This window comes from Zea mays, chromosome 4, assembly GCF_902167145.1.
Source record: "Zea mays cultivar B73 chromosome 4, Zm-B73-REFERENCE-NAM-5.0, whole genome shotgun sequence".
Classification (NCBI taxonomy): domain Eukaryota; kingdom Viridiplantae; phylum Streptophyta; class Magnoliopsida; order Poales; family Poaceae; genus Zea; species Zea mays.
This window is the reverse complement of record NC_050099.1, coordinates 194766133-194837564: the sequence shown is the minus strand read 5'-3', so window position 1 is coordinate 194837564 and position 71432 is coordinate 194766133. Positions and strand designations below refer to the sequence as shown.

General features: G+C 41.8%; 5 protein-coding genes and 1 non-coding gene across 7 annotated transcripts; 3 read left to right on the top strand and 3 right to left on the bottom strand.

Annotated features, from left to right (window-relative positions):
• The first annotated feature begins 1248 nt into the window (after nt 1-1248).
• LOC103654352 (signal recognition particle 54 kDa protein, chloroplastic) lies at nt 1249-11097 on the top strand. Of its 2 annotated transcripts, XM_008681195.3 has the most exons (15): nt 1249-1493; nt 1619-1724; nt 2120-2187; nt 2275-2376; nt 2811-2963; nt 3050-3127; nt 3343-3468; nt 3627-3729; nt 4003-4103; nt 9448-9585; nt 9677-9820; nt 9909-9984; nt 10087-10172; nt 10282-10410; nt 10483-11097. In XM_008681195.3, exons 1-15 carry the CDS (start codon nt 1344-1346, stop codon nt 10558-10560), a joined length of 1638 nt encoding a protein of 545 aa, XP_008679417.1. In that variant the 5' UTR covers nt 1249-1343; the 3' UTR covers nt 10561-11097. The 2 variants fall into 2 exon arrangements, with proteins under 2 accessions (XP_008679417.1, XP_008679418.1); XM_008681196.4 differs by lacking the exon at nt 2275-2376 and having other exon boundaries at nt 1261-1493; nt 10483-10795.
• Nucleotides 11098-30211: 19114 nt separating this feature from the next.
• On the top strand, nt 30212-30604 carry LOC103654351 (probable small nuclear ribonucleoprotein G). The gene is made up of 2 exons (XM_008681194.2): nt 30212-30373; nt 30529-30604. Exons 1-2 carry the CDS (start codon nt 30212-30214, stop codon nt 30589-30591), a joined length of 225 nt encoding a protein of 74 aa, XP_008679416.1. The 3' UTR covers nt 30592-30604.
• Nucleotides 30605-30648: 44 nt separating this feature from the next.
• LOC103654350 (sphingoid long-chain bases kinase 1) lies at nt 30649-36703 on the bottom strand. The gene is made up of 2 exons (XM_008681193.2): nt 36097-36703; nt 30649-30692 (listed from the first exon to the last, which is right to left on the bottom strand). Exons 1-2 carry the CDS (start codon nt 36701-36703, stop codon nt 30649-30651), a joined length of 651 nt encoding a protein of 216 aa, XP_008679415.2.
• Nucleotides 36704-48509: 11806 nt separating this feature from the next.
• On the bottom strand, nt 48510-50027 carry LOC100384165 (uncharacterized). Its single transcript, NM_001321780.1, has 3 exons — nt 49697-50027; nt 49339-49559; nt 48510-49227 (listed from the first exon to the last, which is right to left on the bottom strand). Exons 1-3 carry the CDS (start codon nt 49773-49775, stop codon nt 48691-48693), a joined length of 837 nt encoding a protein of 278 aa, NP_001308709.1. The 5' UTR covers nt 49776-50027; the 3' UTR covers nt 48510-48690.
• Nucleotides 50028-60816: 10789 nt separating this feature from the next.
• TRNAS-GGA (transfer RNA serine (anticodon GGA)) lies at nt 60817-60903 on the top strand. Its single transcript has one exon. It is a non-coding gene; the product is annotated as a tRNA-Ser (tRNA).
• A 2065-nt stretch (nt 60904-62968) lies between these two features.
• LOC103655800 (quinone oxidoreductase PIG3) lies at nt 62969-66057 on the bottom strand. Its single transcript, XM_020552286.2, has 5 exons — nt 66049-66057; nt 64153-64234; nt 63967-64074; nt 63594-63752; nt 62969-63398 (listed from the first exon to the last, which is right to left on the bottom strand). Exons 1-5 carry the CDS (start codon nt 66055-66057, stop codon nt 63082-63084), a joined length of 675 nt encoding a protein of 224 aa, XP_020407875.2. The 3' UTR covers nt 62969-63081.
• Nucleotides 66058-71432: the final 5375 nt, after the last annotated feature.

Genomic DNA, 71432 nt, shown 5'->3' with positions numbered 1-71432 from the left:
AATCATAACTAATCAAGTTAACGTCTCGTATCTAGTATGGAGGAGGATCGTCGATGGATGTATGAAGGTTGGAAGAAAAGAGGTGCTCTATCAAGTGAGTGGGTTGCCAAGACTGATGCTTTTCTCGACCATGCTTTTGCTCGGTCAGAGACTGAAACCGATGTTAGGTGCCCTTGTAGCAAGTGTCAGAACATTTATTTCCTTGACAGGAGGACTATGTCGATAGATCTTTGCAAGAACGGTTATATGCTAGGCTATGAGGTGTGGGTGCACCACGGTGAGGACCCACCTCCTCGTATATGTTTGTGAATGTGAGGTGATTTAAATTTGTGAATGTGAATACTTATGTGAATGTATTTGTGATTGTGAATATGTGGTTGTATATGAACTCTGTGTATATGTGTATGCAATATGTATTTTTTTTGTAAATGTCAGAAATTAAAAAAACAGAATTTTATGCAATTTCTGAAATTTGTTATGTCCGACGGCCTGGCGTTAGCCGTCGGACATAAGGGTATGTTATGTCCGACGGTTATTATAAACCGTCGGAGATAATAAGAACTTATGTCCGACGGCTTATGTCTGTCGGACATAAGTGAAGTGGGTTCCACCCGTGACCGTTAAAACGGTTGCCACGCCTTATGTTCGACGAGGACATACTGCTATTTCTGACCTGCTATGTCCGACGGCCATATGCCGTTGGACATAAGCTATCTCCGACGGTTTACGGCTTATGTCCGATGGCTTTGACCGTCGGAATTTTTGTGCTTTACTGTAGTGGTGGAGGAGGTATTGGTGGACATATATTGATTAAACCTTTAGCTCTAATACCATGCTTTGCCCTCTAGGGTCATGACCTTGAGTATTTATAGATGGTCAAGCACCAGGGTAAGCATGCCACACATATACGGAGGTCATTTAAAGCGTCCTCAACTCTAAATTTTAGACTAGATTTCTCTCCTTTATGTTTCCAACAGCGTACTCTAAACAACTCTCTAAATATAGAGTTTCTCTCTTCTCTTCTATATCTATTTTAATATTTAAAACAAAAGATTTAGCAAAACTACTATGTGTGCAATACATTGAGAGTACCACAAATATGTACGTACAAAAATTAAAAGTAAAATTTATCTCTAGTATAGATATTTATATATAGAGAATGAAACATTGTTAAAAAGAGAGAAGACATAATTTTTTAGAGAAAATACTGTAAATAACAGATACAAATGTAGATTTAGCCTTATCCAGCAAGCTGCTCGGTGTCGTCTGCTCCAGCCTCCAGGCATTCGGTTCCGGCTCCTGCTTCCCTCTCCCTTCTCCGGTTCTCCCCCTCCGCCGCGGAGATGGAGGCCACCGCGCTCGCGTCCCACTCGTCCCCGTTCGCCGTCCACCGCTCGACAGGGAAGCCAGCCTTCGCCTACCCCCACCGTGGAGGGCCCTCGATGGTCTCCTCTGTCCACCTCCGCACGTCCCGGACCCCCGCCCGCTCTGCGGTTGGCAAGCTAGCTTTGGTTTATTATTATTTTTTTGCATGCGGAAGAAGGTTTCATACTTGCATTGCTCGGCGGGCTTAATATTCCGCGAGGGTGCTCACGTGTCTCACGTCTGGGCGGTTTAGGCATGGAGAAGGCGGAGGAGGGGGACCGGGCTGGTTGTGCGCGCGGAGATGTTCGGCCAGCTCACCACCGGCCTCGAGTCCGCCTGGAACAAGCTGCGCGGCGTTGGTGCGTGGCTCTGCTTCTTCTCCATTACTACGATCAATGCGTCTTTTCTGATGCTTTTTCATGCGTTAAAGACGTTTTCATAAGTACGGAACTCTGGAAGGCACTCTTACTGCCGCTCTTGCCTGGCTTGAGTACTTCGATTGGTAATGTAGCAAGGACTAGTACTGAAATACAAGTTCAGTACATGACCATTACACAATCATTTGTACTACAAATCTACAATGTTTGCTTGTCGATATGGTTGTGAGACTAGGTGTTATGTGCTTGTTAATTTCTTACTGCTACTACTTGTTCTGCACTTCTGTGTAACTTTGCTTTTTTGAACCAAAGTATGCCATTTATATAATAACTAGCTCGTGAGCATCATGATTAACACATTGCTCTTTTCATTCAAGGCGTGCTAACAAAGGAAAATATTGCCGAACCAATGCGGGACATTAGACGAGCACTTCTGGAAGCAGATGTCAGTTCCTTGCATTTTCAAGTTCTACTCATCAGTTCATTTATACCTATGTAGTGTGAGAACTGAAGTTTCTCCTGCTTTCGTTAGGTTAGTTTGCCTGTTGTGAGACGGTTTGTTTCATCTGTTAGTGATAAGGCTTTAGGTGCAAATGCTATCAGAGGAGTCCGACCAGACCAGCAATTAGTGAAGGTATGTCTGCGTCACACTTCCATTAAGGAATTTACAGAAAATGAGTGCATGAACTTTGGTTTGGGAGAAGCATTTTGTTGTTTCACTTTGGTGTTCTCCACAACTTAATAAATTTAATTGTTCTTAGGCCGCCTCCAGCAGCTTACCTATATGGTCACCAAAAACACTGTTTTACACTGTAGACTGCACTGTTCGTATAGTAGATTTTGAATATGGGGATGAGGATGAGTAAGCTGCTAGAGACAGTCTTAGTGTTATAAGCTCCATATTCCCCGGAGGAACATCGAATCACGCCAGCAAAGAAAAGCCACAATAGACGGTCTTCTCTAAAATGTCCAGCTATTACCTATTGGTTTATGCTAAATGAAAACATGAATAGCTTTTGGAACTAATTAATTTCTAGCTGAGGTGAAATAAATTGACTGGTGCTGCAGATTGTGCATGACGAACTGGTACAACTGATGGGTGGAGAGGTATCGGATATTGTATTTGCAAAAAGTGGCCCGACAGTTATCTTGCTTGCAGGTCTACAGGGTGTTGGGAAGACTACTGTCTGTGCAAAGCTTGCGTTCTATTTGAAGAAACTGGTGCATTCCTCACCCTTTAATTTTTTGTGCTTCTAGCACTTAATGCTTGATAACCTGTAGATACTTATACCAGAGTTCGGTTACAGGGGAAGAGTTGTATGCTGGTTGCTGCAGACATTTACAGGCCTGCAGCCATTGATCAACTCACTATACTGGGTAAACAGGTAACCCCCAGCCTTCTCGTCGAACTGCTTTTTTGCATTGAATAATTGTAGGTGATATCTCCAATATTAAGGGGCCAAGATGCCTTCACATTGTTTGCCAATATGCCCTCAGATTGTTTTGAAACTTGGAAGTTAAATCGATCATATTACATCTGCTTTAGAAATGCAGTACCACAATCATGTCATTGAGTTATTTTTCTTTTGAGCATTGACAGGTGGGTGTACCAGTTTACTCAGAAGGAACAGAAGCCAAACCTACACAAATAACTAAGAATGCTATGGAAGAGGCAAAAAGCAAGAATATTGATGCTATTGTGGTGGATACTGCTGGAAGGCTGCAGGTTAATTTTCATTACACTCTAATTTCAGTCACAAGTGCCAACTTATATGGAATTCTACTCTGAATCTGATTTATCCATACTTTTCTACAAAACTTATAATTCATATGTCATACAAACTAGCATCATTGACACCAGATGATGACCTTTCTGCCATTCAGATTGATAGATCAATGATGGATGAATTGAAAGAAGTGAAGAAGGCTGTTAATCCTACAGAAGTTCTGCTTGTCGTTGATGCCATGACTGGCCAAGAAGCAGCAGGTATCCATCTGGTTCTTCTTGCCATTGATGCAGCCTGGGTGTTGCCAAGGGCCACATTTAGTAAACATCGGTTGGTATTGCAGCAATAACATGTTTAGCCAGCAAAGTGGATATTGCTCTGAAAAATTTCTATTAACAAAATATTAACAGTTTTTATGGTTCCTGCTGTGCTCTACAGAGCATGTCGTTGGTCTGTTCATAGATTGTCAATGAACATTGTAGCATTGGGATGGTCACATACTCACATAAACTATTTAATTCTGATATATGCAGCACTAGTCACCACCTTCAATATTGAGATTGGTATAACTGGTGCAATACTGACTAAATTGGATGGTGACTCCAGGGGCGGAGCCGCACTAAGCGTTAAAGAGGTAGTCATTTGGCACAAATCATTTCTATGATTGATTTCTTGATTATGAAAATAAATTATTATATATCATTGTTGCAATTCAACTGCTGTTGGAACTTGCACCATTGTGTAGAGAATAGGAGTCAGAAGTGGGAGGGCGCGGTTTGGTCGCTCGACGGCGAGGTTGTGATGTCATGCTTGGAGTCATGGTTTGTTAGTGTGAAAGAAGGGGAGCCGAAGAGATTTAACTCAACTCCAACTAATCTATTATTAATCAAGTGTTCAGTACATATAGCCAAATCTTAACAACACGCTAACAACTCGTGCAAAGCCTAATAAACTAATCCCGATTCTTTTCCTAAGATCTGGGATGACGCTGACTAGTCATGATGACCATGCATTGCACACTGGTCTTGCCTAGTCCTAGCATGAATCTTAGCCATAGCTCCTCTTCCTCTTCTGATACACTTGGCCCATCATAACATCTCTCCCTCCCTAGACAAAACAGCTCATCCTCAAGCTAGAAGGAGGGATGCGCTGTGTGGAAAGCATCGATCGACTCCCAAGTAGCTTTGGCTTCAGGCATACCCGCCCTCTGGACCAGAATGTGCCGCAGACCGCTCTGGGGGCTGGCACGCAGAACACGCTTTGGCTACTGAAGGAAACAACTGTGCTGTAGTGGTGGCAATGAGGGCAAAGTTGTCGATGGAGTCCCCTAGAACAGCTTGAGAACACCCACATGGAAGACATTGTGGATATGGGTGCCCTCAGGGAGCAGAGACAATAGGCCACCACGCCCATATGTTCGAGCCCTTGGTACAACCCGACGAATTTGGGCCCTATCTTGCTGTGGGAACCTGTCATCAATGACTAGGAAGGATGATGTAGAAGCCAAAGCCACACCTAGTCTCCAACGACGAACTCAAGTTTGTGGTGATTGGCGTTGTAGTTGCGTCGAGCATATTCTTGTGCTTGGAGAAGGCGAGCGTGTATCTAGCAAGAAATTTAGCTCGATAGGTGAGCATGGTGTTGATGGTGCGAGTATGCGCACTGCCTAGTAGGTAAGGGATCAGTGTTGGCGGCGATCGGTTATAGATGATCTGGAAGGGCGTCGTGCAAAGCACATAATGGAATGATGTGTTCTAGCAATACTCTGCCCATGACAACCACTCCAACTAGGTGTATGGTCGATCACTGGTAATGCAGCAGCGGTACATGGTGATGGTCTTCTTCACCACCTTGGACTAGCCATCCGTTTGGGGGTGGAATGACGTGATCATGTGAAGATGCACATCTGCCAACTTGAATAGGCCGAGCTAGACATTCCTGGTGAAGATTGGGCCCTAGTGGCTGACGATTAAGTCGAGGAAGCCATGGAGATGAACTATGTCGGTGAAGAAGGCACGAGAGATGGAGGCCGCCGTGTACGGATACCCGAGTGGGATAAAATGCATACATGGAAAAACGGTCGACGATCGCCAGGATCACGCTCTTGTCATGCACCTTAGGGAGGCCTTTGACGGAGTCCATAGAGATATCGATCCAGACCCGCGATGGAACCTCGAGTGGTTGGAGAAGGCCAACCGGATGGAGCGCTTTTGTCTTGTGCAGGCACACACATTGTTGCGAACCTGATACCGAACGTGCTCAATGTAGAAATGGACGTGTTGTCATTGGCCAGTCTTTTCTATGCCCTCGTGGCCGGACATCTGTTACATAGTGTCGGCCCTCCATCGACAAAAGTTTGGTGAAGAAGCAGGCACTGTGCAACTCATCAAGGAGTTCTTCCGCCATCAAGATGTGGAACTTGTCTTTCATGGTGTGTTCATTCTGCTGTAATCGACATAGAAGCACCATGAGGCGTCCTGCTTCTTGACGAGTAGGAACAGTGTCGAGAATGGCGACGTGCTTGGCCTAATGATGTCCTGCTTAAGCATTATCACACATTGGGCTTCAAGTTCGTCATTCTGGAGTTGAGGGTAGTGATATGGCTGCATAGTGACTGACTCTGTGCTTGGCTAGAGGTGGATCCAGTGATTACACGGTTGAGCTAGAGGCAGCCCTATGGGAGCGACGAAGACATCATCAAAAGATCGGAGGAGGCACTCGAGCATTGTTGGTTCCGATCCACGCACTAGATGAAGTCGTGTTGGAGCCTCCGCTTCACTGTGCACCGAACCGATGTCGCACCAAAGCATGTGATGGCCCTGTGCTAGAAGGCAAGGCAGAGGTCGTGAAACTCTCACAAGATAGGTCCGAACGTACGTAGGAAGGTCATGTTGAGCACCATGTCATAGCAGTCCAAAGGAATGTTGTAGCAATCAATTGTGAACTCCTGACCTATCCTGATGCCAACATTGCGTGCGAGGCCTTGATAAGCGACTTGGTCCTCATTGGCCATGGTGACGTGGGCGCCAACGTTGGAAAGGAAAATGAGCCCAACTGTCGAGTGACATCACTAGCGATGAAGTTGTGCATCAAGCTCAAGTTGAGCAGTGCGACGACCAACTGGTTGCCGATGGAGAGGTGATGCTGCATAATATCCTCCATGCGGATCTCGACCATGGCCGATAGAGAGCATCGGTGTGTCAGCTTCAGCTGCTGGCTCGTCGTCTGTTTCGGTCTCGTCATCAAAATTGTTGACCTCCAAGTAGAACAAGGGCTAGCACTTATGGCTGTGCACATACTATTGAGCGTAGTTTTAACATACAATAATGGTGGCACTTGGTGAGTTTGGCCAAAGAGGTTACCGAACGGTCGCCACGGTCACCGAGTGGGCTAGCTGGGCCAGTGCTGTTGTTGGAGGTTGTGGAATTGCTGGGACACGAGATGGCAGACGACCCACATGCACCAATGTGGCTGGAGGTGGCGCCACTGGAGCCAGGTTGCGGTACTCGAAGGCGCGCGCCAGGCTCATGGCATGTTGGAGGTCTTAGGGGTTGTGGAGTTCCACATCAACCCAGAGGTGTTTGGGAAGGCTGTCGGTGAAGAGATGTGCCTATTGCCATGGTGTTAACCGGCAAACATCGGTAGTTCATAGTCACAACGTTCCCGGGTCGATTTGGTCGAGGAACGGGGTCGCGGGTTGTCACACTCGTATTTAAAGGCAAATCCAGATGTATCTTAATGTGTGCTAGGATCAAGTTTCACACATATGATGACTCATGATATAGAAATAAATGTCACATCTTTATTACTTAATACAACTTTCGTACAAAATAACTAAATAAATTACATCATATGACGACAACGACCCTCCGCAACCATAGTGACTAGGAGACGACGACCTAGACCTCTCTGAACACATCGTAGCATCCTTGGTGGTACCTGTTCTCGACCTGGTGTGAATATTGCAAGGGTGAGCTCCCATACGATCATCACTCAACAAGTGTAGGGCATAATGTGTATAAGCTCACTTACGGTGGGGGCTCATGTGTAGTGTAAGGCTTACCAAGGAAAATGGTTAAGGCTGAGCATTATTTTTAATAAGTTGGTCAAAATTTTATTATTAATTACTAAGTGTAAGTAGATAACAACCCAATTAAATACTTGACCAATATAAAAGTATCATATAGAAATCCCACTATGCAATGCATGACATGTTAAGTTTTAATTTCTTTATTTAATCATGCGAGAGTCCTAAATCGCTCATGACCGTGAGCACGGCTGATATACCAGTTTTATTTTGAGAGTTCAACACTTGATGTTAGCGTGGAAGGGAAGACAAGCCAAGTTAGCCACATGGCGTGGAAGGGAAGACAAGCCAAGTCAGCCATATGGTTAATGTGTCCCAAATTGCTGGTGTCAGAGTGCCTTGAATTCATCCTAGATTAGGGCATTGGCGTCACGCTCTAGGACAAAATACCACTTTTGGGTGACACCTGTCATGTGGAACGAGGCAAGCCACACCTTGTCTGCCTCCCTTGTTCACTGAGCTCGAAAGAACTGATTGCAGCGATTCAGCTAGCCGATGGGGTCCTTGTCATTGTAGATGGGGAAGGGGAGATTGTGGAAGTGTGGCACCTCTGTACCTATTGGATCAACCATTTTTGTGAGGCAGGGGCGGCGACATGTGCATCACTAAGGCCATTGATGGTATTGGCGAGGGGGAGTGCGTAATTGGGATTTGATGGATGGGCAGTGGCATTGAGCACAACAGCGAATTGTTGGGAGATGTTAAACAATTGTGGCCGACGTCGTGAACGGCAATGAAGTGATGCCGCCATAGCCCGGAATACCGTATGGGAGAAGCTAGTGCGTCGCAAGCAATGGCAATTGCCGGCCTTCGACATCCACGAGATGGCTGGCAAGGTCACCCTTTTGTCGCTGAAAAGCCCGTCGATCGCTGTGGTGAGAGCGTCAAGAGCGGTAGCAGACATGGCGGTCAGTCATAGACGTAGCTAGTTTGGTGGACATATGGTCCATGGACCACCCTAAAAAATCGTTCATGGTTAAACTATAGTAGATGAGCTCTATAAAATCATGAAAACTACACATGGACCATCCTGTAATTTAGTTTTACATCTAAGATAAACCACCCTTGTCCTAGATCCTATCTACGCCACTATGGTCAGTTGGGGGTTGGTGGCGAACAACAAAAGGGTGGTGGGAGGGATGGTGATGGCAGGGTGGAGCTGGACGCGGCGATGGCGGCGGCAATGCTAGAGGATATGACAATATCTGATACCAGATTGTTGGAACTCATGCCACTGCGTAGAGAATAGGAGTGAGAAGTGGGAGGGCGTGGTTTGGTCGCCTGATGGCGAGGTTGCATCGCTGTGGTCGGCGTCGCTGTTTGTTAGTGCGACAGCAGGGGAGCCAGATAGATCAAACTCAATCTCCAACTAATCTGTTATCAACTGAGTGTTCAGTACATATAGCCAAATCTTAACAACCCGGTAACAACTTGTGCGAAGCCCAACAAAGTAGTCCTGATTCTTTTTCTATGACCTCAAATGATACTGGCGTGCCGTAGTGACCGCGTATCGCGTGCTGGTCTTTCCCAGTCCCGGTGCTGAGTCTCAGGCACGGTTCCTCTTCCCCTGATACACTTGGCCCACCATAACAACTGCTCTTTATTTTGATAATTGATAATCAGCGCTGTATAGTTAAGTAGTGTTGATGGTAGTTTTTCACTAGATCATCTTTCACACCATGTGCACACATCTTTATAGTTTCCTTTTTCACTTGCTGCAGTAATGAAGAAAAACATAATTTATGATATCAAATTAACTTTTGGTCTGCACTGCATGCACAAATCTGAGCAGTCTTTAATCCCTGGCAGTTGTGTCCATGCACTGTAGTATGTCTAAATATTTTTTTGTTTTCAGCTGATATAAGAGAACACTGCTTAATGAACCATGCAGGTCTCTGGGAGGCCCATAAAATTTGTTGGGCGTGGGGAGCGATTAGAGGACCTTGAGCTTTTCTACCCTGATCGCATGGCACAGCGAGTTCTGGGAATGGGAGACGTGCTTTCATTTGTCGAAAAGACACAAGAAGTGGTAAGTAGCTTCCTATGAAACTGTTCCGTTTTGTGTAAGCAACGCTGTGAGGATTTTATGTTATTTACATCTCGGCGTGTGGCGCAAATAGATGAGGCAAGAAGAAGCTATAGAATTACAGAAGAAGATCATGAGTGCAAAATTCGACTTCAACGATTTCTTAAAACAATCTCAAAACGTTGCGAAAATGGGTTCCATGAGCCGCATTATTGGAATGATGCCAGGCATGAACAAGGTACATGAGCATGTGGAGTTAAACATGTTCTCTCCAACTTTACCAGTATTTCATTACAAGCATACTTTAAGTTTGATACGCTAAACAGATAACTCCCGCACAAATCCGAGAAGCTGAGAAAAGACTTGCATTCGTGGAGTCAATGATCAATGCCATGACTGCTGGTTTGTGCCTGCCCTGAATTTTAGCTATACATATGAAGCCTGATTAGATGCTTACTTGAGTTGTGGACATGGATGCTTAATTGTATGTTTTCTGGGATGCAGAGGAAAGGGAGAAGCCAGAGTTACTGGCTGAATCACGTGAGAGGAGGATAAGAGTGGCTGAGGAGTCTGGAAAGACTGAACAAGAGGTGAAGTTTTGTTCTATTCTTATGATATCACCAGCCTTCGACAGTCTGCAATGCTCCAGTATACCAAACAGTGGAGCTAACGAGATTGTCATTTTTTTTTCACGATTAGGTGAGTCAATTGGTTGCCCAGCTTTTCCAAATGCGTGCTCAGATGCAGAAGTTGATGGGTATGGTGCAAGGACAAGAAGCAATAGCTGGCATGGGAGATCTCATGGACTCGCTTAAATCTGAAGAGAAGGTAACAATGCCTCTGGCGAGAAGAATATTTCTGGAGAACTTTGTGATTTCTGAACTGTTGTGCATCGTTCAGGCACCTCCTGGCACCGCGCGGCGGAAGAGAAGGAATAACACGTCTAAGCAGAGGGACCTGGACGCAGTGCTGAGCTAGTGAGTAGTGGCCTAGTGTGCTGTATTATGAAAATGCATAGGTGGGCACTGAACCTGTGTAATTGCGGTTAATTCGGCACACATTTTTTTTGTACATAACGTTTAGTCCCATGAGGGAAGATATGTTGGTCGCTCTTGAAATTGGAGTAGGTTGTCATGAGGACATATCTAGTGCACATAGAAGATTGGTGTACATGATGTACATATTAAATTACCACCACTCATTTTAGATTTAACGTCTCTAGTTGATCATTCAATTTACAAATAACACATTTCACTACTACACACCACCACGTTGGATGATGTTTTTAGCAAAATATACCAAACAACTAGAGACGTTAAATCTAAAATAAGTGGTGATGATTTAATATGTGCATCATGTGCATCAATCTTTCATGTGCATTAGATATGTTCTCTGTTGTCATACAGGGCCCAGAAGAACTCAGGTCTTGTACCGGAGGCCTGGAGCCCAGTATCTTTCAGTTGCAACACTTGATGTAAAAAAATAAGAAAAAACATTTTACCTTTCTTAGTTTAAGTTTACTCCTCAAGCACCAAAACCAAACATCTTGCTCCTTGAACTCTCAAAAACACTCAAATTATCTCCTTGACCTGAATTCAAGTGGTTATAAAGGTGGTTTTGTCTTTTGTTTAGTTAAAAAATTCATAAGTACTTGATAGGGTTTTAGCCATAGAATATGTTTCTAACCTTTTAAAAATTCCAAAAAAAAATCATAGAGATACATTCGGACAACAACAATCAAAGTAAAATATTTGTAGTTGGTGAAATTATATCTAGAAGCTTTTAAAAAACTAGATTTAGCTCTAAAAAAACTGAAAACTATCCATAAACCTAGATAAATCTCCAAACATTCTAATCAATGTATAAATATGTTTTTTTTAAACTTCGCATTACAAAAATATGATATACACCCTGCATGAATGCTACATGCATTAATGTTGAATGCATTCATGTTATGAATTTATGATATGAATTGGTGTTAGTTGTGTCTTTTTTTCTTGTTGTCAAAAGTTTTAAAAAACACATTTCAACATTATTTAGAATGCTTTAGAAATTTCTATATTTTGGGACATTTATCTAATTCTTTAGACCTAATTAAATCTAATTTTTTGAAGCTTCTAAATATATCATCATGGGCCCTAAATATTTTATTTAGATTTTTTGTATCTCAATATATCTCTAGATATTTTTTAAAATTATTTTAAGATCTAATATATTTTTTGTGATTTAATTCTGTTAACTAGTATCATATGATACATCTAGATATCTTACTATGTTTAAGTGGGAAAATCTCCCTTAAGGCCTAGTTTGGATACTCTAATAATGAGTGGGATTAGAGTGGATTGAGATGTATTGAGAGAGTATTTGATCTATTGGGGATTTATACCCTCTCCAATCCCTCCAAAACACTCTAATCCCAAAGTATCCAAACTAGGCCTAATGTGTCGTCTCACGCGCGTCGAGCGAACCGTTGCCTGCTCCCATGGGGACGCCCCTCACGCCATCACTAGTTCACTGCCTAGCGGGCCCTATCAGCTTGTCCAGCACACGACTGATTAAATCGCTGAAAAATGGAGCAAGGCCACCAAGATTCAAATCATGGCCGATCCAAGCAAAGGACTAACCTCTACTCTTCTAACCAGTAGAACTTGTGTTCATGTGTTGCATATTTGATAGATATTACAAATATGTATATAGAAGTCGTAGCCACGCATGAGCAACTAACTAGTATAATTAATAAAAGTTGTATATTTGTTAACATGACATCAGAAAGTATCTAGGTCCTTAATGGAAAAGTTGTTTCAAGAAGGAGGCTCGGCTGTAAAGTTTAAGATTTAGGGACCCTGACAAGCTTCTTTTTCATTCTTGGCTTGACAATGTGTAATCATTTCCTTCTTTTTTGAGGAGTTTTTCCTCATGGCTTTTCTTAGGGTTATATTTGTTTTGCCTAGAGAGATTGGAAGTATGGATAGGACATCCTGTTGTAAGTAAACCTTTCCTTTATTCTCCTTAATTAAATCTTTTACTATGGAGACCTCCCCCACAGTCTTTTCTTCGAAAACAGTGTTTTGGTGATTAATAACAACATTAGGCTATTATGGAAAACATATGTTTTGTACATGCAAGTTTGAGTTAGGTCACAATGATGTAGAAGTATTGGGGCAAAGAATGGTTCCTATGCTCCTATTATGGATTTTGTTTTCATTTTTGAAAGGATGGAAGACAGGGTTAATGATGGACTAGTTCGAAGTGTCGATTAGAGTTGAGAGACATTTGGAGTAGCTTAGGATTTGGTTTTTCATTCAACTATACTATAGAGGAGATATGCACTAGATAAATCTAATGAGTATAGTATGATGTACACTAGTTGTCTTTAGATCTATGTGAAAGTTGCCTAGAGGGGGGTGAATAGGCAAGTTAAAACTTTTTCAACAAAAACTAGAAATAAACTGGGTAAAACCAGTTCAACAGGTGTCAAAACTGGTTCAATTGGTTTGCACGAGCTCAACTAAACGATGAGATATAAAACTGAATTGATCTCGAAATTCACCCAATTAACTTTGGAAATGAGATGTTCAAAATGATGCACAGGGTTCAAAGTAGTAGATCTAAGAAGGGCACTTCTCAAGATCCACAAACCAAAAAGATATGAACAATTCTTTCACGGAATAGTGAGAGAACGAAGAACACAAACAAACATAATGAGCAAGAACACAAGAGACACAAGATTTATCCCGTGGTTCGGTCACACCACAAAAGGTGCCCTACTTCCTCGTTGAGGCGCCCACAAAGAGCCGGGTCTCTTTCAACACTAATCCTCCCTTGGTCGACCACAAAGGTCAAGCCCACACAATAATCTTTGCTCAAACGAGCGGGTAATACAAACTTTCTTGTGGTCTTCCACAAGATTTGGAGACTCACAAGAGACACCTAGTCATCTAGGAGCTAGAAGCTCCAAGAGTAATGAATCCATAAAGAACTCGATGTAGTACCAAAGCTCGAATGGAGAAGAACAAGAATGATTTGGAGATGAAGCACAAAAACTGCAGCTCTTCAATCTCACTCAAAGATTTCTCTCCAAAGATTTGAAATGAAGAGGCAAGAGATGTGTGAGAGAGAGAGTGGGAGGTGTTTCTCAAGTTAGAAATGGAGTTTGGGTCGTGCTCTTGTGTGGGGAGAGAGGTAGGAGTGAGTATATATAGGTGGGGCTTCAAAACTAGCCGTTGGGCTGATTTTGGCTATGGAGGACCGATTGAACTGCCCCTAGGGCTGGTTCAACCGCCTGGGGCAGGTTGACAGTCAGACTGGCAGACTGCAAGTCAGACTGCAAAAACAGGTCCTAACACCGGTTGAACCGCCCCTAGGGCCAGGGGAGCTCAACCGCCTGGTGGTCAGACTGACAGTCAGTCTGCCAGTCAGGAGGTCAGTCCGGTTAGGTGACCCTGACACCGGTTGAACAGGCCCTAGGGGCGGTTCAACCGGTTTTGACCAGTGACGTCCGGGAAAAAACCCCTGGTTGAACTTTCCCTAGACCCTGGTTGAACCTCTCTGGACCCCGGTTGAACTTGCCCTGGACCCCGGTTGAAGTGAAGTTCAACTGCAGTTGAGGTGAAGTTCAACTGCAGTTGAAAAAGCTCAACTGTAGCTAAAGATACAGTTGACGTGAAGTTCAACTGTAGTTGAAAAAGCTCAACTGCTTTTCAACAGGAACACTCTTAGTTTCTCAATCCTAACAATAGTCATACACAGAGTGTCCAAGGGATTTTGGTTTTTTTTTGAAATAGCTTTTGAATATAGAGGCTTGAGCTTTAGCAAACACCAACCTTCTTTTTGGATCCCCTTTGATAGTACAACGATTCCTATACTCAAGTTAAATAAAATATAATTAAGTAAACTCCTTGAGTCATTCGTGTCTCATGTGTGATTTCTCCATAGCGTTGCTTCATAAGGATCACACACATCTTTGTCTCACCTTTTGAAGCAAACACAAATCAAACCCTATGACTTATACCATATCACCATATATGAGTTCAAATCATGGCTTCAAGTCACCTTACTGATGCATCAACATGTTATAACTCTTCATCGCTGATTAGTTCATCGACTTAGTGCAAGTACTCTCTTCTCCACCTTAGCCATGGTACCTCGGTCCACAAGCTGTCGCTTGGCCTTCACCTTCGCTTAGTTCCTCGAAGCCCTTTCCTTGCTATCTTCACCCTATCAAGCCATTCTTGAGTCACATCATTTTGAGCATCCATTGAGAGAATCATTTCTTCAATATTGTGAACCTTGCTTGAATGTCTTCTAGATATAACTGTTAAGGTCAATCAAGCTCTAGTTTGATTCTCATAGAAGCATATATGGACTGATAGTAATATGGTCAAGCCAATTCACGATTCCTCATATCTTATTCACTTTGGCTTGACCAATCCTCTTAATCACTTCATCCTCTATTATGATCATATGTATGTAGTGATTTCTAAGGTATTGTCCATATATATTCAAACCAATACAGATACCATATTATATCCATTTGCATTGTCTCATTGGTTATTTAACCTTGTGTTGAACCTTTGTTCACTTATCATTATACACTATTCAAGTATGTTCATCATACTGAATTTCCTGTTCAACACTTAGCAAACTCGTTAGACCTTTAAATGTGTTGTTATCCAAATCACCAAAACTCACAAAAGGGATTAATGCACTTTCAATCTCCCCCTTTTTGGTGATTGATGACAACACATTTAAAGCTTACATAAGATTTGATAAATAAGATTTTGAATCCTATGATATAGTTTCCTCCCCCTAAATATGTGCATTTCAGAAAATACAAATTTTGTACTCAAATGCCAAAAGCACATATTTGGGTCAAATTATGTAGATAACTTATATCATACTATTCATGAGGTGCAATGTGTCATAAAATAACCTTGATGCTCATGACATAGAATGCACTTATCAACTTTCTACATCTTATGTTTTTCTTATGATTCCCCTTTTTTGTTAATTATTTCTCCCCTTTTTCAAAAGTCTTCTAACACTTAGTTACATAAGACTAAAGATAAGCTTTAATGCAAAATTTCTCCCCCTTTGTCATAAATCTCCAAAAAGGATACAAAGAATATAAAGGGTAGAAATTATAATTAAGCAAGATGTGAACACACTATCATGAAAAGGGTCCTTAGATGACACAAAAGTAATGTAGAAGTGACATGAAGTGATGTACCTTTGTGTTTTACCTTTTCAAGGGGGTGTTCCAAACTTGTGTTGGATTTATAATTCATTTGCAAGCTTTTGTTGGTATAGTTGTGACATAGGTCCAAGATATTAAATGAAGATTGTCATACTAAATCGAAGGTGAAGCTTGATACCTGGAGTCTAGATGTCACCTACCATTTTCTTATCACAACAAGAGGCAACATGAAAATTGCACAAGTATGGATTCTACAACTAGTGATCATGTACTAAAAATATCAATTAAAAAACACCAATTGATACAATTTGTTAGATAAGCAGATCACTAATTGCATATTAAACTAAGTTCTTCTCAAGTTTTAGTGCGCACATATATATGAATTCAATTGATACTTGTTGAGAGTACTTATTTGCAACTTAATGTACCATTGGCATAAAAGGAGTATCAATTGAACATAATCATGCAACATAAGGAATATGTGCACTATTTAATCAATTAAGTTCTAGAAAGGAGAATTCATAAGCTATGCTACTTTAGACATTTGCAAACCAAAAGAATATGATACATGTTTACCAATTTTAGATGACGTTGGAGTAGCATATACAAGAGAAACTCATTCTCCTATGAAATGTATAAAAGATACATTTATTGGAGCAATGAATCTTTGATACCCATCAAATTTGCAGTGGAAGCAATTGTCTTTACCCGAAAATTCCTTTCTAATTTGAGACTACACACATAATAGACTTGGAAATGAAGTTAGTCTCAAAGATTTAAATTATAGACCATTCTCCCTTAAATGTGTGCATACAAGTGATTAATACTTGTTTAGCTTATGCACTTGGACTTGTGAGGCTAGGGGATTAAGTTCTACAATTTGAACCTTGGTACAAATAAACTATGACATTGTACCAATTGAAGGAATTACTCATAATCAAAAGGTATACTAATAGACATGATATGCAATATTTTAAGCCAAGATTCTTGAGAACCTAGCATGTTTGACTTATACCTCACTAAGATGACTTAAGACAAACTTATGACATCACCACAAGAGGTATTAATCAAATATCTAGAGATTCTTTAATTGTCACAACAAGTGCAACCTTATGGCGTGACTTAAGATATTGCATATACATGCACACACTAGCATGTAAGAGCCTGGATACACAAATGTAATACAATAGTTCATAGAGTGACACACCTTTGTTCTATGCCACATGGTCTCCATTATAATCATGAATTTCCATCTTAGCTTTTGATAGGCTTGACATTTCAAAGAGAAACTTATCCTCTTCAAACGATCAAGAGAAACTCATTTTCTTGATAGGTTCAAGAGAAACTCATTTTCATTTCTATGGAACCATTCATCCTCATTTGATGTTCTCCAAGGTGTGAGACTACACAACATGAACTTGACAGAAATCATTAGTCTCACAAGATATAGGCTAAACTCTCCCTCAATTTGTGCATGCAAGAGTACACAAAGTACACTTATGCACATCAACAATACGAGGTTAAAGAAGTTGTTTGCACTATATCTTGGTTGAACATAACATGCTTTACATAGATGATGAAAATTAAACCAATTGAAAGTTTAAGAACTTAAAGTATATCAATTGAAATTCTAAAGGGTAAAACATGCTAATATGAACCTTAAACCTCATAATAAGGACATTATATGATTATGTCACTACTTCATTATTTGGTTTACAGGATAGTTCAACTTCCTTCTTGATTCATTGTGATTTCTTTTCTCTTTATGATTTCATCCAACCAAGTGATCTTGAACTTCATTCATCTTTTCTTGATTCGATCATACTTGATATGAGTTCAATTGAAACTCAATGATTGAAAGAACCAAGACTCTTATATTTGTAGATTTTGAATCCATCTTGAAAGCTCTTGGAAGGACCTTGTTGAAACACTTAGAAAAGAGAGCATTAAAAACACAAGGGAGGGTTTCACAAATGATGATCCTTATATGTGGATGGCAAATAAATCATCATACTTGAAACCCATAATGATAGATTAAATTCCTTTAAATTAGTGCACACATATGATTGATGTTAAAGTTATATGCACTATTGAACATTTTATATTGCAAGGAATTTAACATATACTATGGTACATTCCATTAAGGATAGAATACTAAAACAACTGCAGGAGAGGAAGTTTTCATACCTTGGCCTTTTATCAACTTCATCTTACTTTAGTTGAATAGTATCCATTAAGCTTGTGATTTATCCAATTTAAAAAAGCACCATCTCTTAACATAAATTTTCTATGGATAAACTCAACACAAGAGATGACATTAGTAGCACAAGCACTAGTTTCTTATTTAGCAACCCTTTATATGTGGAAGTCAAGCGAGTTGCTAAAATAGAGAAACCTCATAATATGGACTAAATTTCCCTTGAGCTCTCATGCACAATATATTTTGAATGACATGGATAATATGCATGGTTGTTCAATGAAGTCTAAAGGGCTGACTTAATCCATATTATGGTGAGTGTCTAATATAGAAGAATCAAATCTAAATTAACTAGATAGAGAATACGTCACATAATTTTGGATTGTTCACCATATGATAATATTCATTCATCTTCCAATTTGACCTTTATTTCATAATCAACAACTGGTGTATATCCTCAAGTGCTTCTTTTTCCTTAATGGCTACACAAGTCATAAAAGAGATAATATTTGAAAATAATATGCACTTGAGATTCAGTTGTTATCACCCTTGCTACTATCTCCAAATATGATTTATACATTCATTATCGAGCACCCAACTTGATCCATTGAAGGAATGATCCTGCAAAACAAGTTTAAGCTTAATATCTTGGTACCCAATTTTAATTGGGTCCTTTGAGATTAGTAGTAAGAGCCTTGAGTACCCACACAATCTTTATTGTGGCCTTTCTCTTCGTGTAGGCACCCACATATACTTGACAACCATCTTACATGGTTTCAAGTCAATATTTAATCACACAGATAAAAGAAAGAGTTAAGAATAGAAGCCTTTTCTCCTTATCTTGATACATCATTGTTTTGCCTTCTTGATGATGAACCTGGCTTGACCTTGGGTGCACCTAGATTATCAAGGTTAGTCGCACAAGCATTTATATTATAAAGACAAGTTATGCATGGAATTTACAACTTAGTGATCCAATTCAATGTGAAGCATATGGATACCGATTGAAGTAGATTTCTAAGATATCAAAACATGGATTCCCAAAATTTAGAGAGTATGGATCACTAATTGTACCTTTTACAGTTTAAAAATCATATCCATGTTAGTGCATATGTATGTGATGAATATCAACAAAAAAGATTCTTATGCACTTTTAGATTTAACGATAAGGAAATTTTAAACTGTATCAAGAGTAGCTATTTAGAAAACGAAGATTACAATCCATAAGAATGAGATACAATTCTACCATTATGGATTGAGTTAGTATAGCTCACTAAAGAGAAACTTATTCTCTAAGACACAAGATATATAATGTGCTCCCCCAGATATGTGCATCAAGTATTTGAATGACTTGTCAAATGCACTTTCAATTCAATTAAGAGTCGCATGAGGAGTACATTAGATATATTGGTTAAGGCATGACAAAGTTGCAATGAATAAACTTATGCCTAAGAATACTTACCACCATATAGAATGTACCATTTGTTATATCAATTGAAAGATCCTACTATATGAGATGGTGTCATCTAAGTATTCTTTTTTTCTTCATTTATGGAGACTTCCTTCTTTAGCTTGTTATCTCCTTTTCTTTTAAAACTAGTCGAAAAAGCACTTTGAAAAGAGATATTAGTGGTAGAAGGAAGTATTTAATGAATGATGATATTTATATATAAATGGCAAATAAATCATCATTTATGAGGCATAAAGGCATAAATTAAATTCCTTTTAAGTTAATGCACATGGAAGAGTGAATTAACAATATGCACCAATTTAAAAATGTAAGCCAAAAGGAATTTAACCTTCATATTGACACTTCTTTCCATAGAATAGATTATTACCAATTGAAAGAATACCACTTGAAAGAAACTACTATTGCAACTACTAATTGAAGCAACTAGTTCCATAGCTTTGCCTTGAGCATTCCTAATCTTTCTTTTAGGTGAAGATTAACCTTTAATGCTTGTGATTTTATCAATTGAAAGAGCACAATCTCTACTTGTGAATTTCCATGAAATATCTTAAAAGAGATTGCATTTGAAACACAAGCAATAGTTTCCTATTTAGCAACCTATAGTATATTGAATGACAAGAAGGTTACTAAAATAAGGAAACCTCATGATATGAACTAATTACCCTTACAAGCATCATGCATAACATCAATTGAAAAAAAGATGAAAGTAGCATGATTATTTAATTAAGTTTATAGGGCAAGTTTAGTTCATAACATGGTGAGTGTAATGTAGAAGACTCAAAACCAATTTAAATAAGAAGGAATACATCACATAGTATTGGGTTGATCTTCTTTGAATGTTAAATGACACGTTCCATTTGAGAAACACATTCTCATGTTGTGAGACTACATAAACACTTAGATAGAAACATTAGTCTCACAACTCTAGTCATATAGAGAATTCCCCTTTTGGTAAGTGCTTTAAGAATTTGAATTTCTGACTTAACACTCTATTCATTTAAGAACATGGGATAATCCTCTTTATGTCTAGGTCATGGCAATAATACGATAATAAATTTGAAATATGCCACAAGATACATACAACTAATTTAAAGCATGTAGATTGTCACAATATAAAAATATAAACTTGCAATCTAGCATATGGTTGGAACTTTTCCAAGACAAGGTAAAATATTTTAAGTTCATTCTCAAGTGCTTCATTTTTCCTATGTGGCTACAAAAGACACAAAGGAATATACTAATTAAAAACAATGTGCACTTAAGATTTAATTGTTACCATCCTTTAGATATCACTTGGTTGTAGGCATTTTGCTTGATTCCCACAAAGGTTAATCATTATTCCCTACAACACAAGTTTTTGATAGAGATGACTATGGAGTCAGTGATATAACAACTCATTCATCTTTGGACCAATCTTAAAAAAATAGTCAATGTAAGATTGATAGCTTGAGATAAGGATTTAAACTGCTCAAGCACCCCAAAGCTTCATATCATCTCTAGATACCTGCAAAACTTATTAAGTACATTTTGGTACCCATCTCATGATGGGTCCATCAAGGTTAGCCAATAAGGACTTAGGCACCCAAATAGCCTGGGTCCTATAATGTGGTGAACTCATCACCTTTCTAGCACAAGAGTCAAATTTGGGTCTCCTAAGCATATTTGAATGTATTGCCAAGTTAGGCTTAGGATTTTACCCTTTGGACAAACCTTGAATAGATGACCCTTTTCATGGCAATTGTAACAAATGCGATGCTTGTCCTTGCAATGCATTTGCCTTTTGCTTTCATCCTTTTTTATGGTCATCTTTCTTGATTGTGCAAGGTTTTGGTTCTTTGTGTGGGGGCATGAATCAATTTCATGACCCTTCTCCTTGCATCCATAGCACCTTCTATCGCTTCTCTTTGATCTTTCTTTACTGAAGCACATAGGTACATTGTTAGAGCAAATAGTATGAACATTAATTTTCTTACCATGAATTTTGCTCATGCCCTTCTTCGAAAGCTTGGTATTTTGAAGGGTTTTTGTGCAAGCTACGGTTGTCCCCTTCTCAAGCTTTTTCACTAGATTATCATGATTATCTTGAGAAGGTTGAGCATGACACTTTCCCTTCAATTGAGTCAAGCTCCTTCTTAGCCTCTCATTTTCTTCCTTGAGCTCATTGTTTTCTTTTGCACAGGAAACATTACTTGTTCCTAAAAAATTCTTGCTCAATGGAAGATTGGCATTCTTGAGAGCAACATTTGTTAGCACATGATAATATAGTTTCTATTTGAGTACATGTGCATATGTGAGTTTGGTATGATTTCAAATTAGTTAGCACAACCTCATGAGCCATTTCTAGCATGATATGTGAATCTATAAATTTATTATGAGAGCACACAAGCATATCATGTTTTTTCTTGTAAAGTTAGATTTTTAATATTTAACTTTTCTATCGTGTTCTTGAGCATAACATTTTTATTTTCTAATTGAGCAATGTATGATGAATGATTAACAACTCTAATTTGCTCAATTGAAATGTCTTCATACCTTTGGACCAAATCATCATAAGAGCACTTTAGCTTCTCATGCTCTTTGGTCAACTTCTCTAAGTCTTCAATTTTTCTGATGAGGAAGTCTTCTTGCTTATGAAACATTTCTTTTTGTTCTTCCGCTCTTTTCATGAGTTTGATCAAGCTCATCCGATTTTTCTTGCTTAGTTGAGCGAAGAATTGTTGAAGATCATCCTCATCTTCACTATCACTTTCATGTTCATCCTCATCCTCACTTTCGCTTTCACTGTCACTTCCATTAGCGACAAAGCACATATGAGAAGTGGATTTGAAAGACAAACCTTGTGAAGAGGTGGATTCATCGTTTGGTCTCCATCGATCATTTTCTTCTTCTTCAATCTTGTTCTTCGCCTCATCTTCCTTCATTTTGAGGAACATCCTTTTGGCGATTCTCATGGCAAGATCTATTGCCCTAGGATCAACATCTGCACCAAAAGATAAAGTCGAGGCAACCTCAACTTTTTCAAGCTTAGAAGCGCTTTCGTTTCCTAGTCCCCCCGACATGATCTCTTCCTCACGCGGTTAAGCGTTAGAACAAGGATTAGGCTCTGATACCAATTGAAAGTTGCCTAGAGGGGGTGAATAGACAAGTTAAAACTTTTTCAACAAAAACTAGAAACAAACTGGGTAAAACCAGTTCAACAGGTGTCAAAATTGGTTCAACTGGTTTGCACGAGCTCAACTAAACGATGAGATATAAAACTGAATTGATCTCGAAATTCACCCAGTTAACTTTGGAAATGAGATGTTCTAAATGATCCACAGGGTTCAAAGTAGTAGATCTGAGAAGGGCACTTCTCAAGATCCACACACCCAAAAGATATGAACAATTCTTTCACAGAATGGTGAGAGAACGAAGAACACAAACATACACAATGAGCAAGAACACAAGAGACACAAGATTTATCTCGAGGTTCGGTCACACCACAAAAGGTGCCCTACTTCCTCGTTGAGGCGCCCACAAAGAGCCGGGTCTCTTTCAATCCTAATCCTCCTTTGGTCGACCACAAAGGTTAAGCCCACACAATAATCTTTGCTCAAACGAGTGAGTAATACAAACTTTCTTGTGGTCTTCCACAAGATTTGGAGACTCACAAGAGACACCTAGTCGTCTAGGAGCTAGAAGCTTCAAGAGTAATGAATCCACAAAGAACTCGATGTAGTACCAAAGCTCGAATGGAGAAGAACAAGAAGGATTTGGAGATAAAGCACAAAAACCACAACTCTTCAATCTCACTCAAAGATTTCTCTCCAAAGATTTGAAATGGGAGAGGCAAGAGATGTGTGTGAGAGAGTGGGAGGTGTTTCTCAGGATAGAAATGGAGTTTGGGTCGTGCTCTTGTGTGGGGAGAGAGGTAGGAGTGACTATATATAGGTGGGGCTTCAAAACTAGCTGTTAGGCTGATTTTGGCTGTGGAGGATCGGTTGAACTGCCCCTAGGGCCGGTTCAACCGCCTAGGGCAGGCTGACAGTCAGTCTTTCGGTCAGACTGGCAGACTGCAGGTCAGACTGCAAAAACATGTCCTAACACCGGTTGAACCGCCCCTAGGGCCGGTTCAACCGCCTGGTGGTCAAACTGACAGTCAGGAGGTCACACCGGTCAGGTGACCCTGACACCGGTTGAACCGCCTCTAGGGCCGGTTCAACCGGTTTTGACCAGTGAGGTCCGGGAAAAAAACCCCGGTTGAACTTTCCCTAGACCCCGGTTGAACCTCTATGGACCCCGATTGAACTTGCCCTGGACCCTAGTTGAAGTGAAGTTCAACTGCAGTTGAAAAAGCTCAATTGCTTTTCAACAGGAACACTCTTAGTTTCTCAATCCTAACAATAGTCATACACAGAGTGTCCAAGGGATTTTGGTTTTTTTTTGAAATAGCTTTTGAATATAGAGGCTTGAGCTTCGGCAAACACCAACCTTGTTTTTGGATCCCCCTTGATAGTACGACGATTCTTATACTCAAGTTAAATAAAATATAATTAAGTAAACTCCTTGAGTCATTGGTGTCTCATGTGTGATTTCTCCATGGCGTTGCTTCATAAGGATCACAAACATCTTTGTCTCACCTTTTGAAGCAAACACAAATCAAACCCTGTGACTTGTACCATATCACCATATATGAGTTCAAATCATGGCTTCAAGTCACCTTACTGATGCATCAACATGCTATAACTCTTCATAGCTGATTAGTTCATCGACTTAGTGCAAGTACTCTCTTCTTCACCTTAGCCATGGTACCTCGATCCACAAGCCGTCGCTTGGCCTTCACCTTCTCTTAGTTCCTCGAAGCGCTTTCCTTGCTATCTTCACCCTATCAAGCCATTCTTGAGTCACATCATTTTGAGCATCCATTGAGAGAATCATTTCTTCAATATTGTGAACCTTGCTTGAATGTCTTCTAGATATAACTGTTAAGATCAATCAAGCTCTAGTTTGATTCTCATAGAAGCATATATGGACTGATAGTAATATGGTCAAGCCAATTCACGATTCCTCATATATTATTCACTTTGGCTTGACCAATACTCTTAATCACTTCATCCTCTATTATGATCATATGTATGTAGTGATTTCTAAGGTATTGTCCATATATATTCAAACCAATACAGAGACCATATTATATCCATTTGCATTGTCTCATTTGTTATTTAACCTCGTGTTGAACCTTTGTTCACTGATCATTATACACTATTCAAGTATGTTCATCATACTGAATTTCCTGTTCAACACTTAGCAAACTCGTTAGACCTTTAAATGTGTTGTTATCCAAATCACCAAATCTCACAAAAGGGATGAATGCACTTTCACTATGTGACTTAGGAGAGGTTGTAACTAAGTAAGGATCAAAAACTCGATTCCAAAAGTTTCGAGTTTTTTTGCGGCGTGAGACCCTATACTTTAGTGTTTGTTGGACCATAGTAGATTAGTTCGACGCATCCACGTAGACAACACAAGAGCACATGATTGTGGACCCTATGAATAGGATCTTGTTGGAGCAATGTACGGGGTCTAACGATCTGTGTAATTAGACTCGAGAGTTCTAGGGATGTGTTGGACTGGTCTAACTATATGTGTCAAATTGAATAGTCACATTATTCTAGCTAGGGTTTCAACTACAGAGTCGTCAAACTTTGCGAACAGTTGTCTCGTCAGACCAAAGTGGATAGGTTTGACTAGTGTTGAGAAATCACTAGAAGTGATATGGTGGGCATCGAACTATACACCCTAGGCTGAGAAATACCCCACCAACCAGCCCACAAGTGCTCTTGCCATATTTAATAACTAATGCATCTCATATAATGTGATATAAGGAGCCATTGCATAGTGAGGGACTTGAGAATAACATTTCACAAGGTTATCGACCTTGTTAGTGCAAACAAGAGTGATTAGTTTGCATCCATTATTCTCATTAGCATCAAGAGAATCAAGTGAGAGTTTGTGGTTATTACTCTATGTGTGACCTGGCTAAAAATGTACACATTCTTGAGTGGTTCACATTGGCGGAGCCATGAAGAACCATGTCGTGAGAGCACTTGGTCTTTGCACGGACCAAGGGGAGCGACATCCTTACGTGGGTGCTCCAAAGAATAATAGTGGGGAGTGCGACTCTCTGAGACATCGGAAAAAACATAAGTTTTCTAAACCCTTGCTTTACTTTCCACTATTATATTTGTGCAATTTACTTTGATTATCTATATTCCTAGAATTGCCATGACATCATAGAGTTGGAATTATGTTGCAGTACTCTTGTCAACATATTAGACACTCGAGTGAAATTGGGCTTATGAATAGGTTTTAATTATTGCACGAAACTTTAGAGAAGTTCAATTCTCCTATCTCTTGGGCATTGTGATCCATTCAACTTCTACCTATCTATCGGCAAAAACTATTGTGCAATCAAGCTCCAGTGTAATCACCATACATTCAAACCACCAAAAGATAAAAAAATATCAAAATATTTATAGATCTAATTTATTATTTACTCAACCAATATATTAAATTTTAGGTTCTAAAACTTATTTTCTCGTTTCTCACGTGTCCACACCTTGATCACGATGCTATCACGCCAACACCGGTGCGTCGTTGAGTCCAAATCCGAATATCCGATTCCACCGCAGTCGTTGAATTCGTCATTTAGAAAAATAGTGTTTTGTCTATCTTGATAAGCAGGCCTCCACTTAACCAAAACAAAGAATATACATCATTAATAATGATCCAATGGTTTAGATTAAATAAAATAGTACGTACCTAACATAATAAAAAAAATAAAAGAACATATATTTATGATTATTATCTAATGGTATAGATTGAGCCATTGAATCCATACCTTATACAATTAAGTAAAAATAAATCCATGATAAAAACTGAATAGAAATAGAAATTTATTTTTTCATATAAGTTGCAAAGAAATATATATATAAATAAAACGTCCATGTAAAACATAATTACTAAAGATAATAATCTTGGAATAAATATGAAAATTAATGTTTTATCTACTAAAAATTACAAATAAGAAATATATAGAAGAACATTTAATCCCTATATCTTTATCTTTATTATTATCTCTACTAACTATTAAGAGTCTAATGTAGACTGCCCCCGCCTCTTATCCCGCCCGCCCTCCTCGATGAGCACGCACCGAATCCTCTCCAGCCACCGCGGCCCGCGGGGGCGCCCGCCGCGATTCGCCCGCCCTCCCTGATGAGCACGCACCGAATCCTCTCCAGCCGCCTCACCCCCGCGGTCCTCCCCGATGAGCACGCGCTCGCGGAGTCCATCAAACCCCGCCTCGGGCCGCCCCGATGACACGCTCTCATTCCCTGACCTCCACTCCAAGCTCTCCGTCCGTGCCCGCCCAACGTCGCTGTGGCCGCTCCTCTACCTGCTCGACTCACTCTCCTCGCAGTACCGCGCCGCCACGGCTTCGTTCCTCCCAAAACTTCCCATCGCCGCCCCACCGCGGAATGCCACCTTGAGGACGGCGCCGGGCGCCGGTGGCAGGCCGGGCTCACGGGCGCACGGGCTGGTGATCGACGAGACGGAGGTGTCGGAGGCCACTCCAGCATAAGGTGTGACACCCCTTGCTCGCTCTTTCTAGCTCCAATATGATCTGCCTTCTTGGTTAGGGTTTGGGTGATGGAGTGATACTCGATCTGGCGGATTCGGATTTGATTTTCTCCTTGCCTTTTTGTGCAGCACCAGGCGGCGGTCGTGGGTGTCCGCAACGGGTCCACGGTGCGGGCCCCGACGGCCACGGCGGAGGAGGAGATGGCGCACATGTTCTGTGTGTTTGACGCGAACGACGACAGGCGGATCTCATGGTCGGAGCTGGCGGCGTTGTTCGTGAGCCCGCGGTTTCGCCCCACTCCCTCCCACACAGATTTCGCCCCGCTCCCTCCCACACAGATTTAGCCCCTCCCGGTGATCGTCGGAGCGGAGCCTGCCCGTCATGGCAGCGGCGGGGGACGAGACGAAGCGCTGCTTACGCAAGTTCGATGCCAACAGCGACGAGCAGATCTCGCAGTCCGGGCTTGTGGCACTGTTTGAGGGTGTGGGGTTCTTCTCCATCTGCACTGTTCCTCTCCATCCAAGCCCTCCTCATCACAGCTGGACTGCCCTCCTGCCACCCGGACCTCGCCCCGCTCGTGCTCAACTTGCTCCTCCACGCGCTTTCAACCGTGCAGCTATCCAACATCTACCTCAACACCAATCGCAATGATGATGCGCGTCGGGTGCAGGAGCTGAGTGGCAACCGGGGGATCTAGAAGCTCCCCTCGTATAACGCCTTAGAGGTGGATGGCGAGGTGAGCTCGTTCATCTACGATGACCAAGTGCACCTGCGACGCTTCAAGATTTGGGAAGTGCTATGGCTGCTAGCTGACCAGATGGCGCAGAAACCGAAGGAAGAAGAATATGTTGAGTTTATTTGTAGGGAAATTTGGATCCATACCATTAAAAGATCACCACTTTGGATCCATACCATTACTATCTCACTTACATGTGGGTCCACATGAGTCAATGACATGTGGGGTCCATGGTATATATCTAAAGTTTGGATCTTTTAATGGTATAGATCCAATTGTTCCTTATTTGTATGCTCGCAGTAATGTAATGGAGAACGTTCTAGGGACGGGGATGAAGGCAAACATAATGTTTGTGTGCGATTGACCAAGCATAGCGTGCATCATAGACAACAGGTGAATTTAGGTACGAGTTCATTTAAATAGTGCTTGGTGTTCATCTAAAGTCAATGGTAGGTATGGCAACCATAATTTTGGGTGGGCAATAAACCATAATTCAGAAGTGTGTCATGTTTGTTTATCTATATAACTATTAGAAGCATGTTGTATCGTTGTGCAGTGACGATGATGTTTCTAGCAGGTTCAGCTGATGCCTGATAGGGTGACCCTGAACAGAACGACACGCACCTTGACGAGGCCGAAGGATGGATCGATTTAGGTGGACTCTGCTGTCAAGCAAGCATGATGGGTGGCATTCCATTTCTGATTTCTCTGGTACACGCTGATGCTATGCTCTTCCTCAACTCGGTAGAACTTGTAGCTATGCATGTGCATGCCTAAGACCGTTTCCTTTTTATGTTGGAAAAAATTGTGCCAGGACTGTTCCTCTCCGTACCAATCATATTCAAAAGTTTCTTTTGATTTTCTTCCCAAGTGAAACCATTTTTGTTCAATTTCACCATCTGAGTACTACTTAGCTCAATTTTGGAATTTATTGTGAGATCTATTAAAAATGATGTTGATCATGGTTACAATGATCATGGCTGCAACAACACTACAATACTCGGGGCAATCATTTTTGACAGGTTATTCGTAGCGTTACAAGGATTAGAACCATGGGTTTGGTATTTAACTGGTATTTTGACAGGTTTTAAGATTATATAATCTTATATTGTAATCCACTATTCTGTGGAATATATAACGGGTGGATGTTTTGTGGAGCAAGAAATAAGGTTGCTGAACAAGTTTTTCTCGGTATGTGCTATACGTAGGAAATTAAAGGTTTAGCCTATTACGTATTTTTTGTGTCAATGAATAACCTATGAAAAATTTAATACACTTTTTCATGTCGGTATATCGGGAATTTGTAGGGAAGTTTTTTCCCATTCAGAGTCATGGCCTAACCACCTGCCAGCACAACCAGTCTTAGGTTGAGCTCTAAAGAAGCTAATGCTATTTTCGAGGAGCCACAATTTGTCGTTTCTTCAGTCTAAAATGGATGACTGTTAATGTTTTTTCCTTAAAAATAGCTCCTCTTACAAAATATATCGAACCCAGCCATTAACAATGCCCTCTCCCCTCTCCCTTTTTCAGGTGATTTGTGAGTCCAGTAGTAGATCAACTGCTTTGATAGAACCAATTCAATTTATTCTTTGCAGGACTATAGCATCGACCACTTATTTATTCTTTGCAGGACTATTGTCAGTCGAGAAGCAGATATATTTTGAATTCTCTATTATTATTTATTCTCAACTATGACATTCTCCTATCCCATTTCAGATAAAAGGGATCAATTAGGTCTGATGGTCTACTCATAATTTCCATCACCACATATTCCTTGGTAAAATTCTCATCTTAATTGCCATCGCCACATAATGTATTCTAAGTTATGTTATGTGTATTTTTATTGGTACTGCACATAATCTTAATGTATTTACACCATGATGGTAATGATAACACCATAAATATCAATAAAAGTAGAACCATGATCATTTATATATGTAATAGTATATCATAGATGTTAGCATATCAACATAATTGAAAGTCTGAATTTATTGTGTTAATGCTATTAGAAAATTCCCTGGTAGTAGATGAAAGTGTTTCTCCCTAAGTCTGTAAATTGTATTATTCAGTCGAGATGTTGCCCATTAGAGGCTTGGTCTATATTCATAATGATGTCTGAGGTCCCATTGTATATGCAACAACAAAGGCTTCCTCTGTATTTTTTTATACATGAGAAATTTTCAGCGTGTGTAAATTGTATTAGTGAGACAAGCAGACAAGCATTAGAGGCCTGGTCCATGACAAAATTATTTATAATGAGATCAAGATTTCATTGTACATGTAGCCACAAGGCTTCTTTTTTATATTTTTAACATGAGTGTATTGATGCAATGTCGTTCTGTTTTGTCATTTTATTTTTGTTATATCTTGGTGGTGCTAAGCTAGATCAATATTTTGCCATTGAATTTATGAGCGGCCTATATGTTCAGAGTTTGCACATTTCTTCAGTTAAGCTGAATGCAAACCGTCTTGTTATTGGCACACTTCGGGGATTCGACCAGTTCATGAACCTGGTGATCAACAACACTGTGGATGTTAGTGGAAATTACAACACCCATAATGGAATGGTGGTAAGTTTTCTACTATTGAAGGTTATTTTGAACTTTTCCCACGTGTACCGTGGTCAAGCAGTTTTAAATGATGTTTTGAAATGCTTAAAAAACACAAATTTTAAAGCTTGCTTATTAATTCACATAATATGCTGACATCCTACAATTATTTGCAGTTTATTAGGGGAAATCGTGTTGTCATGATCGAGGCATTGGAGCTAATTTCCAAGTCACAGTGAGTCATTGTTCTCCTATTGTTGTAGCGCTAGCAGCGTGAAAATTGATGTAAATGATATCTATGAACCCTCTTGTACTTTAGACATAACTCTGGAGGTCAAAGCTATCTCTTTTCGGCTTTCCCTTCTTCCTATGTGGTGCTTGTAGCTATGCAAACATCTACCCAAGTAGGCCTAGCTAATAGTGCTAGCCCTAGGTTCAACGATGGCTTCATTTACTGCCTTCTCAGCGCTAACATTGACAACAAGTCATTTCTTCTATTGTTCTACATTGTCGTTGCCTTGCGCCCTTGCCTTGTGAGGCACATGTGATCTTAGATCCATCATTAATATTCGGTAGTGGTGTATCTGGTCTGCCCTTATTGGAATTAGAATCAGATTCTTCTATAGTTCTATGGTTCTACGTTGCCTATTGCTTTATGAGGAACATGTTTTTTTGGTGCATATGTGGTGCCATTCTAATGCAACTGGATTCTTCTATTAGGTCAACTGCCATTAGTATTTGATTATGGTCCTGTGTGGTTGTGCTTGGTCTCTGCGGCAGGGATACATATCTGGTGTGCTCAAAGGAATACGGTGATCGAGTGCATATTTTAAATCCGGTATATCCATTTGACATCTTAACAACTCTTTGAGCAAGTTTCTGCATGTATGAATGGTGTCGGAGAAATATAGTTAATTTTATGAAATATGGGGAGAGACAATTCTCGGTCAAGACAAAGGATTTGTGTCCGTTTGGTTGGGTAGCAAGGTGGGATGGAGCCGCTTCATTCTGCATTTGGTTGGAGAGCGATCAGAGCAGAGTGGCTCAAAATTGAGAATATTTCAACTAGACCTGGGATGAGCTCACTCCAAAAAAATGTGGATCCAAACAGAAAATATAATGGTTTCACTCCGTTCTCAGAATCTAGAATGGAATCGCTCCACTCTCACGCACGAGAATACGCAGACTTAAATAGAATTTTGCATATCATAGTGATGTTTATCGTTCCATATTTATGTTTTATACTATTTTTTATCTCTCGTGGCAACGCACGGGCACACACCTAGTACTAACTATTAAGGGCTCAGTGTAGACCGCCCCCGCCCCCGAAAACCACGCGCCCGTCTCCGCCTGCCCACACGCCGGAAACCGCGGAGGCTGCACCGCGAACGCCGCGAACCACCCAACAAACGCCCGCACGCCGCAATCCCGCCATGGCCTATGCAGCCGTCGCAACCTCCGCGAACCCCCCACGCGGCAATCCTGCCGCGGATGCTAAAGCTGCAACCTCCGCGAAAGCCGCGAACGCCACAATCCCGCCGCGGTTTCTGCAGCCGCCGTGACCTCCGCGAACCGCCCGCCCGACCATGCCAACATCCTCATCCGGTAGCCACCAACCATAACCCATCGAAGGTTCTGCATACCCCTGCCATCTCCTCTTTCCCCTACATTCCCACGCCCCCATCGCTGGAGAGGAAAGCTTGCCCCTCTGCCGGAGAGGAAGTAATTTTGCTGTAGTCGCCGAGGGCCTCGACCAAGGTATGCCATGCGTTCTCCTTCCAGATCTATTAATCCTCCTCCCTAGAGCAGATAAATTCATGTCAACATAACAATGGGGACGGGACCTTCTTTTGAAAATATACTTGGCTAGGGGAAATTCCTTTAGAAATTAAATACAGACTCGGTTCTAATTAGAAATTAAATACATACTCGGTTCTAATATCTCTGCAAGGACAAGGATGTTCTTGTCATAGGGCTTCATGAAAATCTGAAATGGTGTTGCGTCATATATTTAATTGTCTGACCAAAAAAAACTTTGTGGTTCATCCCTGGGAAGCATACCTTGTTGTCTATTTTCATTGGATCATTATTAATCTTGATGACCAAAATTGCGTGTAGTAGCAGGATGACTTGATGCCATGTCTTGATTTGAGGGACTCTTAGCTTCCTTTCATTGCTGGTTTGTACATCTGACTGATATGAAAATGGTGTAAGAGTGTTGGCGTGTGAGAAATGTGTTTGATCCTTGCAAAATACATGATGGATTAGAACGTGGTGGTACTTTAGAGAGTGGTTTTTTGTTTCTTATTCTTCGATACTGCAATATTCAGGAATGGACACCATTTACCCAACTAATTAATAATAAAGCACCACAATGCCACCAGGATCACCGCCACTAGCCATCTTATGCAAGGTCAGAGATTCATGATTTAGGTCATATATTGTGATAAGCTGCAACTTCTCAGATAACCTTCGAAGAATATCTGCGTCAACACTCGCACTGCTGCTTGAATTATAGAGAGACATCAGGTCATTAAAAAGATCATCGTCACATGAATCCGATCGTTCCTTAGCTCTTTTGAACTGAGTATGCACCAAGTCAACCTGCATAACATTGAAGATATTATGGTACACAAAACAAGAAAAAACATCAAAACAGTAGTAATATAAAAAACTATAATGAAAATAGAAATTTTGGAATTTAGTAGTCTACCTGCTCTCTTACTTCATGTGATAACTAGGTAAATACCCGTGCGTTGCAACGGGAAAAATATTACAACAATAACATATGTATAGCCATGTGTTGTGATGTTAATTAAGATTAAGCTGCCTTTAAAACTTTGTAGAGAAAATTGGTTGTAACCATGAAGGGTAGGAATTGTTGATGTTCTTGATCCTAATCGCGCTTCAGACTTACTTGTCGGGTTCATCTGTAAAGTCAAAATTATAGACCAAAATCAGGCGAAAAGACCAGTTGAATGAAAATTTCCTTTTCCCACTAAACTGCATATTTGTCCTAACCTTTAACTATCCATTGCTTTAATCTTTATATGAGGATAGTCATGCAAAGTTTGTCTATTAAAAAAATCCATTGCTATAAACTTCTCATCGCGCTTGTGTCCAAGGATCTCAGATGCCCTATTTGCAATTACCTGAAAAATATATCATAAACAATATAGCACAGCTAGCAGAAACATGCTAGGTTCACAATAAAATTCACATGAACATTAGCTTACATGAAAACTAAATACTATTTTGCATAGAGATTAGAGAATTAGAGATAATAAGCAGAGTGGAGCACAAATGGAGGTTGGTTTAGTTTACCATGTGTTTGGACACTGAAGCTTAACTTTTCACACTTTAGTAGGGACTACCATTCCAAACAACAGCTATACTACTTTAAAATTGACGTTTTTATGGAAGATTTGAAGTAAAAATATTGGATGTGTAGGACACCAACCTCATTGGCATTCATGTTGCTTTGTGTGCCACTGCCAGTTTGCCAGATAACAAGTGAGAAGTGATCATCCAACTTTCCCCTGCGACCTCCTCAGCTGCCTGTATTATGGCCTTCCCTATTGTTGGATCATGTGAATCTTTATGGCATTCTTGTGTTTATGTGGTACATACGTGTAATATATCTGTGCATTCTTGATTCCACTTGTAATTTCAGGAATTTTCTTCTTATCTGATCTATCATTGTTGTCAGCGTGCATATTAAATACACGATACCTGTTTAAGAGACTACTTGTGTTTATGTGGTACCTGTGGTGGAGGATCTGGTTAGTCAGTGATGCTGGTGGGCTGTGTTATATAGGTGTCTGGACAAGCAGCAGCAGTTCGTGTGACGGCTGACAGGTGTGCCTTTTACGGCTGCAGATTCCTCGGCTGGCAGGTACTTTCCTTTCTTTTACCCTATTGGCTGTATGAGTTTATTGTTTTTTGTTATTTCTCTTTTTATTAGTTCATTTCCACGCTAGCTGTAGGTGCCTCATCACATTGTGCTATTTATTCGATGTTTGCTTCTTCGAAAAATGCCCTAGCTTACCTGAGCTTCCAAGTCGTATGGAGATATAAACATAGCTGTCATTATTTAGTTCTATCGTTCTGTTACTTACATGTATTCTAATGTCAGCGTGCATATTACATAAGTTTTCTCCTTATCTGATCTATAATTGACACACTAATTAGTAATTAGTATAATATTCCAAACTTGTGCGTATTTTAGGTATTTATTGGGGTAGTGTAAAGTTTATATGCATACTTTCTGTATATAGAGGTTGATGCTATTTATCTAATGATAGTGGGAAGGCTTAGCTTATAGTATGATTTGTGTACGGTTCCGTAATTAGTGTGTTTGTGGCTAAGGTTGTCAAGATAATCAAGTGTCTCCTGACCTTCAATCCTGACCTCACTGGAATTAACAAGACGTAGCATGTCACTCATGGAAATTCACTTGAGGGAGTAGTTCGATAGTGAGGTATATAGAACGATGTGCAGGGCAAATAATGCCTGACCTGATGTCATAAACAGAAAGATATGTGTGATAAGCAAATGAGAAACTGAATGGCTTGCCATTGACATTCCTGATGCGTGATATCAATGACAAGTCCCCATCCTTTGAAAGAGAGGCTCTCAGACGGAACTCAAAACTGCAACCAAATTATAGTCATACATGAGGACATTCATATGAATAAACTTTACCGAGTCTGCATTTTTGTGACTTAAGCATGAGAAGGCGTCTGAGTCCATAAAAATGTTAAGCATGTAAATACTGATCAGCAGTAAAAACGAACCATCCAGCTAAGCAACTACAGCCTTGTTTAGATTTCCTTTTATAGTGAAAAAACATTGAAATGCCATAAGATGAAGTAGTAGTGATTACACATATCCAAATCCAAGGCCCTCCTTATAGATGAACCCGAAAAAAATGTATGCATCCTTGTCAATCCCCACAATTTTATTCTAAGGATTTAATTTTCACATGTGATCCTTTGAAAACATCTCAGGAAAATATTACCAAAATCTTGCTTCCAGAAAGTAATAACATCAGAAACACCCAACTTCAGTCATTAGACGATACACCTCAATGGCACAATACTTAACAAAGATTTGACATTAACCCTCATTTAGTTGTAATATAAAGTACTGTTATAGACAGGGAAGTTAATATTGAAACAAATAGGTGCTGATCTATGTGAGTTACTTCACTGCATATCAACAAGATAACTCATGGATACAAAATTGAATGTCGCTTCCTATTTCAAAGTCACAGAAGGTTAAATCAGCGTAAAGACAATAGCAGTACCAACATATGCTTTTGCAGCTTCTCCTGATACCACCACTAAAAGCTTGCATAGCTCCTTTATATCCTCTGCTTGGACAGTGTCTGCTAAAAGGGGCCTGAAGTAGGATGGCACAAAACCATCAGTAGCAAATAGGTACGGTAGGCATTCCATGAAACTATTATATAGCTGATGGATAGTTACTTATAAGTGAAGGGGCCTAGAGTTGGAGGAGGTGCAGACTGGCTTATTGGAATTGAACCATCAGGCACATTTCCAACCTCTGTTCCACTATCGCTTTCAGGTTTACCATAATGAACTCTGTCATGAAATTGTTTCAAAATAATAAGATTAAATAGCATTGCACACTGCTTCCCAGTCCTACTCGTTCAAATACCAACTACTATGAATGTTCATTTAACAGTTCATATACTCTTCTTGCTTGATCTAACATCAGACTTTGCACTGTCATGCATGAATGGTTGCATACTAGGACACCAAGAAAGTGCCCTTTCCTAACTACCCATTTATCATCCCAATTTGGCACAAGTTCCATCGGTGCTCCAATTCCCATGTCCTCTTGTGGTCTAGGGAGTTCAATGGGGTGGTCAGGCTCCCAAGTTAGCTCACTATCCCATTTTGGCCCTGTGTCCCACTTTGGTTCACAGTCCCAAATAGGTCCTGGGTCTGATATTGTTGAGGAAATGTCTTCCTTATCGTGCATTGATGGGGCTGCCCAAGACGACCGTGTGTCATTAGTAGACGTTATACCAACTGAATTTCTATCAGCCCTTGCTTTGGACCTGGTTCTTGGCCAGAATGATCCATGATGTGGTTGAGGGTGTAGCACTTCTTCAGGTTCTGAAACAATGTTATTTCTTCCCAGAGACAAGTGTTTTGCTTTCTGATCAAGACCACGTACATAGTCTGATGGTTCAGTGCTAGCCACTGTACTACCTGATGTATCAACATCCCCAAGCGACATCCATCTTGGAGTCATAATATAATCAATACTGGACAAACCGGAGGCTCTTTGAATTCCTTCTTTCTTTGATATGATGTGCATCACATCGGTATAGACATTGGACAGGTGGGCCTTGTCTTGACATGTACCTTTTCCATTCACGGCCATCTCCTTTGACGAAGGAAGATATTCCAGTTCATAGAAGTAGCTAGGCAAACATAAAAATTTCAGTATTCCAGCCACAAAATATCGAAGTGGACCAAATTTCTTCTGATATTTCTCAGAAAGTTCTAGGACTGCAACATAGTAGTAAGAAAAGTTTCAGCTTCTCAATGTCCACAAATTTCCACTGATGCAAACATTGGAACTTAGATCTTGAAAGCGAATACACTCACATAAATAATTTTAATTATTTATTTCTCTGAGCATGGCCAGTTCAAATAAATAGTTTTAATTAATTATTCATCACGAAATATGAATGCACTCAGATCTTGAAAATCATGAAGAATACTCACAAGTATTAATGCTATATAATTCCTTTATAAAACTTCATCTCATGCAATAAATAAAATAAAGCTAATATTTGTAACAGGCTTAACAATATGCATGTTGTCAAATCACATATTTATTTAAGATTTGGAATTTGGATGACCATTGTAAATCAGCAGAAATGTAGTTGCGAACGTGCAACATATTTCAAATTAAAAGTGCAACTAAAGAACAGATTTCTCTCTCGCAACTTAGTGTCTAGACTCTGCCAAAGTCAACTAATTCTAGGTGATCCGTGAAGAATTCCCAGAATCTTTTCAAACTTAAGTCTCAGAGTGTTAATGGTTTCATCTAAAACAGTTTGCGGCAGAACTTCGTCCTCAGCTAAATCGGTAGATGCTAGATCTTTGCAGATATTCAAAACCTTCATTTGCTTTGAAATCCCTTGCCTCGGTTTTTCTTTGTGCTTTAGCAATGTTTTTCTCTCCTCCCCATGATATCTAGCTTCCCCCATCAACTGTGAAACCAACATATTGGCTGAATGATTTTCCACAGCATACTTTTGGCATTCAGTGAAAAGAGCAGCCTTCTTGTCTTGCTCATCTATACTAATAGAAGCATTTACGTTTTTCTGTTGTTCCTGTTCAAGCACCTCCTCCATATAATGGTTTTTCTCTTGCAGAGAATAAATTTGTTTCTCATAGTTGTTTGCTTGCAGTTGATGTGACTTTGCTAACACTTCAAATTCCTCATTCTTAATTCTCAACTGATCATGTAGTTCCCTTACTTGATCATATGTAAAATCCTTCTCTCTTATACAGAGGAGTGCATATGTTCCAGATTGATGTGCATACCTTCTAGAAGTAAGAAGCATTATATCTATCTTTTAGCGCTTAGGGTATTGTGTTTGTTTATTAGTCATACTATGTTGTGTTTGTATATCTATCAAAGAATTCCATGTTTTTTGTTCTTGTTTTGCAGTTCGCATTGATCTTCGGCCCAACAGTCATTTGCCACAAAAGAGTCGACATATATTTTCTACTCATTGAGGTTTGTTGCTACTTCTTTCCTTTTAAAGTATGCTTCTTTCCCTCCCAAATATATCAACTTCTATCGATCCAATCATTTTTAAGTTTTGCTTGGTGATATAATATTGGTGCTCCTTTAATGAATGGTCAAATGTGTTTGTTTTTAGTCATACTATGATGAAATGTTGGACTAAATTGGCATGTGTTTATATTAAAAAATTAATTATAATATTCTTTTATGCGAGACAAATTACATGCTAGGAACCAAACAATCACTAATGCAAGTGGATCTCCACGGCCCAACCTAGCCCAAAAATGAGTTGATGCATTTCAATGCTGAATTTCTACAACTGCGTAAAAAGTAATTTAATCTAAGTAGAGACAATATTTAGAAACACTTGATTGGTCGAGTACTAATTGACACAGTAATTAGTAATTAGTATAATATTCCAAACTTATGTGTATTTCGGGTATTTATTGGGGTAGTATAAAGTTTATATGCATGCTTCCTGTATATAGAGGTTGATGCTATTTATCTAATGATAGTGGGAAGACTTAGCTAATAGTATAATTTGTGTACGGTGAGTTGCATCCGTTCACAATTCTCTTTCTCACATGCTTCTTTTCCTTCTTTTTTGGATCTGCCATTAAATACAAGAACAAACACCATTTACTGCTCTAATAGAAAACATCATCTAACTAACAATTTTTTGCATAATATACAGCAGAAGGCATATGGGACCTTTTAAATCTAGCACACATAAATGAGAGATGCAAAAGGGAAAATTCATATGTCAGCATGCTTACTAATACGACCTATCTTCATGCCAGATCGAGCAAGAGCTCTAAGAGCAGACTGAGCACCAGGGCCAGGGGTTTTGGTCTTGTTTCCACCAGTAGCACGGAGCTTAATGTGCAATGCAGTAATTCCAAGCTCCTGCAAAGAGAGAATAAGAAACTGAACTAACTTACCGATAACAAATGTATTTTTCCACAATAAGACAATACCTTGCATCTTTGCGTGACATCCTGTGAGGCAAGCATAGCAGCATAAGGCGAGGACTCATCACGATCAGCTTTAACCTTCATGCCACCTAGACAGTGCAAAAAATTGTCGAATTCTCGTAAAAAGAAAGTCCTAGGTGCCTAGGAAAAAAACTTGCAACTTAAAAGAGTCCGGTAGACGCCGTACTTGTGCACCAACTGGGCAATACAAATCCTTCAGACGCAATCATGCATGCCATCCACCTCTGCATGAGCTGCAGACTCGTGAACTACAAGCCTTAATCACAGTCACACCTATAGTCCAAAATAAGTGCTCAACCAACCAACCCACACTGCTCCTACGTCGTGCTATATCAATGCACTGGACCATTTTACAATTTAGTTTTAAATATTTTCAAATGATAAAAGGTTTTGATGGAGCCAGCCGTATTGAACCGTGAAAGAGTTGCATTGGACAAGAAAAAAAAAGATGCCTATGTAAGTTATATTATAAACAATAGTTAACACAAGACTTCGCTATCACATTTATGAACGTTATTTAGTCGCATGTTTAATATAGCTTCAGGTTGTTCGACGACTATAGCGATGAAGATTTTTATGGGCTACAACGGAAGTATAGTATTGTCGCTCGAGTTGAAGTTAAATTCCCGATGGAACCACGTTATCGTGACATGCAACATTACATTTTGTCTGACATCAATGTAAGACAACATCTCTTTAAGTTTCATTTATATAACTATATATAATATTCGTACCACACTCTCTTTTGTGCTGAAATCAAATTAGGGAGCCAAGATCGAGGCCATTGCAACTCGGTATGAGATAGTCAAATACTTCAACAGTTTGCTCCATGAAAAGCATGTCTACAAGATGCACAACATAGTGTTTGGTCTTAATCCGGGTGCATTTAATTTTTGACATCTAAATAGTACCATGGAGTTGTATTTCACCCAACAATCTGTCGTAGAGCCATACGCTGTCCAGTTCAAATGCCGCCATTTCCAAAACATATATTCTTGAACCTTGATGATATTGCCGAGTTGCCAAACAGGACTTTAGTTGGTAAGAATATATCGATCTACTAACCCTATTAAAAATTCATTTACACAAAATTCAGCATTAATCCATATTTCATTGTGATTTTGTAGACATTATGGCTATTGTAGTCCACTTGGATACAGTCCATCACACAATGTGGGGTATATTCAGGAAGATTGTTATAATGGATGCTAGGTATATTCCATTAATATTACCGATATGATGTTAAATCTATTAGTACTAATCTATTCTTCACAAAATCAATGTCATAAGGTGGTCTTTACATACCATTAAAGTTTGGGGCAACTTACTAAACAAAAATACACTCCGATGGGCGTTGGCTAATGAGAATTATAGCATCATAATTGGGACCATGTTTCAGCGGTTCAGAAAACAAGGTACAACATATGTTTACGCCTTGCAAACACATTATTCACTAATTTTTCCTTTATAATGATTCGTAATGAATATTAAAATATGCTATTCTAGAGTGTCTCGAATCAACTGACCATACAGCAATACACTTCAAACTGTTCCATCACAACACCCATTATTTTGAACGTAAATATTTTATAACATTACCTACATCAACATTATGTACTTGTTTTCATTATATTGTTAACTGAGTATACATGTGATTAAATGTTGCACTCATTGCAACAATTCAAAAGGCTTTGGTGGCGCGGAACGATCGTCAGTTTGTCGTTAGATATCTTGACGACCAAAGGCGTAGATAGAGTCTATAACTTTTGCAACTCTAAATTTTATGATGGAATACATGTACTGTTATCGATGCAACTTACATGTGTCAAAATTTGTAAAACATTTTGTTCTACTTGGAAATATCAATGAATAAGTGGATCATCAAATCGTTTAGCCCGTACGTTTTCCATTTAGAACACTATTGGTTTAATGTTGTGTCATGTTTGACATTAAAATCGTAACTTCGCTCGTGAAATTACGTCAAATATACAAATTGACTCCGGAACAAATTTAATGAGAATTCGGTATACCGAAGCCAATCTACAAGAGCTATGCGTGCTCCAGGATGCTATTCCACATCACCAGAGTTATGAAAACAATTACTTAGCGCGTCACACATATCCATCTATGTAGTTCAAGCTTGGAATATAATTTCCATATCTTATACCGACACCAAAATCGTCCTCCTATCACCTCCCTCTAGGTCTTATCTCTTTACTCTCGGTTATGATGCTTGTTTCTATAACCTCTATTAGTGAGAATTGTACACCAGAATTTTTGACGCCTTAACTGGATGAAATCATGAATAAATTACTTGTTCTTCTTCTGGTGCACAATTACTTGTGTTGAATTAGGTTTCAGGTTGCTTCAAATATATTTGTTATCATGGTTAGTAAACAATGCTAACTGCTCATGTTCATATTCTAGAATGGCAAGCAAATGGTGCACGGGGGAGCATTGATAGCTCTAGCGTCAGTAGCAGATTCATCATAGGTGTTGTTCACTTGGGAGTTCATCATGGCCTCATGGGGTTATCGTATTGTTGTAGCGCTTTCTAACTTACTCATAATAACAATTTTATATATCATTTACATTGTTTTTTTGTCTAGCTGATCATAAGTTTGTAGCAATATTTTTTTCGTTTGTCCATTTACGTGGGGCAGCAGGCTGCTGCACTCTTGGGAGAGCAGCCCGTCTACCACGCCGTACAGCGTACCATTGGTTGCGGGGCCGCCATGCCCCCAGTGGTGCTGCCCGGCAAGGAGGCTGTTTATTTGGGGAGTATCGGCGAAGCATCATGGCTCCCGACGAAGCAGGGGCTGTGACCAGCGCGCTGGACGTTGCTGGGGGCCGCCTGATGCTGGCAGCGGCTGCGGCCTGGGGCAGCGGCAGAGCTCATGATCGTCGAGACCTTTGATACCAGATTAGTAGGAGCCGCGTTCCCTATACTGACGATATATTTCCGTTGCAACGCACGGGCACCCACCTATTACTACTAATTAAGAATACAGTGTGGGCGCCTGGCGCGGCCATGCCCCTGCCTCCGCCTCACGCGCGCGATGCCTTTATAGCCCACACTGACGCAGAGCTCGCCCACCGTGCACCCCGCGTCGCCGTGATGGCTGCTATATTGCCACAGGACTGCAGGAGGGCTCGCCCACCGCGCACCCCGCGTTGCCGTGATGGCTGCTATATCGCCGCAGGACTGCAGGAGGGCTCGCCCACCACGCACCCCGCGTCGCCGTGATGGCTGCTATATCCCCGCAGGACTGCAGGAGAGTGTGACATGCGAAGCACAAGTATCAAAAATATGGTCTGGCTCTGGCTACACAGCAGCCGAGCCAACCACTCTGCAGAGGCCACAGACGCATCAATGGTTTGCTCTGTTGCGCGGCGAGCGATCGCAGGCAAAGGCAGTAGTAGTCGAAAAGAGGGACGACAGTTTTGGCTTGAATCGGGAGTTGAGACCAGTTGGCACGCAACCGCAGTTTTCATTTCGTTTAAAAAAAGGCGCCAAATATCACATGTTGCCTTTAGATTTGGAATGGATAAGTACCACACAGTTCGTGGTGGCCAACTGGCCATGGCCAATGCACGATCCACACTGCCGGCTGCTCAAAGGTGTAGTAAACACACAAAGACTGCGCAGACGGATTGGAGCCACACCTATGAGCATTAATATTTTGTTGAATATTTTATATATCGTTGCAACGTACGGGCATCTAACTAGTATAAATTAAAATCGTTAAAAATCTAAAATTGAAATTGTAAATTAGAAAAATAGCTTGATTCCTAAATTTTGAAAAACAAGTAATAAAAACATCAATATTTTGTTCTTATCGGCTGAACCTATAACATCAATCCTATATATATGGACCAAGATTGAATCAGACTAGCAACCTAAAGCCATGAAATATACTATAAAAATAAATTGAAATCACCGATAAAACAAGCATAAAAATATAAGGTATACTGAATCAAGTTACAATGAGATTTTGATATGGTTATAAAAATAAGATAAAATAATGAAAATTAGTTGGAAGGATTATACTGAAAGGGAAACATGCTTACACCTTTTTCCTAATTGATTTTGGTGGTTGAATTGCCCAACACAAATAATTGAACTAACTAGTTTGCTCTACAATATAAGTTTTACAGGTCCCAAAAGTTCACAACAAACCAATATAAAGACCCAGAAAGGGTTCAAACAAAGAGAGTAAAAGGCAACCCAAAGGCAGCCCTGGTCTAGCGCACCGGACTGTCCGGTGCACCACCGGACAATGTCCGATGCACCAGGGTGGATTCTCTCCAACTCGCTAGCTTCGGGAATTTGGGGAGGCCGCTCCGCTATAATTCACCGGACTGTCCGGCGTAGCACCGGACTGTCCGGTGCACCAAGCGGAGCAACGGCTTCAAGCACCAACGGTCGTCTGCAACGGTACAGGAACAGTGAACAGTGTTCACTGCGCGCGCAGAAGTTAGAGCAGGCGTCAGAAGGCGCACCGGACAGTGTACAGGACCTGTCCGGTGCACCACCGGACTGTCCGGTGACCCCACTTGTCAGAGCTCCAACTGTCGGAACCCAACGACCAGGTGACGTGGTTGGCGCACCGGACTGTCCGGTGCGCCATACGACAGCAGCCCTCACCAACGGTTCTTTTGGTGGTTGGGGCTATAAATACCCCCCAACCACCACACTTCAATGCATCCAAGTTTTCAGCCATCGAACCTCATACAAGAGCTATAGACTTCATTCTAAGACACAATCAAAGGGATCAAATCCTCTCCCAAGTCCGGAATCACTCCAACCTAATTAGTGACTAGAGACAGAGACATTTGTGTTCTTTTGAACTCTTGCGCTTGGATTGCTTTTCTTCTTCCTCTATTCTTGTTTCCAACTCAATTGTAATCAAAGCAAGAGACACCAATTGTGTGGTGGTCCTTGTGGGGACTTAGTGCCCCGTTTGATTGAGAAGAGAAGCTCACTCGGTCTAGGTGACCGTTTGAGAGAGGGAAAGGGTTGAAAGAGACCCGGTCTTTGTGACCACCTCAACGGGGAGTAGGTTTGCAAGAACCGAACCTCGGTAAAACAAATCACCGTGTCATCCGTTCTTATTCGCTTGTGATTTATTTCGCCCTCTCTTTTGGACCCGACTTTAATTCTAACGCTAACCCCGGCTTGTAGTTGTGCTTAAACTTTATAAATTTCAGATTTGCCTATTCACCCCCCTCTAGGCGACTTTCATATACACATGTAAAAAAATCCATGACCCATAAGGCGCTAAAGACCTCGACCTCCTCATCTGGACTACACGCATAGTCTCCGGCCAGCTTGGCTCAGCTCGTCCGAGTTCGAGCTAGCTAGCTCGGCTCGACTAGTTAAACTAACGAGCCACAAAGTTATCTTGGCTCAACTCGTTTACAAGCTTGAGCTAGTTCATTTAGGTCGCGAGCCAAACCAGAAAAAAATATAATAATCAATTTCTAGTTAATATCAAACTAATTTAACAATAGAAAATAGTAATTATACTCATAGTTTTACAGACCATAACACCAAATTAACACAACTCATCACCCATCAATTCACAATCCACACACATGTTTATTAGATGTTTATTAGTTTAACCCATAGTTATATTCACATAGACCAATTTAACACATAAACATAGTTCATCAATCATTAATTTAACTCATAGGACACACACCACACATACATATAACATGTTCACCAATTAATACGTAAATGATATTCATATAGTTTCGTTTTGCTGAAATGCGGTAGCTCGTATAGCTCGTGAGCTGATTCGTTAACAAACCGACCTGCATCATTAACGAACCGAGCTAAGATGTCAGCTCAGCTCGTAAAAAATTCAAATGAGCCGATCCGAGCTAACCATGAACCGAGCGAGCCCCGAGTATTTTTTCCAGCCCTATCCATGGCGGAGGCCTCAGACACATACTTCCCCTATTTAGGAGTCTAAGAAATAGCATCAAGGATGCAACTGCTACATGGTTCCTAATCTATACTACCTTATTAAGAACCTAATATGGTCACACACTACGTACACCACAATAGTAAACTTCCTAAAGCCTAAACCCTAGGAAGTTAGCCCTAAACTCTAGGAAGTTAGCTAAACTCTCGGAAGTTAAGCCATCTCGTCGGAAGTTTGGCTCTCGGAAATTTTGTCGGAAGTGAGCTTAACTTCTTAGAGCCCTATAGGAAGTTAGCCAAATAAGCCTCTCGGAAGTTAGTAGGTTCTCAGAAGTTAGTAGCTTCACGCCGTCAGCGTCGTCAGCTGACTAACTTACTACGACTGACTGTAGCCCCTAGGAAGTTAACTGGCTAACTTCCTACGGCCCAATAAGCCTCTAGGAAGTTAATTTGACCAGCATTACAAATGTTGTTTATTTTTATTTTACACCACATTCCACAACATAACAAATATATCAACAGCTATATAGCACAACATATTTTCACATAAAACATCTCACACACAATCACATAACAATATTTAAATCCATAGTCTCATCAATTACATCACAAAAGTCTCATCCATAGTCATAATAAGACACATCTTATCATCCAGTACTAATAAGAGACAATATCTCATACATAGTCATAATAAAAGTCTCAAGTATCAGAACACAATAACATGGAAGCTCACGGTCGCCGATCACCATCGGCTTCTACAATCATCACCATTTGATATCATAAATATTACCCTTCATTTGTTGGTTTATTCCCTAACTGTTGAGATCTAGAAGTTAACAACTTGCGAAGTATATAAGTGAACCAAAAATTAAGAAGTATGCTAAAACAAGAAAAAATACTCACTTTCCACATCCAACGCATTAGCCTTTTAACTTGCCCCCCAGCTGTGCTAGCAGTTGCTTCACTCGTGCTGAAAGGACAGTGAGTTTGGTTGTGGTCATGAGATCATTAAAACATAAGGAGTTTATATTCAAAGAATAAAGGATAATTACCATTTGAATTAGTACAATTGTATATAAATTTGTATGTAACTCGAAGTAACAAGGTTATAGTTTCAGATAAAATTAGAGTTACATTTATTCAAATTTATTGTCTTCAAAAATTTATGCCAAGTAGTGGATACAAACTCACACAAGTTAGACCATTATGTTGACTGAATAGCTTTAGATACAAACAGAACTATTATAAGGATTTGATCAACTGAGCAACACAGACCTATAACGTGAAGTCTAACAACTTTGTGCTTCCCAAGTTAGTTCCAATATTATTCAAGTGTCAATGTAAAGATAAACCCACAGAGCTTGAATTCAGAGCTTCACAATTCTGGTGCACACCACTATGAGAACAGAGAGGCACACAAGCCAATAGTAGTTTAATTGTCTAAAACAACAACACTTCCACGACAAATCGAAAATTGACCACTTTTCAGTGACGATGTGCTACCAATCCCACCATCATAATAGCCTAACCGCTTCCAACTCAAGTGGATGAATTCAACATCGAACCTACCATCTCGTAAGCCATTGCATACACCAATCCACAAACGCAGAGCGAGCATCAGACTCAATGAAACAAAGCAACGTCCTATTGAATGAGAAGAGTGGCAGGACCTCGTACCTCATCACGCAGCAATGGCACCTTCACGTCCAGCTCCTACCCCTTGGCGCTCACTTCTGCAATCCCGATCCAGGGATGCCTGTGGTGACGGCACCCTGCTACGCCCGCCAAATCCTTTGGCATCTGTGCCCCCACCACAACCGGTCCCCCCGGCCGAGCTCATCAGATTCGGACACGAAAGCAATTAGAGAGAGCGAGGACACGCACGTGTTGTGATATGAGCACTGGGGCTCGGTGGATGACACATCGGAGCTCTTGGACATTGAGGCGAGAAGGATCAGCATTGGGGGTGGGGAAACATAGATTCGAGCACGGAGGAGGCAAGAGGAGGAAGTGGGAGCGCCGGCGGGCGCGGGCCGGAGCGGCGCGGCGGGCTGGAGCGTGCGGCGGTGGCTTGTTCCTGGTGGAAGACATGAGAGGGAGAAAGGAGAGTGAGAAGATGATAAGATTAAGTAGGGGTTTAAGATAAAAAATATAACTACCTAGAGTAAATCCATAGGAAGTTACTTAACTTCCTAGAGTTTGAGCAGGCCGTAGGAAGTTAGCTTTCCGTTTGACTTGTCAAAAGCTGAAATCTAACTTTCTAGAGGAGGTCGTAGGAAGTTAGCTGTCCATACTAACTTCCTAGAGGCAGTCGTAGAAAGTTAGCTTTTTGTTTGACTGGTTAAAAGCTGAAATCTAACTTTCTCTAACTTCCTAGAGGAGGCCGTATGAAGTTAGCATGGGCAGGAAACTTCCTAGAGTCGGCCGTAGGAAGTAAGCGGCTCATTTGACCACACCCGCGGATCAACAACTAAAAGCTAACTTCCTAGAGGAGGTCGTAGGAAGTTAGCTGCCCATGCTAACTTTCTATAGGCAGCCGTAGAAAGTTAGCTGCCTATGCTAAGTTCCTACGGTCGCCTCTAGAAAGTTAGCGGCTCGCTTGACCGAACACACGGGTCAACATGTGAAATCTAACTTCCTACAACTTTTATAAAATACCGTAGAAAGTTATGTTTATTTCCTAGAGCTACCAATTGCCTCTTGGAAGTTATTTATTTCCAACGGTTTGTTATAAAAGATGTAGGAAGTTAAAAAACCGTAGGAAGTGTATGATTTTGGTGTAGTGGCATGGTGCTACCCATGACTTTATCATACACGCTGACACATGCCACGTGCCTCATCTCGGCGTCGTGTCCTATGGGCCCCACGCCTAGCCCCGGGCAACGCTCACTCAGCTACTGCCCTGTGAACCCCAGCGCCCACGCAACCAGCTATTGCGTCTGCTCAGCACCCGACCCCGCCCGTGCAGCTAGCACACCACACAAAAAATAGTGCAGAGCGAACACTCAAACCCACGCCCCCTGCTCTAGAAATTTGGGCTAACCACCAGACCAAATGTATCTTAGTGTTTAGAAAGAAACAATAGTTGTATTTGAATAAATATCTCAATATCTATTTTTATGATATATAAAAACCGTAGCAGAGCACGGGAATCGGTTAGTATTATTAGTGTTGTGTAACCACTACTCCAAAGACATTGTTGTATAGGATATTTCTAGGATGTGGTTGGGGGTAAGCCTATACTTAAGGAGGTTCTCTTGGTCACTCTATAAATAACCCGGCCCGCTGCACGAATATGGTGAGATAAGATATTTAAGAAACCGTTGTTTCACATTTATCTTGCCATTACACTTTTGTTGTCTTCTTTGTTTGGGCCCTCCTATCAAAACCCAACATGTCATTTTATATATGCAAATTATAATTTATAAACCGAGGGGTAGAGACAATCTAGGCTAGACATATATATGTGTACGTTACAAATCAAAACCAGACCCATTTTAGCACTATACTGCCACAAATACTACACCAAATAATATATAGGCAATAATAATGCATGCACATATATATTTACTTCATAACATAAACGACATATACATCTCGTTAATCATATTACATTACATATGGAAGGAGACGGTGCTGTTGGGCGGGTTGTAGAACTGGACGGTCCTGCCGTTGAGCGGCTGCGTGGGGCGTGCGTCGTTCCCGGGCAGCGGCGCCTTGAGCAGCTGCAGCTGCTCCTTGCTGATCTGCCGCACCTTGCCGAGGACGCTCCAGACGACGCTCTCGGTGCAGGGCGGCACGGTGAGGGAGCCCGTGTACCGGAAGTAGCTGCCGGTGCGCTTCTGCAGCGAGCGCAGGTGGATGAGGGCGACGCCCTCGTGCGACTCCTCCTCGCCGAAGCTGCACCGGTCCTTGGCCATCTCGCCCAGCTGCCGCTTCAGCTGGTAGTAGAAGGAGTCCGGGGCGCCCAGCTGGTAGAGGATCCCGATGACGGCCAGCGCGCCGTCGGCGCTCCTGTGCACCAGGTGCAGCTCCAGCGGGAACCTCTGGCCGTTGATGGTGTGGTCGGACGGCGAGTGCCAGTGCATCTTCTCGAAGCTGTACGCCTTGCCGTTCACCATTACCGTCCCGACCTTGCCCTCGAACGTCATCTGCAATCGTACGTACGTGCACATGTATGCATGCTTTCATTCATCGGAACCTATATTATATGTGCATCAGTGCATGTCCATGCATGCATATGTACGTATATATATAGGTACCGTGATGTCGTGGCCGTCGTTGATGAGCGTGGCGGCGGTGGCGGCGTAGGTGCGGTTGAGGGTGTCGAGGTTGGCGTTGGGGACGGCCTGCTTGGTGACGATGTCGATCGGGGACTGCTGCTTCCCCTGCCCGCACAGCTTGTACGCGGGGCTCAGCTTGCCCCAGTTCTCCGGCCCGTCGGGGCTCCCCGCCGTGTACCCGTACGTCGGCCCACCGCCATCTGCCGTTCGTACGTTCATGCCACCATGCGTGCATGCATGCCGGTGTTAGCATCGTCATACCCTACCCCTGGCTGCTCTGGCAACGCGCGGTCATGCGCATACACTGCAGGTAAGGTACTAAGACGTACGTACGTACCGGAGGCAGCGACGGCGAGGGAGGACGCGGCGACGAGGAGGCCGACGACGACGACGACAGCACGGGAGGACGACACCATTATTGCCTTGGTCGCGCACGGATTGTTGGATGAGCACTGATAGACGATGTGTGTGTCCGTTGTTGTCGTCGAACCCCTGCTCTGCTAGCTGCTAATTTCAATAGTGCAAAAAGAGGATGGACGGATTTGCATAGCAGCGGAAAAGATGCGAGTTCGAGCGGACAGGAGTCGCTACTCGCTACTCGCTAGACAGAGAGAGAGAGGCACCGGTGTTCGCGCGCGGTGGAAAACTGCTTGCCAAATTTAGCTTCCTGTTTTTCACGACGAGTACACAGAACGTACGAGGAAGAAGAGTATATATGCAGGTCGAGCTCTGCTCTTAATTCCTCATGAAACGGCGCCCATCCGTTAGCTAGGGTTGGATTTTAGGGTACGTTCGATCGATTCATCATCGCGGTTGGTCGCCGGCCGGCTTAGGACAGCAGCCTCCAATAATATGAATGATTTAAGAGCTAGCTCTAAGCATTTTAATAGGATGCAGAGAGAGAGAAAGTAGCTATATAAGCACGGGAAACGAGACGAGAACAGGAGCTCGGACTATAGATGTCCAATAAGCACGAAGCCCGCGAGCCCGGCACGAAGCCTATTTTTTGGGCCCGGTCCGAGCCCGGCACGACCCGGTTATATGCGGGCCTGGGCCGGCCCGGCACGAATAAGCGGGCCGGGCTCGGACAGGAAATTAGGCACGGTGGGCTAGCCCGGCACGGCCCGTTTAGCTCTAAGCCCGTTAAGCCCGTTTTTTTTACACTAAAACGTGCTTTTCGGCCCGCTTTTTTCGTGCTAAACGGGCCGGCCCGGCCCGTTTAGGCCCGTTGCGGGCCGGGCTCGGACAAGGAATTGAGCCCGCGTGCTTAGCCGGCCCGGCCCGGTTTTTTAATCGTGCCTGACGGGCCGGGCCTAAAACGGACCGGGCTTCACCGGGCCCGGGCCGGACCGGGCCGGGCGGCCCGTTTGGACATCTATAGCTCGGACCAGAAGAATGAACAAAGGGCCCAAAAATGATAGTTCTTTATTTAGGGGCCCAAAGATGATATACTGAAATCCAGCCTGCCTGACAACGAACAATATCCTGATATATATACATATATACGGGGCAAATAATAGTATGGAATAATATGGATACGAACAGAATGGGCCGGCGGGCGGCGGCCACGCGCACATATCCTGTAGGTAAGAAGTCCTTGTCCAGAAGGAAGAACTGAGTAATCGTGCGTGCTAAGAACACCACACCACGACGATCGATGACGATGATGTTGAAGCATGTGTGAGATTCCCTAGATATGCATATGATAGCCATGCATCATCTATCTATCTATCGACCCCATCCCTTTTGCTCGCTGATGAAAGAGTGTGACCGATTAGTCGAGCATGGCTAGCTAGCTAAGCCACCACTCGTCCCAACATCAAGGGACGTCGGCGCAGGATACGTATCGGATCGGATCTGGCGGCAGATGGAAGGGGAAGGCATAATCAGCCATCATCAGGGGCGAAGCCCACCTCAAACTTCACTGGTGTATATATGTTTAAACAATGCTTTACACACTGTATTTTCTGAAATTCATGGGTGTCAGCTAACACCAATAGTTAGCTGTAGCTCCGCCCCTGACCATCATCCTAGAGACATAACAGGAGGCGACAATCAGAACGCAGGATCTAGGAGCGAGCAAAGAGAAAGTATGGGACAACACATCAACAGGGTAGGTAGGTAGAGCGAAGGGGAAGAGCCAGTTTGGATCTATGAGTGTTAAGGCTCGTTTGTCACGGCTCTGGCTCCTCTCCGGCTTTGGCTTCTCTTAGGATGTATTTGGTTTGAGAAATGAGGTGCCCCATATTCTTCTCACTCCTCACTTTTTATTTGATTTGTGGAATAAAATGAGTTGATCCATCACCATACCATTCCTTATAAGGTAATAATTAGTATATACATGAGGAATGAGTTGATTCTACTAAATTTTATCGAATGAGCTCATGATGCAACACCTTATGAGGCATTGGTTGACTCCACAAACCAAACACACCATTAAAGAATAGCTCTTTATAAGAGCTAGTGTTTTTTTAACTAATCGTCTGGCAAAATGGCTACTCTTGACGCGAGAGAAGGTGAGCGAGAGGAGCCGCTAAGAGACAATTTTTTAGACCATTTGGACCATTTGGCAAAATAGCTATACAATTCTTTAAAATGGCAAAATAGCTCTTTTTTTTAGACCATTTGGGAGGGCTCCTTCAAGAGCCGGAGCCCGTTTGGGAGCTCTCCCAAACGGCCCATAAGTATATATTACGCTCCTCATGCATTTACCATTGCATCCACTTGAAGATCAACAGGAATTGAAGATTTTGGTTTGCCGAAACCTAGAGTCAATAGCTATACAGTTACCCTAAATAAATGTCCCTAGCTCATGGATGGCTGCTGTTTTTCAGGATTGGCTAATAATGTTACTCATAGATTTTCTCTAATGAGGTGTTTGGATCCCTTCATTTTAAAGGAAATGGAATTCACTCAATAAAGTAACTTATTTAGTTTGGAATTTGATATTCCACCACTTTCTAAAGTTCAGTTATAAGCTTATCTCAAATTCATGGGGTGCGGATGAGAAATGATTTTATACAGTAGTTGAATTTGTTTCTACTCTGTAACTTACTTCATCTCACTCCTCTACAGTAAAAATATAGCACATAAATATATCCGACATCTTGCTAATAATAATATATAAATATATTTTATATAAAACCGAATTAACTTAATTGATATATGTTTAAATTACTATTATTATAATGGAATTCAATTTCAATGATCCAAATTCGGCTTAAAAAAATGCTCTGCATCCTCGCCGGCCGGTAGATACTGTCTGCATGCATTGTCCGACAAGAATTGAATGGGCATCTCCTTGGCCAGTCGAGCCAAGATCGATGAACCACACCAACGCAGAAAGTAGTCCACACTACTCCACCGTAGTCGTCGTGCATGTCAACGCACGCGCGCGCGTGCGCCTGCATGAGATACGGCGGTGGCGCCGCACACGGCCGAGCGCGCGGCCGCCGCCGTATGGGCTCGAGCGAGCGAGCGCGCGCGTACGTCCTCCGGCGCGCGTCGGTCTCGACAGCGACGTCCACGAGCAAAGGAGCCATGCACAGTCTTTGCGGCGGTGCCGCCCCACTAGAGCGCGGCGGCGGCGGCGCGCCCACTGCTGAGCCGCCACGCACGCCTGCATGCCGGCCGGCTTGCTCACCCGAGAGGCCGAACCCGAGTGGCGGTAGTGAAATTCTCTACCATGCGTGTGAAGAATCAAAACCAAGACGGGGTCTGCGAGATCCACACAGTTAAAAAGCGTTCAACGGCAGGAAAGAATATGTGAGAGCCGTCGTCGTCAGTGGTTGAGACGTCTATATACTACACTAGCTAGTCTATATTGCTTCTAGCACGCGCTTCATCAATACTACTAATAAGTCTCCTTTGCGTTTTGCACAACTGTCGATTATGCAAGGCTAAAAGTACGTGTGTGTGTGTTGGGGTTGGGGGGGGGGGATAAAATGAAAGGGGTAATCGGAGCTGTTAAGACAAATTTATTATTTTGCTCACTACAACAAACAAAGGTGAAAATTACTGAATTTGTTTCCGAACCTATACCAAAATTTAAATCTATTATTTAAGAAAATATATGATGAATTTGAGGTTTGCGGTTTATAAATCTTTACAAGTTCAATGTTAAAAATAAGAATATAAATTTGTATAATAGATTCTATATCCTATTAATTCGCAATCAAAGAAAAACGACCAAAAAAACTTATTGCCGAATGAATACCGATAGTGAAGACCATATATGTGCTCTCGCCTCCCCCTCCGCTCACGCGATGCCACTTCCCACACCCACGTTACATCCTCACTCGCCTGCCTGCCTTGGTGTCCTCCGCATCGTCCGCGCACCGCATCCTCCGTTGCTCGCATTGCCATACTCCTCCTCAACCATCGGTCGGCAACATTTCAGGATCCTCCGCTGCTCGCGCATGGGCGCCCGCCTCGCTGTCCCTCAGCCATGCGACATCCTCCTCCCCATCAGAAACTTGACCACCCAATCCACCCGGTCGGCAACCATCCCGGCTGCCTACCGCATCAGCTCCGCTCGAGCGCCGTCAGCCCCCTACGCGAGCGCCTGGATGAAGGGGTGGTCGTGGGCCGGGAAGCGAGAGCCGGAGCGGAGGGCGCAGGTTGCGAGCGCGGAGACTGCCTTGACGAGGCAGGAGGCGAGCAGGGGGGACGGTGAGGCCACGAGGGGCGCGATGAGGAGCGGGAGGGCGACATCCGAGGGGAGGAGATCGGGGTGGGTGGCGGTGAGACGGGCGATGGAGGCCGCAGCGTGCGCGGCGACTGCAGGGTGGGGCGAAGCGAGGAGGGCTGAGGCGGCGTTGTGGGCGGCCGCTGGGAGGGGCGCGGGGAGGGAGAGGAGGTGGCGGAAGACGGCCCCAACCGCATGGCGTTGTAGTGTGGGGTTCGAAATCCGGGTGCGGTCGACGAGGTGGAAGAGCACAACCGTTGTGGAGGAAGGCATAGCCATGGGCGGTGGCCGGAGATGGCACTGGCCACTTGGGAGAGAACGGAGCTGGGGGTGGTTTTTTTAGCGTTGGACGTGTTTGGGAGCTTGTTTCATCCCAGCCCAACACCTCTAGCCTAAGGATCTGTTGGCTTCTCTTATCTATACTAACTATTAAGACGATAATGTAGACTGCCCCCGCCAAACAACCGCCCGCCGCGAATTCCCTCCCGCAACGCCCGCAGCGAATCACGCCGTGCGAACCGCCTGCCCGCCCCGCACGCCCGCCGCGACCCTTGCCCGTCGCCAACCGTTCGCCACGATACGCCCGCCGCGAACCGCCGCAAACCCCACCCGCACGACCGCCTGCCCGCCCACCGCGAATTCCCTCCCGCAACGCCCACGGCGAATCACGCCGCTCGAACCGCCCGCCCGCCCCGCACGCCCCATGCCCGCCGCGACCCCCGCCCGTCGCCAACCGCCCGTCGTGATACGCCCGCCGCAAATCCCTCTGCAAACCCCGCCCGCATGACCGCCCACCCGCCCGTCGCGAATTCCCTCCCGCAACGCTCGCGGCGAATCACGCCGCGCGAACCGCTCGCCCGCCCCGCACGCCCGCCGCGACCGCCATAATCCGCCCGCACGCCGCCAGCCATGCCGCGACAGCTCCGCGAAATCCACCGTCGCCGCAAACGCCCGCACGCGATTCGCCACGACCTCAATACCCAGCGCGGAGCCCCGAGCAATCCGCCAAACAACCGCCACGAAGGTGCCAACATGATCTCCGTGCAAGCCGCAAATAACTACCCCTGCTCAATCCCCTGATCAATCCCCTGCTCAATCCCGGGACCCTTCATTTCCCCGCCCCGCCCCCTTCATTCCCACGCCAGAAATTGGAACACATTGATTCCGCTCGTTCTTGTCCTTCGCTTCAGGGCCTGTCCCTCGGTGTGGTCAGTACTCCATACGGTCGGGCAGCAAAGCTTACACTTGTTCACTTATTATGACGGTTCACCAGGGCCTCTTTCCTGCTCCCTTTTCTGCTCACTCGTAGGGGTCCAGACCATCACAAAGGGGGAGGGAGTCGACTGAACATCTCAGCCATTGGCGGGAATTTCGCCCGCATCCGATCCCCAATTCTTGTTCACCCCGGATGAGCGGAAGGCCCTGAAGCTTGAGTTGGGATTATGTTAATGTCAATGCATTGGACAATTTTACAATTTAGTTTTAAATATTTTCAAATGATAAAAGGTTTTGATGGAGCCAGCCGTACTGAACCGTGAAAGAGTTGCATTGGACAAGAAAAACAGGATGCATATGTAAGTTATATTATAAACAATAGTTAACACAAGATTTCGCTATCAAATTTATGAACGTTATTTAGTCACATGTTTAATATAGCTTCAGGTTGTTCGAAGACTAAAGCGATGAAGATTTTTATGGGCTACAACGGAAGTATAGTATTGTCGCTCGAGTTGAAGTTAAATTCCCGATGGAACCACGTTATCGTGACAGGCAACATTACATTTTGTCTGACATCAATGTAAGACAACCCCTCTTTAAGTTTGGTGCTTGTGGCACCTGTTTTTTGGTCTTATTATGTATAAATTATTATGCACTAACATTTTATTAAATAATTCGTATGCCGTTGCAACGCGCGGGCATGAGACTCTATGCATATGTTTTTTTGCATTGAAAATATATTTTCTTCAAGTTTGCGATTGTGCTACATTTTTCTGCTTTTACTTCGACTATATGTCAAGTGCCATAAAAAATGTCGTGTTTCATCAACTTATGATGGAGTCCGCTCAATTGTTTCTTGAATATACTTTTTTGTAGAACCAAATTAAATTTTACAAGGTGGAATATTGATTGGGAAAATGTGGGATGCTGACTGGGAAAACGCTACTCCCTTGTATGAACTGCGATACTCCCTTGTATGAACTAGCTGGTCGATGATTTTGTTTTCATCCTTTTAGTTTTCTTGACATCAATTTGTTCATTGGGGAGCACATATGTGGAATGATGATTAATGTTTCTGCATATTAATGTATTTTATTATAACATGTTTCCGCCGTAACAACGTACGGGCATACAACTAGTATATATATATATATATACATTCGTCACGTAAGTTGATGTATATCACTTGCACTTACGATCCAACCAGAGGCGGATCCAAAGGGAGGGGGGGCAAAGTGGGCCATGCCTCCCCCTCAATTTTGTACACCCTTTTATGTCTAATGATTATTTAGTATTAAGAATATAAAAAAATCAAAGTTTTAGATAGTATAAAGTCTTGTTCTAAATCTCTACAACTAATAGCTAGTTGTTAACATTAGTTGAGATGTTTAGAATGGATCAACTAATTGTTAGCTATACCTCTCAAATAAGTATTAGTTGTTAGATGCTCCAACTCAGCTAAAACCAGTTAACAATTAGCTTTAGAAGTTTAGAACATGGCCTAAAACAATTAGAGGTTTATAACATGGCCTAAAACAACCATGTTATGAGCCTGCTCGTCGGATCCGATCCCTTCGGTCCAGTCCTTGCATCTACCAGTCTGATCCTAATCTTCCCGACACCACCTAAACCAGTCTGCTCACTGCCCCGTTTCCGCCGCCGACCCATTCCCGATGCGACGCCACTCGACTTCGCCCCTTCCTGGCGCCTCCGTCCCTTGTCCTATTTTTATCATGACGTCGATCCGCTCGACAAGCTAGATCTCACTCGTCGCAACGATATGACTTGTCCCCTGCGGTCGGCGGGCTTGGCGAACTAGAAAACCATGGCTCCCATGTGTCTTTTTGACCCAATGATTTTTCGTCCTGCATCCGCCACTGGATCCAACTAAACTAATTAGCTAGCTAGTCGACTAACATGTTCAACCAGCCCATCAGGCTGTGGAAACGAAACTGATTAATCCTCTTATTAATTGGTCTGTCCGCATCGTTTCTGTTGTGGTGACCGATTCAATATTTTTATATTTTTGTTAGCTTTTCGTTAGTAGTTTCAGCCATTCCGTGACAGTTTCAGCCATTCTATTACATATTCAGTCATTCTGTTACATTTTCAGTCATTATATTACAATTTTAGTCAATCCATTATAATCTCATCTATCAAGTAATTACATTACCGTTTCAGTTATTCTATTACAGTTTCATTCATTCAATTATAGTTTCAGTTATTCAGTTACATTTACAGTTTCAGTCATTATATCAGTCTCATCTATTCACTCATTCAACTATTCTGTAATAGTTTTCAGTCATTCCGTCAGTCCATTATTACAGTTTTAGTCATTCTATTACATTCTCGGTCATTCAATCATTCAGCTATCATGTTACAACTTTTAGTCATTTCGTTGTTTCTGGTCATTACATTAGAGTTTTTGTTACAATTTCAGTCTTATTATAGTCTCACCTATTATAGTTTCAGTCATTTTGTTACAGTTTCAGTTATTTTGTTACAATTTTAGTCATTCTGTTATAGTTTCAGTCATTCTATTATAGTTTTCCGTCATTACATTATGTTGGGGGCCTTCGGCTTCCGAAGGTCCTCAAAAACGTAATTAACTATGTTCTCCAAAAGAAATATGTGAACAGGTACCTTCGAAGTCAAGTTGCGAGTATACAAAAGCATGGTTAAGACGAAGCTTAACTGAGCCGGCAATCACGACGAAGGATAAGACGATCGCGAAGCTATGCGTAGAAGAGCTTCGGCATAACGGCGGAAAGGGAAACCGACTTAAAGATGAAAAGCCAGATTAGACCTCGAAGAATTACTATAGAGTTATTGATAAATGTAAAGGGCATCAATGTAATCTTGCATGGGCTGCGACCCGTGCCTATAAATAGGTGAACAGTATTCCCGTACTGTTCACGCTGACTTGGCATTCACTTTTGCGTCACGTCTGTATTTTCTTTCCTTCAAGCCGAAGGTACACTTGTAATTTATCTTTGTCTACACAAGTAATACAAATAGAAATATATTAACAATAATGTTTACAGAAGTTATGTTACTTTCTGTATTTTGTTTGAATGTTTTCCATTTTTTATCATGATCATGAAGGTACGTCCTTCGTGACCTTCGTCCTAAATTCGTTATATCCGAAGGGAAATAATGATTTGAAGGACGAAGGGCTTTCGATATTTAACATTTTATGTTGCCTTGTTCTTGATTCATAGCATTTGAGAACAAGTCCCCAACATTGGCGTCCACCTCCGGTGAACCCACGACTATTTTTTGAGTCTCGAACACTTTCGGCAAGCATCACCTTCGTCATGCCGCCGAAAAAAGCTTCAGCGACAGGGGCTGGTACTTTACAGCCGCTGGATCCCAATCAGGACGTCCTTTCTCTCAGAGAGGCCCGACGAAATTGTCATTGAGGCCATGATTAAGGGGCTTCGGCCGGGACCTTCAGCGCAGTATTTTGCCAGGAAGCCACCACAAACGTTGGAGAAGCTCCTCCAAAAGATGGACGAATACATTCGAGCTGACAATGACTTCCGCCAAAGGAGGGATGAAGCATTCATGTTCTCTGAAATGACCAGGGGCTTCGGAGGAAGATTTCACCCAAGGCACGTTAGGTCAATTCATAGCTCTGCTCAAACTGATGATCGAGGGAGTCAGCAGCAAAGGCCACAATACTCTTCACAAGCTTCGGGTCAGCAACAAAGTTATTTCTGGCCGCCAGCGCCAAGGGGCAGAGGCGCCAGGGGCTTCGGGGGAAGGTTTGGAGATCAGCCAAGAAAAATTTATTGCCTATTCTGTGGTGAAGACAAGGGCCATACCACCAGGATGTGTCACGTTACCATCCAGAAGCAGAAGGAGATAGCAGAAGCAGCTGCACAACAAAGTCAGCCGAAACAGGTCATGCATACTGCTTCGTATCATTCGCCTTATATTCTAGAATATGTAGGCAACCACCCAGCAGCTTCTGTTGCTTCAGCAAGCCAACCCCAAGCATCTTGGCAGCACCCTCCACCACCACCGCCGACGCAGCGAGGACAGCAGCCAGAAGGGAGTCAAAACAATCACCTTCAGAGAGACTTCAGAGAGGAGTCTGAAGCTCGCACAGTCAATAGCACTGTGCCAGAGTCAAAGCACATTTATTGATAAATATCCTACCTCAACAGCAATTTTTTCGCATTTTTTCATTCAGTATTACCTTTTTAATAAGCAACAATTATGAGAAGTTTAAGTGTCTTTTATCGTTTTTCAATTCCTTGTAACACTTTCGTCTTTTTACCATAATAAAAATATGCCCTTTCCATAGGCTTGAGTTGCCGAAGCATACGAATTTATGGTGGCATGAAGGACCTTTGTATTATCAAAAAATTGTTCTAACAGACACAGTGCAAATTCTGCAAAACAGTGAAAAGTCGTTCCTAAGGGAGCGCAGTGTAAGTTTTCTGAAACTACAGCGAAAAATAAACGCTAATTCCGCTGAAAGTAAAAGGCGAAGAAGCTCCTAAGGGAGGCTTACAGCGAAAAATAAATGCTGATTCCGCTGAAAGTAAAAGGCGAAGAAGCTCCTAAGGGAGGCTTACAGCAAAAAATAAACGCTGATTCCGCTGAAAGTAAAAGGCGAAGAAGCTCCTAAGGGAGGCTTACAGCAAAAAGTCAGCGCTGATATAAAAAGTACGTGTGTTCTATTACAGGGACTTATATCTGTGGCACAAATATCATTTTGCATAACATAACATCATCACATCATTTTTGCATAACATAAGCATCATATATTGCATGTGGAACAAGAAGGGGATACAGTGTTGATCTTCGGAAAATATTTTGGAAAAGAGAAAATTGTGCTAAGGCACAAGACAAATCGAGACGAAGTGTAGTCTCATTAGAGAGGCAACACAAAACTTTTTTGTAGCTTCGGAGAATATTTCACGAAGCTTGGATATTCCTCATCAGAGAAGTAAACAAATTCTTGTGATATAGAAAAGATTTTCTTCACGAAGCATGAAAAGAAGGGAAGGTGTTTTTTCGCCGAAGGCTCAAAAAATGGTATGTATGCAAAATTTCATGCATCGTAAAGAATTAAGCTATAAACAGATTATATATTACACTAGGTCAGTGCCCGTGCGTTGCAACGGAATCATATAGTACCACGATAACTTATGAATAAATGTGTATTATACTGTGATGAGATGGAGGACGGCGTTCTCAAGCTGTTCGGGATGATGTCGAAGCGAAACTCGAGCCACAGTCGAGCACCAAGCCCGCGATGCGAGGTCGCCCGTCTGCGAGGCACGCGAGGTGGAGGGGGGCAGTCTCGGGGAGGGGGCAATCTCCGAGATATGGTAGTGGAGTGGCGGCACGCGGTCGAGAAGGTGTACGTGAGAGCCAATGGAGGGATGATGCAACGGGCGGTAGAGAAACGTCAGGGTAATTTTTCCATCCAATCCAATAGAGCCATGGAATTCCCGAGCCGTTGTGGCTGTACCTGTACTGCAGGAATACGAAAACTCACTATTCACTCAGTTTATTTTCCATAATAAGATTATGTAGGAGAGATGGCCGAGCGGTTCAAGGCGTAGCATTGGAACTGCTATGTAGACTTTTGTTTACCGAGGGTTTGAATCCCTCTCTTTCCGTTTCTCTTAATTCATCAATGTTAGCGATCACAATGTATCAAATTAAATAACAATTTATTCCAACAATAATACCTTTAATTAATAGAAATTCTCTATAGCAAATTACTGTGGTATGTAAAATACACATCGAGGAAATAACAAAAAAGAAAAAAAGTATCCTAGGGTTAATCTATTTCTGCTAGGTGAACGGGAAAATACGAATTAAGAGCCTTAGGTCGATTTGTACCCTGACGTTTCTCTACCGCCCGTTGCGTCATCCCTCCACTGGCTCCCACGTACACCTTCTCGACCGCGTGCCGCCACTCCACTACCATATCCCGGAGATTGCCCCCTCCCCGAGACTGCCCCCCTCCACCTCGCGTGCCTCGCAGACGGGCGACCTCGCATCGCGGGCACGGTGCTCGACCGTGGCCCGAGTTTCGCTTTGACATCATCCCGAACAGCTTGAGAACACCATCCTCCATCTCATCACAGTATAATACACATTTATTCATAAGTTGTCGTGGTATTATATAATTCCGTTGCAACGCACGGGCACTGACCTAGTAAAAAACAATAGGTATCATATTGTTTAGTGATGTGCAAATTAGATTAACATGTGGAAATAAAAGAATGAACAAAGCCTCATCTGAAGGTAAGTAATGGCTTTTGTAAAAAACAAAGCCTCATTAAACGTTAAGTAATAGCATCCTCGTGGCAAATCATCTTCTCAACATAGAATTTTTCTAAACATAACAGTAAACTAAATTGGATAACAAAGAACACAATATATTTTTGTTTTATGAGCTTAATCTTAGTTGCAATGTTGAATTCAGTGTTCTGTAGACATAGGTATCATACTGTTTCGATTGAGGCACATGCAAACATAGAAGGCTCATACTGAACCCCAATGTGCATGTCTCCAAAACAGTACCCGGAGGAACTCAGTTTACATGGGGAAATCTTTTGGTTTTAAATAACCTAGTTGCCAAATCATCTCTGCAATGCATTTTGTAATAACAAAGCTTCATCTGAAGGTAACTAAATTCCTTCAGTAAAGCAATATCATAGTAGTTATCAGTAAATTATTGTGACACATTATAAATATAAAATGATTTATGTACAACAGAAAAACTGAGCAAAACAGCATCACAAGTGGTTTATTCACAATAGCACAATAATTGCGATACCACTAAAAAAACAAGATAATTTGAAAAGTTACAGTACAATATATTCGAAGTCATGATTTATGTTACCTAGAAGATTTCAGACAGTCTTTGTATCGATACTCTTGCTGGTTCAAGTTGAAGTTCCTTTCGATCCTGCACAATTTCTATTTGTAATTGGACAAGAAATAAGAACAAATCATAACAATAAAAACAATAGGTATCATATAGTTGTTGTCTGCAAATTTGTTTAACATGGGGAAATCTACAGACAACAACTATAATCATCACAGGAGTTGCTCAAATCACATGTTTTGGTCACTGATTCATATACTAATAGGAGTTGCTATTAGTAAAACAGAAACTGCATTACCAGGTGCCAAAATATGTCTGTTAAAACTACAGTACAAAGTTCATTTAAATCCAAGATACATATTGTTTAAGTCTGCAAAACTATGCATCAGTAGTTTAAACAGTACAAAGTTCATTTAAACAAAAATCTGATTCACTTCACCCAAAAGATAGTAATAGCAGCAGCAAATTTTGCAGTGGCAGTTTGCATGAGTATCTGACTATCTGTAGATATACATTGTACCTAGGGTGCAAAAAGATGGTGACAAGTTTGAAATCTGGGACCGGGCTTATTGGCAGGAAACTTAATAATCCATATTGTATTATCGATACTTGCAATTCCTTCCATTGGTAGCATGAGCACTTCCTACTGTGTACAAATATTTCATTTACCAGCATATTAACTTATTAAGAAGGTAAGAAAACTTAATAATTCCTATGCTAACTCATGTTCAGCAATCAGCAACTCGATCGTTAGCCGCACGTCATCGATCACAGGGCCAGCATATCCTCCCCGAGTATCTGTAGACTGCATCAACAGTACACTGGCATCAGGTACTGACGTGCTGTAGTGGCTCTATCTGCCAGATTTATTATATCATAGCTCACAGAAAAATGTCATCAGCACTTTAAGGATCCAATTGATAAGATAATTTCTCGGGGTAAAAGATCCAATCTAGTACTACAAGATATATAAAAAAAGACATGCTACACCAGTACAACATCCATGCAGGCTGTCACAGAAGTTGCATATGTTCTTGAACTGACTCCTCCGAGAGTAAGAGCACAAACGCCACAGGTGCAGTGGGAGCAGCAGTATCTTGCCGATGTGGGTGCTAGCTTCCATCAACCTATGAGCCTCAGCAGCTTCACATAACGGAAACGTCTTGTAAATCACCGGCTTCACTTTGCCAGCAGCGACAGCAGGCCACACGTTCTTTTCCACCTCACTAACAATCTCTGCCTTATTGGCAAGGCTTCTGTTGCGCAGTCCAGCAGCTGCACACAATCATGGAAAAAAACTATGTGAAAATTTTAATCAAGTGCAAAAATAGGAGTGGCGTTTAGGAACGTAGAGGTTGGTTGCTACTGACAAAACATAGTGACCAGCAAACTGGCATAAAAATTTCTACTGAGCATCACTGAAATGTAACAGATGATGCCATTGCATATAGGCTTGTGCAACTAAAATACCTTGTATGGTCAAACGGCATGCAAGCACAGCTTGCAGGTTCACTTCAGCTGCTATGCCCCCTTGGAAGCCAATGATGAAAAGTCTACCATCAACACCTAAGCTGTTTAGATTGCGCTGGAGATATGATCCTCCAATATTATCCAGAATCACATCAACACCTGGTAGTGAGATTTTTCAGACTATAGTCAGGGAGTTTGCGCTATTTGATGGTAATGCTCGATACATAATAGCTGCCAAAAAAGAGAGCATCAAAGTAGTTCCTACAAAACAAACTATCAGCATCCATATATCAGTAGCTGCATGCCTTCATAAGACAACTCCGACCTTACGTACAATGTAAAAGACCAAAAATAATCAGGTGGGACGTTATACCCTTTCCGTTGGTTTCTTGTTTGATACGTTCAACGAAGTCTTCAGTTCTGTAGTTAATGCATACATCGGCACCCAAAACTTTGCAGGCTACTAGTTTTTCTTCACTTCCTACCATAGTACAGAAAATTACTCGGGGCATTACCAGGAACATTTGATTTTATATTATATCCATAACCCTGAACAAACCTGCAGTGACAAAAACCTTAATTCCGAGGTACTTGGCAATCTGTATAGCGAATGTACCAATTCCACTGGATCCACCATGGATCTGCAAATTTGAGATACACAATCATCAGGAACTAACGCCGGCAAAGAACACATATTGTGTGCACCTTTTCCTTGTAGTTAAGTAATTGCGAAGAGACTCTGCACCTTCAGCAACTCAAGTTACTAAACCTCAAACACCAGTGTCACCTTGGCATGAGATAGTAGATTTCGCCTTGGTCCAAATTGCAATTCAAATAAACCATCAGATTCATACAGAATTTACATTTTGGAACTACTGCACTGGTGCTCCTTGAAATGAAATCTAGATACTACAACATCGAGATTGCGCACCTCTTCTGATATGGGCTTCAATGTCTCATGGAAGTAGCATCCCGGCTAGCGACATGCATGTGAAATATAATTTGGAACTGAAAGAGTACTAAGCAAGTAAGCATCAATACTCAAGCAAAAAAATATAAGAGCAAGTGTGATCAGTAAAGTGCAGCAGATCAACTAAAGAAAAAAATGACACAGTTAACTGGATAGTGTTTGTATGCAAGTGCACAACATATCAAGGCTTCGTGTAGTAGTACCAAAACTCTTTAAAATGCATTTGAACTCATTTCATGATACACCAAGAAACAATTTTCCCAATCCATAAACAAATCTGATAGAACTGATTTAAGAGAACTGAACGTACTAACAGAACAACTCCACCTACTGACAAGACACTAACAACACCATTTTAAGAGATCTAAACGTACTAACTGAACAAGAACCTAATAGATTCACCATTTCATGAAGCACAAACATAAGCACATATTGTAGTTTAGTACAAAAACAATCCTAGTGCAGTCTAGAAAAATTGGTCACCTCCTCAACGATTGATGTGATGTCACGTTGAAGGATCATGGAGCACAATGGCCAAAAAGAGACATGTTACTTGAGCCTGTATACAAAGATAGAGAAATCATTTAACCAAGTTGAAAAGATATGATAAATCATCTGCAGCTCGTATCAAATTCAATTATAACTATGGCAGAAGTGATATGTAACACATGTTTATTAAAGAAACTAAATATTTATATTTATTACACATAAGTTATTTTTGACACAAAACACTATGGAATAACTCACTTTTAATCAGAACTACTACTATCTAGAAACAAAGTGATAAAAAAATCAACAACCCAGCTTAGCATTATATCAGGAGCAAGAATAATGTACCCTTGATTCCAAGTTCATCAGAACTGCAGATTTGATTGCCTCTTTAGCACAATCAAGTTGTTCTTGTGTAACTACAAGAGGTAAAAGATGGAGGACAAAGGAACACGAATGATAATGGTCAATCCAACATTGAAATAGGATAGTTGGCAAGAAAGAAGCCTTTTCCAAGAGGCACAATCTCCAGGAGTTCCCCTGCTGCCAAATCCATAACCTTTGTTGAAAAGTCTAGGCTCTATTAAATGATAATAATTAAAAAAACCAGTCAGCTATATTAATTGTTTGAACAAGGGCGTACACAATTTAGATTATGCTCCAGGAGAGTGCTAGCTTGTCGGCTTGTCCAATTAATTAAATTGGTCTTACCTTGACTCAAACAGGTGCTAGCTCAAGTTCCAATAAATCGGTGGAGTTTAAACAGACCATAAGCCTACAGATGCGAGCAATATCTTGCACGAAGCAGCTCAAAGCAGGAATTATTAAGGCTATAAGTTGCTTACATCAGCTTGGGGGAATTCAACCTGACACTATTGGACCACCTGATCGTGGACCCTGGCCTCCGCATGGTTGGCTGTAACAACAAGCTCAACGCCGGGTACGCCGCAAACAGGTACACACACGTGGGGCGTGGGCGCCTACGTGGTTGGTCACCTTCACCATGGCAGTGGCATCATAAATTCTAACAATGAAATAAATCAGCAGAAACTCGATGCATAATGTTGGCAGATGCAAAAAGAAAGAACAATGGCAGTGATGTGTAAACTGGCATTGACATCTTACTTTCACTAAAATGGATCCAATTGTTGAAAGGATTTGAGACACAAGTGCCTATAAGCATCCAAGAGCCTTTATAGCCTAAAACTAATGAATTGTGTTAAATGTAACTTTAAGGGTCTCAAAAGCCAAAAGAAAACTTTTGCTAACAAATGATAACATGTGCACAGGGAAATTTTATAGAATGACACAAAATACTGCATAGAAAAACAGACTACATAAGTACATAACCATCAAAAGGTAAAGGATTTGCTTTGGGGTGGTACTAAAATGCTCATCGATGGCAATAAGTGCTTAGATAAAAAGTATATCACTACCACATATACGTCAATGTTAACTCATCTAATAATTATTTGTCTGGTCAGCTCCCAAATGCAATCAAAAAGAATTTTGTACATAGTGGTTATTAAAAAATGAGTAAAGTACTTGAGCCTTCCAATTCTGACAAAAAGCATACCTCTAACACTTCGACAACATCAATGCTGATGAACGGGTCAACAATGTGGTGTGCCCAAACATCCAGTATGATTGGAGAAATAACATACTCAATTAAAGTTCATTGTTCTCCACCTACATTTTCAGATGAAAAAACAACACAAAATTCTAGTGTCGATACAGTACATATGACATCTTTTTTCTACAGAGTGGATGCACAAACATGCTGCCATACCATGCTAAAGAAATGAAGCATAAGATATTTTCTACAGAGTGGATACACAAACATGCTGTCATACCATGCTAAAGACCTGAAGCATAAGTTATGTTGAACAACATATGTATGTGATCAAGGCTTTGACTGATCATTCTACGAATGCGACAACATGCATAATAGCTGCCAGTTTATACAACCCCTCGATGTACATATTGTAGATGATGGCATCAGAGAGGCAACCAGAGTGCCTTGATGTACATATTGTAGATGATCGCAGAGCCATATACAGTTCATGTAAGCTAAACATACTGTAAAACTGCAGAGAAACATTTTGCAGGCCAAACTGTCCAGCTCCACAATATGCATTCAACACGTCGTACAAACAAATAAACCAAAAAAGTATCAGTTTAGTCCAAACACTGACATACATCAAAAACTCTAAATAATACCCTAACTTTGTATAGAGTTACTACTATAACTCTAAATAACTACTATAATATGACAATAATGTGGCATTTGGTGCGGCCATACTTACCAGTCTTGTAGGTAGAAACCTCCACAACCTGTAGCATATGTTGTTTTTATCAAACAAATACAATAAAACAGCAACAAATACCACACAAAAGATTTTCTAGATTTAAGAGATAGTCTGTTATGCTCATGCTGTCAAAGAACAATCAGTTGATGCCCATACAAGCAAAAGTAAAGCTCAAAATGGAAAGACCATGCATAATGGTCATATTTAATTCTTCGTGCTCTACTTTCTTGGGTATAACTCTCAGCACACATCTAGTCCTATATATCAACCCTTCTAAGCATGCTATTAAGATCTCATGCTGTTAATTTTTTATCTACTCTTGATGCACAAATATGTGTAAAACCAAAACTGTCAATATTATGAACCATTCTGGGATTACATTAAAATAAAAGAGCAGCAATCCTCAAATCAATGACAAGAAACAGGATTTTGCAGCTAAGCCTACCTCCACTGATACTCAACAACTGATCAGCTTCACCTTCCAGACCCAAACTGATACTTGAGTTCACCACTCAACGTGTAATATGCCAAAATATCCACCTCCTGCACACTATCAAAACTGACAGTTGTTTCCATGATTGAATCATATAAACACGTGATTGATCAAAAGGATAAGAAGAAGAAAATAGACCTCTTGTAGCTCTATTTCTGTGCCCATATCTCAACTCGTAGCGTGCTGCTTCTTCAAGTATTGGAACAGTCAATTAGTGGAACAAAAAGAAAATGCATCAATCTCTTACGCATCCCTGGGTGGTTTTGGATTCTTGCTCATCTCCTAAATTTGTCTTGATGGTTCCACCAATAATACTACCATCAGCTTCTTTCAACCACCAAACCTTTCCAAATGCAGCCTTCATACCGAGCTTAGCACACTGCTGGTATTAGTGGAACAGATGATACAAGCATTGCATATATAATTAATACTTTGGTCCGATGGCATACCATCGAAGGTCTAACACTTCCAAAATAACTTCATCAGCCTTCTGATCCTATAAAGAGAGAAAAGATTTCAGGTTAAACATGTCAAATGAGAATTTGGCAATCATGCATACAAGTAATTTCATATGATATACTCTAAGCAACAAAGAGATGTGCCAAATATTCGTTACATCATGGAGATAAATGATATTTGGTATCTGCCAAATAAAATCAAAGTCAGGGTTGTTGTCGCATGATGCAAACCTCATATCGTTAAAAAACGCTTTGAACACACAACAATTCTACTGGTAGCGTTAAGAGTATGCATCATTTGGAGAAAGCATTAAATGCAGCCAGATTCCCAGCCCAACATATATAGGTACTAAAACATAAACATGCCCTAGTAGCTGTTTTACTATGCAAATAAGACAAATTGTGCTAGGTTAGAGACACACTGGTCCCAAATGTACAGAGTTTAAGGGCAATCCAAATCACAAATATGAACAATGCAGACCATTGTCAACATGAAAACATGGTAGACCAGAAAATGTCACAAAGATGTAGGTTATGCATCTACGCCATCTGGAGACAACAACAAATGCAGCCGGATCCCCAATCTAGTTTATTAACATCAGTAACAACTACAATTCATAGGAACCAGAAGTAGAGACAACAGCCGCATCCCAACCTTCTCTCGCCAAGCTATCTACACGAGGACCTAGCCCCCTCACCTTACACGCCCTTGAAACCCACACCGAAACAGATCTGCAGTGCAAACTCTGCACGCCAGCGCCGAGGGGGAAGCCAGGTCTGGACAGCAAAGGAAACCGAAAGGGTTAAATTCTTCAAAACTCACCACGATAGAGATGGAAGTGGACCTGCGCCGCCGCCTATTCTCGAGCTTGTGGCTGGCCGGTGGTGGTATCTGGTGTGGGCGTCTGGCGTGGACGAGCGCCGAGCGGGACGCGACCGTAGGTGGGGGCAGCGAGCAGGGAAGGAGGGACAGGCGAAGGCCATGAAGGAGAGCGGCGGCGGCGGCGCGCAGGCTTTGGATGGAGAGAGGGGGGAGACGGACTGAACGGGAGCGAGGGCGAGCCGTTCGGGAGCGAGGTCGGGGGAGGCGGGGGGAGGTTAGGGATTGGGTGTGGGGGGAGGCGGGTGGAAGGGGTTGCTCGCGCGTGGACGGAGAGTGGTGGGCGACGAGCAGGGAGACGCACGCGCGCGTGGGCAGCATCCGACGGACGGTCAAAATGGAAGCGAGATAGAATAGACGGTTGAGATCGTCGGAAGGCAGAACACAAAAAGGCAGGCTACTATTGCTAACTTAATAAGTAGTAGAGATTCAAAGTTACAATGTATCACACATGTTACGTTCCAAATGTTTCTACAATAGTGTTTAATCCTCCTTAAGAACTATTTCCGCAGCTTCGTTCAGTAGCTGGTCGACAACCTTGTCCATAATGGCTTCAGCCATTTTTCTAATTTCATCGTCCCCCTTCGGGTGGGGGCCCGAAGATGCCTCAGCAGGTTCTGAGGGAAGAGAAGATACGGCTATATTACTATTACAAACCGCGAACAAAGTCTGGAATTAAAAATTACAACATAATGAAAACCACTAATTAATACCTATTTGCCCTTCGGGCTTTGTACTTTTCTCGGCAGCTTCTGCTACTTTTCTAGCATCGTGGATGCCTTTTTCACTCTTTTGAATAATTTCTTGCGCCATTTCTCGGCCGCTGTTGTCCCAGATATCGGTGAAGAATTTCCCGCCGACCATGCTTGCTTCGGGTGAGGGGTCTTTAATGTCTTCAGAGGACAAGGTAGCTTCGGACTGCGCTAAGGATTTTACATGCTCGCAACCTTTCCTCTCCAAAACAGCAACAATCCATCTAGCACCCGAAAAAGCGCAGATGTCACCGCGGCTATTCAGGATTTCCTCGAAGGCCTCTGCTTCGTGACTGATCCATTCCATTGGACCTTCAGGATTGCCTCTTGAAAAATTCTCTTCACTAGAGAATGCGCCAACGTTGGCGAAGCTGGATTTTATCTTCTTAACGCACTCTATGGATTTAACATAGCATTTTCTCTGGGATGCACGAAGCTCCTTAACACTTATCTCTAAATGATTGGCCAATTGATCACTAAGCTCTCGTTTTGTCTCTTCAAGTATACATTCTTCTTTGGCTCTAGCTAGCTGTTTCTGAAGACCTTTAATTTCGCGTTTTTGGTCTTCGGCCTGGGCCTTTTAGGCAGCCTCGTCCTTTTTTACCTTGTCCACCAATGTAAGCAGAATTTTATCCTTTTCCAGAGCTTCGTTTCTCAGTTTAATAACCTCTGATCGTAGGTTGTTGAAAGCAATTTCATAGCTCTCGTCTTCAGCATTCTTTTGCGCTCTCAACGCATTGCTTAGTATTAAACCCTATATGTAAAAGAGTTGGTATAAGAATAAAAGAATGGTTTTCAAATCATAAAATTTCCAAATGCGCAGTTCTCGTACCTTCAGGCTATTGTACGCAAGACTATCCGCAAGATCGTCCTTCGTCATAGCGCATAATCCAGCTTCAAGCTTCGGAAATCCCATACTTCTAGCCATCTAACGACAGACGGATAATTCTTTGTTGTCTGGGAGGCAGTATAGGAAATCTTCTTCGTTCGTCCCATTGAACACTAGTGCTCCCTTCGGATATTTCAATTCTTTGGCATAGTGATTAGCTTCAAAAACTTCTTCTTCCGATAACTTTTTCCCCGAAGCATGTCGCACGATATAATCGTATATTTTGGAAGATGCTTCAGAGGCAGCGGTATCAATTTCTTCAACCAAAGTTGGCTCTGACATTTTCATTTTTTCGGTTGCCTTTGCAATTTTTGTTTCTTCTGCTTCCAAAGGCATTACCTTGGTTGGTTCTGAAGGCCCTGTTTCAACTCCAGTCTGTTGCTTCGGAGCTTCAGCAATGGATACTTCAGCAAGCGCCTCAGAAGTTTCAGCAGTCTTCTTTGGGGTTGTGCTTGGAAGTTTAATTGTTTCCAAAACATCTAACACATTAACCATTCTTTTTCTTTTTGGGGTCACTGTTGGCCCCTTTTTAATTTTTGCTGCTTCAATTTCTTCTGAAGGACTTAAAATTTCTGATATCTTCACTCCCTCAGCTGATG

What these genes read in the sequence shown, in the direction of transcription:
- LOC103655800 (XM_020552286.2), bottom strand. An exon ending in TAAGGTTTTTGTCACTGCAG is followed by an intron (nt 64,075 to 64,152) that starts GTTTGTTCAGGG and finishes GTACTATGGTAG; the next exon opens with GAAGTGAAGAAAAACTAGTA. An exon ending in ACAAGAAACCAACGGAAAGG is followed by an intron (nt 63,753 to 63,966) that starts GTATAACGTCCC and finishes TCTCACTACCAG; the next exon opens with GTGTTGATGTGATTCTGGAT.
- LOC103654350 (XM_008681193.2), bottom strand. Translation starts at nt 36,703, where the DNA reads ATGCACATCATATCAAAGAAAGAAGGAATTCAAAGAGCCTCCGGTTTG. An exon ending in TTCATGCATGACAGTGCAAA is followed by an intron (nt 30,693 to 36,096) that starts GTCTGATGTTAG and finishes GAAAAGAGATAG; the next exon opens with CTTTGACCTCCAGAGTTATG.
- LOC103654351 (XM_008681194.2), top strand. Translation starts at nt 30,212, where the DNA reads ATGAGCGGCCTATATGTTCAGAGTTTGCACATTTCTTCAGTTAAGCTG. An exon ending in ACACCCATAATGGAATGGTG is followed by an intron (nt 30,374 to 30,528) that starts GTAAGTTTTCTA and finishes AATTATTTGCAG; the next exon opens with TTTATTAGGGGAAATCGTGT.
- LOC100384165 (NM_001321780.1), bottom strand. Translation starts at nt 49,775, where the DNA reads ATGGTGTCGTCCTCCCGTGCTGTCGTCGTCGTCGTCGGCCTCCTCGTC. An exon ending in CCTCGCCGTCGCTGCCTCCG is followed by an intron (nt 49,560 to 49,696) that starts GTACGTACGTAC and finishes TACGAACGGCAG; the next exon opens with ATGGCGGTGGGCCGACGTAC. An exon ending in ACGACGGCCACGACATCACG is followed by an intron (nt 49,228 to 49,338) that starts GTACCTATATAT and finishes GTACGATTGCAG; the next exon opens with ATGACGTTCGAGGGCAAGGT.
- LOC103654352 (XM_008681195.3), top strand. Translation starts at nt 1,344, where the DNA reads ATGGAGGCCACCGCGCTCGCGTCCCACTCGTCCCCGTTCGCCGTCCAC. An exon ending in CGTTCTATTTGAAGAAACTG is followed by an intron (nt 2,964 to 3,049) that starts GTGCATTCCTCA and finishes GTTCGGTTACAG; the next exon opens with GGGAAGAGTTGTATGCTGGT. An exon ending in CGCTTAAATCTGAAGAGAAG is followed by an intron (nt 10,411 to 10,482) that starts GTAACAATGCCT and finishes TGCATCGTTCAG; the next exon opens with GCACCTCCTGGCACCGCGCG.